This window comes from Chenopodium quinoa, unplaced genomic scaffold (genome assembly GCF_001683475.1).
Source record: "Chenopodium quinoa cultivar QQ74 unplaced genomic scaffold, ASM168347v1, whole genome shotgun sequence".
In the NCBI taxonomy this organism is placed as follows: domain Eukaryota; kingdom Viridiplantae; phylum Streptophyta; class Magnoliopsida; order Caryophyllales; family Amaranthaceae; genus Chenopodium; species Chenopodium quinoa.
The window spans coordinates 9,574,677-9,635,624 of NW_018743292.1; the positions used below are offsets into that span (position 1 = coordinate 9,574,677).

Below are 60,948 nucleotides of genomic sequence, written 5' to 3' on the forward strand. Positions count from 1 at the left end.
GTGTTCACTCTTGGTGGTTCTGTTATTAGTTGGAAAGCTACTCTACAGCCTTCGGTGACTTTGTCTACTACTCAAGCAGAGTACATGGCCTTGACAGAAGCTGCCAAGGAGGGAATCTGGTTAAAGGGATTAGTTAGTGATCTAGGTCTACATCATGATCAAGCAGTAGTATATTGTGATAGTTTAATTTGAGTGCAATATGTTTGGCTAAGGATCAAGTGCATCATGAGAGAACTAAACACATTGATGTCAGGTATCATTTTCTACGAAGTGAGACGAGAATTAAGGTGAAGAAGGTAGGTACCGTTGATAATCCTGCTGATATGTTCACCAAGCCGGTTCCGCAGAGTAAGTTCGAACATTGTTTGAACTTGCTCAATGTTCGAGGTTGTTAGTAGCCCTTAGGGGCTAATCTGGAGCTCTACGGAGCTAATCTAGAGACCTACATGGCTAATTTGGTCTGGTTGTCTTTTAGGACAAGTCTGGTTGCAAGGAGAGAATGAGCATTGTGATCAATGCGTCTAGTTATCTGGTTTTGTGAGAGGATTCAAGTCAAGGTGGAGATTTGTTGAAATATGCCTTGAATTTGGGCTTAGGAGAAGCGAGCTATAGCTCGTGAGATAGCTCAATAGTTTCGGAAGCATTTAGAGTTGCGATGAATTTGGAGCTATAGCTCTTAGGTGAGTGAACTATAGCTCGCGGAGATAATTTGGTTTGGCTGGGTTGAGCGAGAGCTCACTCGACAGTGATCGAGAGCTCGGTTGCGCACAAGTCTTGTAGTCGGGCGCGGCGCGCCGCGCAAGTGGTTCAGTTGCGTGCGGAGGATCAGCGCAACTCACTAAGTTGCGCGCGGATCGAGGCGGTCAGCCTGTTTAATTCGTTTTTTGCCTATTTTCGGGATAGCTATTTATAATACTTGTTAGGGTTTATTCATAGCTCAAGTCTGGTGATAATTGACATTATCAAATCTGTAATCTGGAATTCCTCAAGATCAATAAAACTTTTCTCTCGCCTGCCCGTGGACGTAGCTAACACACCGTTGGTGAACCACGTAAATCTGTGTGTTATTTATTTATTTGCATTCGTTAATTTGTTCTTTCTCACATCCGTTACAATAGTCCTAATTTTTTATTTTACGTAGTATCCCTATAGGTGTCGATGAATTACAATTAGGTGTCTACAATCCCAGATAATTATATACTCGTATTTAATAATACTTGGTTTGTTTGAAGAATAATACAGTAATACTTGATTTAGGTAATGATTACTTAATTATCTTTGTTTTTGGACTTGCACCTCTGCGTTACACATCACAGGTTTAAAACTGCTTATTACAGTCATTTCCTACCCTTGTCCTTTGAAAAGAAAATTATCAGCTAATTTCTTGTCCTACCCTTGTCCTACAAATTGAAATTTCATGAGAATTTTTACCTCCCTAATGAACCAAACGACCCCTCAGAAAATCCAAGTGAATATACTCATGATGAATAGAACTCACATCAAATGACAAATCGATCAACTGCACAAAAAAAATACAGAGTACTTTGTATAACAAGCTTTAGGCAGTACTGTAGTTCTATACAATACAGAGCTTTCTCGTAAATTTAGTACAATTGTGAAGACAATTTATTATTGCGTAACTATCAAATGGTAAATACACTACACATGAATCTATGATTGCTTTGATGAATTTTATGTTCAAAAATAGATACTCTCTTATGGGAACATTACTTGCCAATGTAGCCCATCCTTACACATCTCTATACCTGGGGCACTATATTACACTTACTATAAATGAATGGTGTATCATATGGAATCAAAAACAAGATATAGGAGGAGGAAAATAAGAAGGGGTGGAGGGTACAATCGTACAATTGACTAGAGCTGATTTCGACTTCTGCAGAATTTCATAATCCGAAAACTTGATCTGTCATCCTGAGCAATGTGCGTAGGATTCCAAGCAGCTGTGTAGCCATTGATGCATGCTCTGGGGGAGCTGGGCAGTTTTACATGCCACGTAGATAATCACAACATTTCGAATACCCATCTGCTCAACTAACTTGCAAATTGGGTAACTGGGGAGGATTAGAGCTGATCAAATTTGCCCACAAATTAGCCAGGTTCAGAAAGTAAGGCTTTCCACCCCATGTCACTGTCTTGAGTGTCTTCAAGTCTGTGGAAGAACAATCAAAACAATATAGAGTGAAAAAAAAATTACTGAAGCAAAAGACCAAACTTGCAACACGTTTCTAGATGTATACAATAATGAAGCTACTCCGTACTTTTTGCTGGGGGGAGTGGGGGGTGCGGGGAGGGTAGTAGGGCGGTTAATAGAGTATTTTCTAGGATGAGATTTCTACCTGTCAATATTTCTTGAGGCAGTAGGGACATCTGACAAGTAGTTTTATGTCCACGGAAAACAAGATCATGCACAGCGACCACATCGATCTCACAAATATTTGTTATTGAGGCGACTATTGGCTTTGCAGTTTCATTACATTGAAAATCAATATCATCTGACAAATTTTGGAGGGCTCCCTCCAAACCAGAATTTACCCATAAAGCACCGCACTCAAACAAAACACTGAAAAACTGTGACGAATCTGACACACTTAATAATATCCACGGCTTGTAAACTTTGGCTGACACACCAAGAAGTTCTACAACCTTGAAAATTTCTCCAAGAGCTTGAATAAACTTCTGACCTGTTATATAATCACGTCTCAATTAAAGTCCAGAAATGAAGTTCCATAGTCAATCAAGTGACTAAAATGATTTAGAATTTATATCTGTAATAGGTTTAGACTCAATATACTTCTTATACAATAAACATGTTAAGCAAAATATCACAGCAAAATACCTCGAGAGTTTAACAAAATCTGATGTTGTACATTCTTCTCTGATGCTCTTTTCCATATTGATGCTCCGTGACTCAACTCTTGAACACAAACATTGATAATCTTAGACCAAGTCGTCACATAGAGCGACTGCTCATCAGCTGTACCTAGTGATAGAATTTTCAGCATTGATATTGCATGCCTCAAGAGTTCAGCGGCAACCTTCCACTCATTTGCTGCCTAAGTGAATGTATGAAGGATTATTAAGCCAGAAGGAACAATCATAAGGTAAAAGCACAGCAATTTATTCTGTAATCAGCAAAATGGAAATAAAATGTATAATTTTACGCATCAAACACTGCAATGCTATCTATTTCCAAATTATATAAAAGCGACTGCCACAATCACCAGAGCAGTACACAAATATTGAGAATAAGCATTAAATTTTAAAAGGGAAGCATACCAACTGCAATCTTTTTGACAAAGAGAATTCCGCTTCAATCACATTGAACTTTGGTCCTTGAAGAATCTCGAGGAACTTGTTAAGACAACTGCTTCTCTCAAGGTCTTTCTTTGAAAGTACTTCCTTAGAAGTTACACTCTCTTCCAATAGTTTAGAAACTTCCTATGAAGGAAAAACAGGCGAACAGCAGTATAAGATAAGTACAGAACTATCTTTGTATGGAACTCAGGCAACTCACCTACATTATCATTGTCTTATAAAATTTGGTGTAAAAGAACTGCTAACCTGCATTTCATCATCAAGCGCTTCTGCTTTACCCCCATTGCCATTTACAACATCTGAACTTCGAGCTTTCTAACAGCAAGCACATTTCATTTTAGTGTCGAATTATGAATCACTTAGGGATAAGAAAACCAGTAGAAAAATACAAACCTTTAGGTCATCAAGTTGGCATGAAAGAAGAAAGCATAATGAACCCCTCAATTGGTCATAAAAATCCATATAAATTCGCAATTCTGGTAACTGTTTCTGAGCTATATATCCTGGAATAGCTGGGGACAATTGTTCTCCAACTCCATTGTCTGAATATGCACCTTTAAACTCCCAGGAATCGTCATCCCAGTCATCATCTTCTTCAAATGAAGTTGTTACTGCTACATTTAGTGGGGACTGCACTCCATTTTCAGCAGGTTTTACAGTAGAATCAACTGAAGATGTAAGCTGAGCTTGACTGTACAAATTTGATACAAGATCTTTGATAGATATCACTGGTTTCTGGCCACTGAAGCTATTTGCAGGAGTAAGAGTAGGCATAGGGGCCACTTCATTTTGAAGATTCAAGGGATCACTGGATTCTTCAGTATCATCACAGAAGAGGGATAATGGCAAGGCTCCTCTAGATGGTTTTGTTTGGGTTTGCTTCTCCTATAAATTGTCAAAATAGATAACTTATAAAAAGAAATCAATTTCAGTCATTTTTTACACATCATGATAAATGGTCAGAGTGAAACAAAACAATACCATCACATGATCTAGCATGAAACATAAAGAATTCCTCAGCTAAACAGGGTATGCATTCAAGCTAATAAATCTTTAATATTTACCTAAAACCTACATACCTCATGTGCATTCATGCAGCAGAAGTGTGGAACAATCATTAATACGGCACAATGTCTAAGGTGATGAAGAGTAAATGTTCATACATCACAATGAGAAATATGGGTTAAGAACTTAGATAATAAGGGGTGCTACTGGTTCGTAAAAGATGTACTTGATACTAGATATGGACAATACCAAACTTCCAATGAGCATAAAATTGCAAACCTGGGCTTCTCCATTTGGTAGCTGAGCTTCAGCAGGATCCATGCGATCACCAACTTGCTCTTGCTGCAACCAAAATAGATTCAAAAAGATACTAAGGATGATAATTGAAGCTATTTGAATTGAGATAAAGCCTCAAGTCACCTTCTCCTTTGACACAACTTCTTGAGATGCATCTACAAAATCCCCAAAGTCATCAGAATCATCATCTTGATTCATAGAACTTGCATTTAGTCCACCCCCATTGCCAATAAGTTCAGCTTCAGGAAAGGGGTCCCACATGAAACCATTGGTTGTGCTTGTGCTTGACTTTATACTAACATCCATTTCACTGGATTGATGATTAGCCCCATTTTCATACAATGCAGCAAAAAAATCAATAGACTGAGGTCCAAAACCGTTAACACCAAGCTTGGGGTCAACAGATTTGAAAGCATCCTGACCTATAAATTAACACAATAATTTAAACATGTCAAAACCTATGTCTCTTCTCCCAACAGAAACTTCAACAAATTAAAACCTAAAAGCATGCGGGCAAGAATACCATATCGTAATACTCTTTTAACAAATACACCAGCAGCAACATGCATAAAAAGTAACCCATAAACAAAGTCTAGAATTAATCAGCATATAGTTAATTCCTGAACAAAGGACAATATCACCATGCTCCTAGTCCTAGGAATCACATGGATTGTTATAAGTTGAAAAAATGTGCACAAACCGAAAGGAAGAAGATGGATATTTTAATTTAAGTCTGGATATAACAGATAACACAAGGGAGGCTTGTTCTCTCCGAAAGTGTTAAATAAAAACTAAAAAAAGCTCCAAAAACATTCATCATGGTATTTATCTCACTAATCTTCTCTTTATATAGACTTTCTAAGTCTAACTAATTGACTAGCTTTTCCTAACTTATTCTATCAACTGATTATACATAGCCTACACTGCCATCCCCTTATACTATGTTTGGATAACAATAGTAAAGGAAAAGGGAGGGGAAGGAATAAGAGGGAAGGGAAAGGGAAGTGAGGGGAGGTTGAAGGTGACCTTCCATTTTTCCTCCAAATTTTTCCAACAATGGAGGGATTTGGTTTATACAAAGGGGAAAGAAAATGGATCCTCCCAGTTCCCTCCCCTTCCCTCCTAGCATTAGGTATCTAAACAAAGGATAATGCGTCCTTTCTTTTCTCTTCTCTTCCTTTCCCACCATTTCTCTCTATCCAAACATAGTGTAAGGCTAGTTCATAACATGGGACCCCATGACATATCCAGCACCAAAAACTGAAGGGCAACAGTAAAAATTTCGACTCCTCCCTCCGACCTCTTTTCCAAAAGCTCTTCCATGTTATTGTTCCATGTAATTGTTTCATTAGTAGACTAATGTATCACTTTTGAGAGAAATACTCATCAAGCATTCCCAAGTACCAAACAACCTTCAAAGTCATTACTTTCTGCATCCAAATTCTGAACTAAACCAACAATAATTCGAAAACTATAAAAACTCAAATATTAATCAGCAGCCCAAAATCCCCCAATGAAGCAGCATGAATCAAATATTTACACAAACATTATAAAAGAAAGCCAACATTCTCAAAATCATCTTCTACATTGGGAGGGGGGTGTTCATCAATACCGGCCTGCTTTTCTTGGCCTCTTGTTGTCGAAAGCTCGATTTTTGATCCAGAAACCACAGGTCCTCCCTGTTCCTAACAACAAAGTATAAAGTTCTTTAGTATATAATTCCAATCAGCACTATAACATTAATTAGATGATACTACTGAATTTCATTCAAATTTAAACACCGCTTCAAAATAGGAATAACCCAATAATATGATCAATTGCACACAGTTCTTCAACAACAAACCATTTAGAATGGAAAGGGTTAAAAGATCAAACAAGAGGAATTTAATTTACCTTTGAATTCCCTTGTTCTGTTATAGAATTCCCAGAAAATGCACCCTTAAATTCCCATTCACCCTCTTCTTCTTCTTCTTCTTCTTCTTCTTCTTCTTCTTCTTCTTCTTCTTCTTCTTCTTCTTCTTCTTCTTCTTCATCATTATTACCATTCTTCTTATTACCATTCTCAATACTCAAATCTGAAGCCACCCCATTAAAATTCATATTAAACCCATTTAAATCAAAGCTCCCATTAGATTGAACGTTTGGATTTGGATCAACTTCACCGATCAAGGACAAAGGCAAAGCTCCAATCGACGGCTTCGGCGGCTTGTTTGGGCCCGGATCAACCCGAATCGGAGATGGGCCAGAAACGGGCTGAGCCCAATTGAAGGAACTTGAGAAGCCATTGTTATCGGGGAGATTGAATTGGGATTGAGAAGGGGTAGATGGAGGGGGTGAAGGATTGAAGAAGAAATCTCCCCAAACGTCGGCGATTTTGGAGGTGGAAGTGACGCCATTGATTTGAGGTTGAGGTTGAAGATGAGAAGGAGGAGGTGGAGGTGTGAATTTGAAATCGCCGAAGCTGAAGCCGTCTTCGTCGTGTTCCGCCATTGATGGGAGTTGTGAGATTTCGAACAGAGCTTTCTCTCTCCTGTTTTGTATGAGAAAAGAAGTGTTTAACTGTCAATGGTAAGGGTGCGTTTGGACTCTTTAGATGATCAATTTTTAATTTTAATTTTGATTTCATAGATTTTTTAAATAAATCGAGTATATTATTATAAAAATAATGTAGATTGATCATAATTAATTTTGATTTCATAGATTTTTAAATAATTCCAATATATTAATATTGTAGATTGATAAAAAATTACTCCGAGTAAAAATCAAATTTCTAAAAGTTTTATTTTTAGTTCGACTTTTAAACTTATCGTATAAGTTCTAATATTTCCGGTCAGATATTGTATTAATGGCTTTGTTACAGTGCTACACACACTTCAGCATCAGCTAGAGTAGTGCTTAGGGATCATTTAGGGAATCATATTACTAGTCGTTCTTACAACTTAGGCTCCTACTCAGCTTTTCTGTTGAGGCTATTGCCCTCCGTAATGGTCTTCTTTTGGCCAAAGACCATAACATCTCTCATATTTTCATTGAAGGGGATAATCTAACTGAAACTTCACCTCCTGATGGCAGATATCCCGACAATTTTGTAATCTTTCCGGGCCTTCAAGTCTCAACATATTTTCAGAGAACGAAATCGGGCTACAGACTATGTTGCTTTACTTGGTTACTCTACTCCGATTCATCAAGATATCGACTCTTTTATGAACAGCAAGTTTACTTATTTTTTTACTCCTTGATAATTAGGTCATGGTCTTGTGAGAAGACGGTCCAAATTTTCCCCGTGTACTATACTTTATATATATATATATATATATATATATGAGCCCTAGTATTATATTAATCAAAATCATATCATGTTTAAAATAATTTACCAAATATGAAAAAAAAAGAAAATTAACCTAAAACTATTCAATATACATTAATACTATTATGCTACAATAATATATAATTTTTTTAATCTTGATAAATGACCTCGATTAAACAAATTGTTAATATTACTCAAAAAAATAATTGTTAAAATTAAAAAAGTTGTAATAACTAATAACCATAAACCATTTTTGTAAGAAAATTAATTGTTACTGTTTGGGTCCAATTTAGTCAAAATTGGGCCTGGGCACTAAATGATCCAATTAAAAGCCCAAGGTCAAGGTTCAACTCTCCAATTGCTCAAAAGTCAAAGGTCAGCCCACAAAGTAAGCCAATTGGGCTAAAGCCCAACCTCTCCATGTATGATGAGGTATAAAAAGCCATCATATTGACACATTCACAAGATACACATTTCATATTCCAATTCATATGCTCATTCTTGCATTCAGAAATATTCCACAAAAGCCTCAAGCTACAAACTCTCTTGCATAGTGTCTTCCTTTTACACATTGTACTGACTTTAGCATCGGAGGGGCCTTCCTCGGAAACACCCCCGAGGCTAGTTTACGTGTGTTCACTGTGCAGGAAACCTTCGGCCCAACACAACTTGGACCGAATCCAGTCTTCTCCATTTCAGCGGACCTTCGGCAAGGTCCCATTGTTTTCAACCGAAACAATTTGGCGCCGTCTGTGGGGAAGACTTTCAAAAATCTTTAAGCCAAATTCCTAACCAAGATCATCTTGCAATTATCTTAGCAGCCATGGCTAAGAACCGCAAGAGCAAAAGCCTCCGTCAAGGAGCGGGCGAAAAGCCTAAAACCCCTACACCATCGTCCTCGCCGGACCGGAACTCTCCCAAGGGTGCCGGCTCGGGGGGAGGATCACACAAGGAGGATTCCCTATCTCCTATAATGCATGACTCTCAATATAGGCCGGACCACTCTCGGTCTAGCAGGGGTCAGTCTGATCATAGGACATATTCAGTGTCCCAAAGCCAACCATCGGCTGCACGGCCTCATTACCACACTCGGCCGGGGACCCCTTTGACGGGGCCCAGTTCGGAAGAGGTGGCAAGAGCGCTGGCAGTACTCATGGAGGCAATGAGGGCACAGAATATGCCACCGCCTCGTGATCAAACTCCTCCGCATACCCGGCATCAGCGGAGGAAGTTAGACCATGACGGTGGGAAGCTTCCTTCCTTCCGGGAACTGGAAGAGTGGGAGGAGGATTCTTGGAAAAATGAAAAACAGAGGAAAAAGAACTCTCAATTATTTAAAGGATCCTCATCCTCAAGACCAGCAGCGCATAAGAGCAGCAGCTCAGCTTCTCGGCCAGAATCTACTCGCCGGGAACCTGAGACTGCTCGCAGAAGCGTCCTTGACCGACTCGGCGGCCAGGAACCGAGCGTGCGTAGTCGCCTCTCGTTCCCTGCAGCCGAGGCCCAGACTTCCCAGCCAGGGACGAAAACCACTCCTACCTCTCTAAGAGGGCGGAGCGCGGTCCCTTCGGCCAGGAACAAGGGCAAGGCCATTATGCTACCCGCTAGTTCACCATTCGAGCAATGGATACTGGAAGAGCGCGTACCCACGGTTAAAATACCGTCGCATATCACATATGACGGGACCACGGATCCGAAGGACCACGTGGCCTCGTATGAGACTCATATGCATCTTTGCCCCAGATCCGAGGCGACTTGGTGCAAATATTTCCCAACCACTCTCAAGGGGGTCGCGCAAGCGTGGATCTCCAAGGGAGTAAGGCAAGGCTCCATAACAGGTTGGGATGATCTGTCCTCCAAGTTCAGGAGCAAGTTTTCCACGGCAAACCGCCGAGAGAAGACTACCGCAGAGCTCATGGGTCTGCAACAGGGGGAAACCGAAAGCCTCCGAGACTACCTGACCCGTTTCAGTAACGAGTCATCAAGCGTCTCCCAGCTGGACCAGGGGCTAGCTGTTTTTGCAATGCAGAATGGCCTTCAGCCAGGAAAATTCCTAGACTTCATGGTCATGCATACCCCGCAGACCTTGGAGGAAGCTCTTAGTGCTTCGGATAAGTTCATCCGAGCCGAAGAATGGAATAAAGCAAAAACCCAACCTCAATCCGGGGGAGGGAAACAGAGGCAAATACCCTTGTCTGAAGGCCAAGGCCATAAGGCAAAGGGAAAATCAAAGGCTCCGGAGCCATCTCCGGCCAACGACCTAAAGAAGGACAGGTTTGCCTCATACACAGGCAGATATGAGTCCTACACTCCGCTCTCTCTTCCACGCGCCAAAATTTACAGTGTGACGAAGGAGGAGCAGAGTTACCGAAAGCCGAGACCACTCCCAGAGTGGTATCAGCGAAAAAATAAAAATCAGTGGTGTGAGTTCCACGAGTCTTCGGGCCACAACACTGAAGAGTGTATCCAGCTGAAGGACCAGATAGAGGACATGGTCCGGAAGGGATACTTGAAAAAATACATCGCGGATCACCGCGAGAAAAAAGAATCCGAGAGGCTAGCAAAGGACCCTCGGCAGGACCTTGATTTCCCCCGGAAAAACAGTAAAAAACCGGAGGGGAAATTCCCTCCGATCAATGTTATCTCGGGAGGAATATACTCTCGGAGGGAGCACAAGCGTCACCTTAGAGCTTTGACTCACCAGGTGAACAACGCTGACATTCAATCTCCCCAGTCGCCGGTGCCGAACATGACGTTCACAGCCGCCGACTGCCGGGGGATTACGTACCCTCACGAGGATCCGTTGGTGATCATTGCCACGGTGGCCAACCACGACGTCAGTAAGGTCCTTGTTGACGGTGGCAGCGGAGCAAACATTCTGTTCCGAAAGGCCTACAACCAAATTAAGCTGAAGCCCAAGCACCTTACGCCGGTACCCTATCCGGTATCCGGGTTCAATGGGGCTTCAACTTATCCAGATGGGAAGGTGACACTTCCTGTCACCATCGGTTGCGATGAGGCAGCCCGGAACGTCATGATTGAGTTTTTGGTCATCGACGCTCCTTCAGTGTACAACGTGATTTTGGGGAGACCCATAATTCACGAGATCCAAGGGGTCGTCTCAACTTATCATCAGCTGATGATTTACGTCTCAGACGCCGGCTTCCCCGAAAGGATACAGGGCAACCAAAAGGACGCCCGAAGGTGCAACTACCTCAAGCCATCCAGTAGTCGCCCAGATAACGACAAGGATGAGGAGGAGAAAGAAAAAGAAAGAGAGCCAAGCACAAAAAAGCCGAAAGGCCTAAGTGCTTCGGCCCAAGGATCCGTGCCCAGAGAAAAAGGTCCCGAAAGGGAGAAGGTTGACTCTTCAGCTGAGCCGCAAGACTCAGAGAGCCAGCCGAAGAACACAAAGACTGGGACACCTGCTGACATTGGCAGCAGACCAGATTCTGAAGAGTCCAGTCCCTCGGCAATGGACATGGACCAACAGACTGAAACAGTTGGGTTGGCCGAAGGAGATGCTGAGAAATGTGTAACAATCGGGATGGACCTTGATCCTAACACCCGTTGTGAACTTATTCAGCTCCTTCGGGATAACAGAGATGTGTTTGCTTTCTCGGCAGCTGATATGCCCGGGATAAGTTCAGACCTCATCTCCCATAAGCTTAATGTTGACCCAGCGTGTCGACCAGTTAAGCAAAAGAAGCGGAACTACTCCGCCAATAAGAACCGAGACATCGCAGCCGAAGTCAAAAAATTATTGGAGGCAGGGTTCATTGAACCTTGCCAATATCCGGAATGGCTGGCAAATGTGGTGATGGTTCAGAAGCCGAATGGTACCTGGAGGATGTGCGTTGACTTCACGGACCTAAATAAGGCTTGTCCAAAGGATTTCTATCCCTTGCCAAGAATCGATCAGCTAGTCGATTCGACAAGTGGCCATGCCTTGCTTAGTTTCATGGACGCATTCTCGGGGTATCATCAGATCTTTATGCACCCCGACGATCGAGCCAAGACAGCATTCGTCACGAACGCTGGGGTGTATAATTACAAGATGATGCCCTTCGGATTGAAAAATGCGGGGGCAACCTATCAAAGGCTGGTGGATCAAGTTTTCGCCGATCAAAAGGGCCGAAACATGGAAGTCTATGTTGACGATTCGATCGTCAAAAGCAGAAAACTAGAGGACCATGTAAAGGACCTGGCTGAAACTTTCGCCACCTTGAGAAAGCATCAAATGAAGCTGAATCCGAAGAAGTGTGTATTCGGCGTGAAGTCAGGGAAATTCCTGGGTTTCATGGTCAGCAAAAGGGGGATTGATGCCAATCCCTCTAAAGTCAAAGCGGCGCTCAACCTTCCTGAGCCGAAAACAAAGCGGGATGTTCAGCGGCTCACCGGAAGAATGGCAGCCCTCTCGAGGTTCATTTCCAGAGCTTCGGATAAGGGGTTACCCTTCTTCAAAGCCCTGAAACTCCCGAAAACAAAAGAGCTTGTTTGGGAGGAAGAGCAAAAAGACGCCTTTCAACAGCTTCGGGAGCATCTGGCTCAGCTCCCAACGCTGGCTAGCCCAGTTGAAGGAGAAACTCTATACCTATATGTGGCCGTTAGCCCAGCCACCATCAGCGCAGTATTGCTGAGGGAAGAGAGTAAGAGTCAGCAACCAATTTATTTCGTCAGTCATACACTGACGGATGCCGAGACCCGCTATCCTCTACTCGAGAAAGTTGCTTTCGCGGTAGTGGTAGCTGCTCGGAAGCTGAGGCCCTATTTTGATTGCCATCAGATAGTGGTCTTAACTGATCAGCCGTTGGAAAAAGTTCTTGGCAAGGTTGAAAAATCCGGTAGGCTAGCCAAGTGGGCTTTTGAGCTCACCGAATTCAGCATCAGCTACCGTCCGAGGGCTGCCATTAAGGCTCAAGCCCTGGCGGATTTCTTGGCCGAATGCTCATACCAAGAAGTGCTGGACAGTGACAAGAAAGTCTGGACCGTGTTTACGGATGGGTCTTCCACCGAAAACGGTTCGGGGGCAGGAGTAGTGATAACTTCTCCCGAGGGCAAATCCTTTGAGTATGCACTAAAATTTTCTTTTAAGGCCTCGAACAATGAAGCCGAATATGAGGCAGCAATCGCCGGCCTACAATTATGCATCTCCTTGGAAGCCGATCATGTCTGCTTAAAAACAGACTCTCAGCTAGTTGCATATCAGATCAGTGGCAGCTATGAGGCCAAAGAGCCCTCCATGATAGCTTATCTTGCCAAGATCAAATCAGTCATTGCAGAGCTGAAAACTTTTGAGGTTCAGCTGATCCCAAGGGGTCAGAATACTCAGGCTGATGCACTCTCCAAACTTGCTAGTTCATCTTTTACCGAGCTGAACAGGTCTGTATATGTAGAAGTGCGTCGAGTAAGAAGTGTCGACGAAGCACCTGAAGTGTGCTGCGCTGACCCAGAGCCTAGTTGGATGGAACCCATTTTAGCTTTTAAGCTTCGGGGAGAAACTCCTGAGGACAAAGCTTTGGCCTCCAAAATGAAGAGAACCAGCTCTAGGTTCATTGTCTTCAGGGGGGAACTTCTGAAAAAGTCCTTCTCAGCCCCATTGCTGAAATGCGTGGGACCAACAGATGCAGATTATATCCTGCGGGAGATTCACCTCGGCATCTGTGGGAACCACATTGGGGGAAGAACCTTAGCCCACAAGGCATTGAGGGCCGGGTATTACTGGCCCACCATGATCGCCGATGCTAAGGAGCTGGTTCGGAAATGCGAAAAATGTCAAAAATATGCTCCAGTTATCCATCAGTCAGCAAGGGATCTTCAGCCGATCCTTAATCCACTCCCGTTTGCCCAATGGGGACTGGATATACTGGGACCATTTCCAGAGGTTGTGTACCAGAAAAAATGGCTGATAGTTGGTGTCGACTACTTCAGTAAATGGATCGAGGCCGAAGCAGCCTCGAACATTACAGAGCAAACTGTCAGAAAATTTATCTGGCAGAATATCATCACTCGCTTTGGCATCCCGAGAGTATTTGTCTTCGATCATGGGAGACAATTTGACAACTTACCGCTGAAGCGATATACAGATCAGTTCGGCATAAAACTGGCATTTTCAGCAGTATGCCACCCGCAAAGTAACGGACAAGCCGAAGCAGCAAATAAACAGATCTTAAATGCCCTCAAGAAGAGGGTGGAAGATCAAAAGTCCAAATGGCTAGAGGAGCTCCCTGGAACCCTTTGGTCCCTTCGGACAACTGAAAAAGAGGCAACGGGCCACTCACCTTTTGAACTGGTGTATGGTGCCGAAGCCGTCCTTCCAGTGGAAATTGGCTCTGAGAGCCTTCGAGTGCACCATTTCTCGGCTGAGAATGAGCGACTGATGAGGGAATCTCTCGATTTCCTCGACGAAGTAAGAGACTCAGCTCGAGATAAAATGGCCGCCTATAAGCAGAGAGTCAGCAAATTTTATAACCGAAGGGTCCATGCAAGGCCTCTCAAAATTGGAGATCTTGTCCTTCGGAATGCTGCTGCAGTTCAGAAAGGCCGAATCCATGGGAAGCTCTCAGCTACATGGGAGGGACCTTATGAAATTTATGATGAGCTTCAGCCAGGGACATACCGACTTCAGCAGTTGGATGGAACTGAGTTGAAGAATCACTGGAACGCTGATGTACTGAAAAAATACCATGTGTAAACCCTTCGGGGCAGAACAATCTTTGTAAGTACATTTTGAACTAATGAAAGGCCTTGGAGCCGCCATTTATATAAATATTTACAACTTTTTATCCTTTCAAAATTTTCTTTGTTCTATCTACTCTTTAAGGGTTTTTTATTCAGCCTCGTCTGAAGCCTTCGCCTTCGGGTAACTGGGTTTCAGATTGCTGACAAAACTCGTCTTTTTAAAGAACACCGGTCTTTCAGCTGAAGTCAAACTTCAGTAAGACTTGTTCTCCAAAGACATGAGTCCATGGACAAATCTGGGATATTGCCTTAACTGAGCCTTGTATCCCAGAGAGCCATTATCCGAAACATTGCCTTAAGTTGGCCCTGTGTTTCGGGTATCCATTTTTCAAAGATAGACAGAAAATCAAGGATAACAGCAACAGTTGAAAATTTTTAAATCAGCCTCGTCTGAAACCTTCGCCTTCGGGTAACTGGGTTTCAGATGGCTTACAAAACTCAGTCTTTTTAAAGAACACTGGTCTTTCAGCTGAAATCAAACATCAGTAAGACCTGTTCTCCAAAGACATGAGTCCATGGACAATTCTGGGATATTGCCTTAACTGAGCCTTGTATCCCAGAGAGCCATTATCCGAAACATTGCCTTAAGTTGGCCCTGTGTTTCGGATATGCGTCTTCTTTAAGAACGCTGGTCTTTCAGCTGAAGTCAAACTTCAGTAAGACTTGTTCTAAAGAGGTTAGTCCCAGAAAGCTAATATCCCAAGCATTGCCTTCAGTTGGCCCTGTGTTTCGGATATCCAACTTTCAGACAGTCAATCTTCAGTAAGACTTGTATCCCAGAAGCATTGCCTTCAGTTGGCCCTGTGTTTCGGATACCCATTTTGAAGAAGTTCAGAAATTGCTTATTTAACTGAAGTCATACTTCAATTTCTGTGGGGGCAAGAAGCACTCAGTGCAACTATGTTCGGCAGAGTTGAAGAAAAGAAACAGTAAAGCACTCAGTGCAACTATGTTCGGCAGAGTTGAAGAAAAGAAACACTAAAGCATTCAAAAATAAAGCAACTGAAGAAAAGAGCATTAGATTAATATTTCTCAAAAATTGAGCTACAAGTTCAATAATTCAGTATCGGCAGCCGCCCACAAGCGGAAAATAACAGCTGCCGAAATACGTACATAAGCAAAAAAATAAAACTGCTGTACGACAAGGCAAGCTGAAGCAAAAAACAAGGCAAAAAACTCAGAAAGCGGCAAGTCTAAAGTTAAGCACATGATGAACCGCAAGATTCTGAAGACGACTGCCCGAGTTCCTATGCTTCAGCCGGAGGATCAGACTGATCAGCGTTGAGCCCCATGGTGGCCTCAGCTCCAGCAGCAGAAGAAGCGGGCTTTGCACTTTGCCGAGCCTCCCTTTCCCTCTGCTCAGCTTCCAACTCCAGTCTTTCAGCTTCCTCTTCGGCTTCCTCAGCCTTGAGAATTTCAGCTTCGGCTGGAGTTGCATACTTCATGTGAGGGTCTTCGGGATTCTGGACCCACTCAGCACATTTAGACCAGTCCAGTTTCGGCTCAGCATGAAGGAAGACTCTTCGGCATACTCGGAATCCGTTTCTGAAACCCATCTCATATTCCTCTTGGGTATAAACACGGACCTTGAGTAAAGCCTCAGCATCAGCCAGCTTCTTCTGGGTCTCCTCCAAGTCTTCCTTGGATTTCTTCAGCTCATCAGCGACTTTGGAGGAGGAACCCTTCAGCTCATTCAGCTCTTGCTGAATTTGGAAAGCCTTTGTCTGAGCCTGGGCCACTTCAACTTTCTGGATCAGCAATTGATCCTCAGCCTTTTGGAATTTAGCTCTTTGAGCTTCAGCAGCAGCAGCAGCCTCTGAGAGTTGGACGTCTTTGGCCAGGAGCAACTCTTCAGCAGCCATTCGGCTGGCTTCAAGAGCCTCTAGACGCTGCTGCACTTCAGCTTGTCCAGCAGTTCCTTCTTGAATTCGGCTCTCAATGGCAGCCTTGAATTTGGAGACGTCCACTCCCATATGCTCCTGGAGGAATTTTTCCCCTTCCATCAGTGGGGGAAAAACCTCCTTCTCCATAGCATCGCAGAAGGTTTTCAGGGCTTCGGCAGCTTTTTTACCGTACTCCTCAACCTCCTGCTGCTTCTCTTCAGCTGCTGCTTGCTTCAGCTTAGCAAGCTTAACTTCCTCTTCAGCCACCTTCTTTTCGTGCACAGCAGCGTCTACCCTATCTTGTAGGGTATCAATCAGCTCTACAGTGAGAGTCTGATTGTGCACGAACTGAAAACAGGAAGACAAAAAAAAAAAAAAAATATATATAAAAATATATAAATAAAAAAAATATATATATATATGAAGAGCTGAATTTCGGAGGAAATGAAGGAAAATTACCTGCATCATCAGCAGTTGGTTAGACCTGGCTGGGTCAGGAACTGATCTGCTGGATTCGCCCATCCCAGCAGTGGCCTTCAGCGACCAGATCCTTGCCCTGTCTACTTCGGACATGCCAGCAAAATTGCCGAAGTAGGCTGCAACTCCTTCTCGGTTTTGACCCCATATGAGGTCCCAGATGTGATCTGGGATTGGAATTCGGGGGGCCGAGAAACCCATTTCTCCAGAATGCAGAGTCTGGAAAGAAGGGAAGGACGACGATGGAGCTTGATTAGCTTTGGTTGTCTCAGCATCGTCCTTCTCAGAGGAGTCAATTACTATGACCTCCTCTTCTTCAGGGGTGAGGACGAAAGCCTCAACCTCTCTTGCGATATCTGCCGTGAAGCCCTCAGCACTGGACATCACGGCATCTTTATTTTCGTGCTCAGCAGCACTCTTCTTGATTTCTTCTTGGACCCCTCCCTTAGGTTCGGGAGTTCTCTGATCCACCTCCATCTCAGGAGGTGGCGGAGGGGTCTTTTGAGGAGATTGGGGTGTTGGCTGGGGAACCCTCGGCGATCCATTGCCTTCCTCAGGTTCCCTTATTGCGACGCCGATGGTCATCGGCCTCTGCTGAAAGTCATGAGGGCCGATGATGGCCATCCTTCGGCGCCTTTTCAGAAGGGGCTGCTCGTCCATATCTGAGTCTGAAGACTCTTGTATTTGATCTTCGGGACGAACAGGAGCTTTGCCTTCTCTGTGTCTGTTACTCTCTTCAGACTGTAACAGACAGGGGGGAAGAAGAGTGTGAGTAGTATAAAAAAAAAAAAAAAAAAAAAAAAAAAGAAATGAAAAGAAAAAAAGTTGTCTGAAGCTCACCGAGGTTTTCAGCAAAGCCTCGTCTTCTTCAGCTGCTCTAGCTGCAGCTTCGGCCTCAGCAGCTCTGGAGGACCCTTCTCCTCCTTCGCAAGCCTCAAGTACCCGTGCAACCTCTTCGGCTGTGCGGGCAGCTTCAGCTTCTTCGTTCAGCAGCTGAAACCAAGGGTCTCTCTTCTTCCACCAAGGCTTCTGCCTCTGATACAGAGCAACAGCCTCAATTTGGAAGTGGGAAGAATCCAGATGAACTTCCCTATGCCTCGGCTCAGTGATAGACGGGGCCCGTTCAGTTACAACTCGCTCTCGGTTAACACCAAGACGAGCGTAGTTAATACCAACGTTGGTCTCGTCCCGCTCTGAAAAAAGGAAAGGGAAAAAGTTTAGCTCAGATATGTTGGCACAGCATAAAAAAGCAAAGCGAGAGAAGAAAAGGAGGTAGTTAAAAGCCTCGGCCCCAGCCGAAGAAGCTTACCATCCTTAAACTTTCGGCTGAGGCCAACAGCTGCTAGCATATTCTCTTGGAAAACGTAATGCGTATCGGGGAGCCAAGTCTCCGGGATATGCTGCATTCGACCACTCCCCCCCGGGTTCGGCAGCTTGCCGAAGATATGTTGCTGATCCAGGTTCGGATCCGCCCCGTTATCTGCGGGGGGACCTAGACTTCCCATTTCGGGATCAGGCTCAGCTAAGTACCGGGGAGCGCTGAAGACGCAAGGGTGGCCCGGATCTGTGGGTGCCCTAACCCAAATCCATTGACCTCTCCAGTCCTTGTCTGAAGAGTCATTTGGCCACATGGTCAAGTATTGGGGCCGGGACTCAATCCGATACCACCCAGAACCATGGCTTCCGTGCCCACTCTGAATATTTGGCACTAGCCGATGGAGCTTTCTGAAGCAGTCCAGGTTCGGCACGTATTTGAAGAACTTGCAGACCCATAAGTATGTCATCACCCTTCGGATGCTGGTGGGGGTTAGCTGACATAGGGAAATGTTGTAATGGATCAGCAAGTCTCGGACGAAAACGTCCAAAGGGAACCTCAGCCCATACTGAAGCTGTCTCGTGTACACCCCCACATACCCCGGGGGTGGACGATGGATTCTATCGGATGCTGAGGGCATTCGGCACCAATATCCATCAGCTTCAAAAATGCCGTAGTGCAACTCAATTTGCTCGGCAAATCGATATTGATCGGCGTTCTCTACCCACCATGAGTAGGGGCGGTTCTTTATCATGGCCGAAGCGACTTCGGCATTCTCCCACTCTGAAAACCCAGGGAGGATATCCCAAAGGACAGCGGGAATTTCATCATCCCGTCCAGAAGCACTCGGCTCATCCGTTCTTTGAGGAGGAGCCGAGGAAAGGGGAGTCGCCCTAATCCCTTCAGCAGGGTCAGACTCCGGCCTTTGACCATTCCAGGTCCCAATCCTGTTCCTAGGATCGGGAATCGGCCTTGCTCTTCTTGGAGCACGGGCTCTACCTCTAACTCCTCTTGCCATGGATTATTTCGAAGAGAAAAGTCGAAAGAAAAGGGGAAGGAGTTCGAATTCGAAGAAAAATAAACTGAAATCAAAGGAATTTACCTTAATCTGAAGCGAAAGTTGCCGATTTACGAGTTCGTAGTGGCAAGTCTCAGTTTCTAAGCTCAATGCTCGGGGAATTTGCGAAGTTTTGATGCGGGTTCTTGGTTTCTCTCTCGAAGAATTCTGGGTTTGTGTTGGTGAATAAGTGAGGAGAATGACGCGCCTCTGTTTATATCTCCAGGTACGGGATACGAAGAGTCTGTGCTTTAATTTCTCTTAAATACCCACTAAGTAACCATTAAACACATGTCTTGTGATTAAACTGCCCATTATCCGTCCAACTTCCGCAAATCATTAACCGTTGTTATCTCATTAATTACGGTTTAAATTCAAATTTTTGGATCAATTAAATCATTTACTTCCCTCCTTTTCTGAGTTAAATCAAACCCGACCCGTCATCCTTCCAAATCGGGTCTGGGGGGCAAGTTGTTTGGGTCCAATTTAGTCAAAATTGGGCCTGGGCACTAAATGATCCAATTAAAAGCCCAAGGTCAAGGTTCAACTCTCCAATTGCTCAAAAGTCAAAGGTCAGCCCACAAAGTAAGCCAATTGGGCTAAAGCCCAACCTCTCCATGTATGATGAGGTATAAAAAGCCATCATATTGACACATTCACAAGATACACATTTCATATTCCAATTCATATGCTCATTCTTGCATTCAGAAATATTCCACAAAAGCCTCAAGCTACAAACTCTCTTGCATAGTGTCTTCCTTTTACACATTGTACTGACTTTAGCATCGGAGGGGCCTTCCTCGGAAACACCCCCGAGGCTAGTTTACGTGTGTTCACTGTGCAGGAAACCTTCGGCCCAACACAACTTGGACCGAATCCAGTCTTCTCCATTTCAGCGGACCTTCGGCAAGGTCCCATTGTTTTCAACCGAAACAGTTACTAATACATCAAAATATTTTAGCGAGTTTCATATTTTATTCAAAGTACATGGACAAGGCTTCGTCACTCCAAGATATGCTAAGAGGACCTAGGTTTATATATAATGTCAAATACAAACAAAACATAGGCGCAATATATAAAACACCAGATTAGAATTAGAGACCACGATTCTGACAAAGTGAAAACCATAATAAGTAATACTTATATATATTGGGGGGAGGGAGGGAGGGAAGGAGGGAGGTTGGGGACTTGGAGTGAGGAGAAGGTGAATAAGACAACAGTGAAGAGAAAGATGGACTATGGAGGAAAAACCTGAAAAGAGAGAGTAGGATCTTGTGACTTGTGAGAATAAATAAAGAAGAAAATTCAAGACCTAAAAATAATCCGTGAAAAAAACTGTATCAAGGTAGAAAATAGTTCGTGCCAAATGTAAGAAAATATATATATATATATATATATATATATATATATATATATATATATATATATATATATATATATATATATATATATAAGACATGAGTTTTTTTGTATGCCTGACATGCATTTAGGCTTGTTAATTAACATAAGTGGGTGTCCAATGTTATGTTCAATATAAATACGACAGTTAGATAGTGTGTTCGTGCTTTGTGGTAATGTTAGTTTTAATTCATCACTCCAAAACACAAATGTGCGCGGGATGCTTACATTATTATCCAAACCACCATCAATTTTTTCTTTTAATGAATGATATACTCATGCATTAAAAAGAATACTCGTACATGTATATTTTTTTTTAACCTCTCACAAGTTTAGCTAGCCCAGCTCCGCAGGTCAACGCTTGAGTGTAAAGGGGGGAGGTAAGGGAATCCCCCTACTCTCAAGCATTTTGTAGTTAGTGGGACACGAACTTGTAACCTCAAAGTCACAAGGTAAATTCCCCACCACACACAAAGCTTTAGAGGTGATCAAAGTTAACCCGACCCGATTTTGGACGGGTGTTGGGCATAATTTTTTTGCCCGAAATCGGGTCCGGCCCAGCCCGTTTTTATTTTTTTGCGTTTTTTTTTGCGGGTTTGGAAAAGTTAATTTTTTAAGCCCAGCTCGAAAATGGCCCGAAAAGCCCGCATGACCCGACCATTTTTGGCGGGTTTGGGCACAAAAATTCCGGTCCGAAACTTGGCCCGGCCCGAGCGAATGATCACCTATACAAAGCTTGGTTACTCGTACATGCACATGTACATACATGCATGATATTTTAGTTACCTTGAAAAATACTCGTAGTAAAAAGTTAGATGAAGAATGCAGCCATATTGTGCGGTCAAAAATAAAGTTGAATATTCCAATATCGTAAGATCCTAACTTAAGGCTTTGTCGACATCAATGCCAATCTGGAATCCGCTACCCGCTAACATCATTTTGGGTGCTGTAATGCTGTATATGCATGGCTATATCTCTATTTTTAATGGAAATCGTTTGTCAACCTCATCAAACTAATGGAATGTTTATGAATTTTACACCACACGAATTGGCCAATATTATAATTCCTAGGCATGCTTATATTCAGTTTCCATGATTTTAAAGATAATCAATGCTTAATTGTGTACATAATCTTTACTTAACTTTTCCCCATTTTTCAAAAATCTTCTCTTATTTCGCAAACTTTCAAAACACTCCATATTTCTTCTCCAATTATGCTATGTAGAAGGTGTCGAATATGAATTTTGTCATCTAAGGTTTTGTATTACAGAGTACAATTTTTACTTCTATTAAAAAAAGTTGTAATAGTCGGTCTTTTATATACTTCGTATAAGGTTGTAAATGGCAAATTATTCTGAATAAAAATTTGGTTTGATCTCCATTTATTTTAAAGGTTACCTCTTCATCCGATTATCCTCTACATTGATTTCAAAATTTCAAAATAGAGTTCATTCGACCCCCAAATAGAAGATACTCTCCTAACAATGTTGCATCCGGCTTGAACATGCGACACTTGATTGAGTTAGAATAGCACATTAGCACCTAATGAACCTTACCAAGCTAAGAATACAAACGGTCCAAGCTAAGCTTGTAAATGTCTAATATTGCATATACATTGTGCACTAAACCAAATGACCTACAAAGCTATAATGTAATGAGGTTGTCTAGGTCACTAATGTATAGAATCCACTAGGACTCCAATAACACGGCATTGACATTAAGTTGTGTTTAGATGGTATCATCTAAATATCAGCAAAGAATTATATTAATACCAACAAAACATTTTTACATTCGTTGGTACTACAAAATTAGTATTTTGGTATTTAGATGAAACTATCTAAACACAATTTAATATCAACGCCGTGTTATTAGAGTCCTAGTGGACTATATACATTAGTGGGGTATACTTTCCCGTAATGTAACAACTACTACTAAGAGTACTAACAAAACAATGCGGTTAACTGCAATAAGGATGTACACATAAATAAACATACAACAATTTTGGTTCAACTTAAATTCCACCTCATAGCGTGCACTTCTTCGAAAATCATACAACAATCCTCACCTGAAAATGACAAATATAATGTATTGATGACCGTAATACAAAGCAAACTACAATGTCTTCTACAAAGACCATGTCCTTCATACTTGCAATTCACATGAACTAAATAGCTACTAAACTAAGAAGAAGCCTGCCAAAATAGGCAATAAATAGTTAAACAACCTGTAAACTACATCAACGGCATTAGAAGCAAAGCTCCCTCCCGGGGTACTTGTTGTCAACACTACCACCATCCAATCGTCCTCTGACCCAACACCTGCTCCAGTGAACTTCGTATCATTGATGTATCGAGCAAAGCCAGTCCGAGTATAGTTGGTAAGGACAAGGGTTGGAACGAGCTTTGAGACGCAAACTGGTAAGATAATGCCATTTGCTGTTGTGTTTGGATTGATTTTACATTTCTTGAGCAGCTTTGGGTAGTTGAGGAACTGGGTTCCGGTGCCTCCTGGCACAGCATTGGCTGGTACGGTCGCAACACAAGGATGATCTTTCATCTCATCGGCTATCTCATCGGCCAGGCATCCAGCTTGCTTGTTTTTGGTTAAGGCTGGGAGTTGTAGGGAGTTTCTGTAGCTGTTTAGACCTTGGAGAAGATTATCTTCTTCTTCTGCAATATATAAAGATTGTTAACTACTTAAAATCCAAGAAAAAAGCATTATGATGAGGAAATCATGAATTGAATTTTGGTGTCTATTGCTCCAATCATAACTCAATTGGTCAAAAGATAAGCGAAAACCGGTTAGTTGGTGCTAGCTAGTTACAAAGTATTAGCCACTTATGCAATTGAAAATGTGCAATCAAGAATAGCTAGATTTCTTTGGAGATTTCTTTCATTACTAACACAGTTGATAGTTCATACTTCATACATAAAACGAGTACATATTGATAGTTCATACAAAATACATACTGATAGAGTATAAAATTAATCATTCCTGCGACTCCAACCATCAGTTTAATGATTGGTTTGATACTAAACAATTTCCTTCAACTTATCTTCGTTTCCATTAAAAATAGTATTCATAAGATGTATAGTAATTAATCATAAAAATTATGCTAATTTGTTGAAAATAAAGTTAATCATTTTAAATCCTCCATTCTATAAAGACCTTACTTGTCGTTTAAGCTAGTTTTACTTTCTTTTCCCCTACTTTTTCTCAATGCCCTATATAATACTATTTGGTATTAACACACATTCTTTCTCTTTCTCCCATCAAAGCAAAAAAGACACACTTGTATGTTCTCCCTTTTCCTTGATTTCAATTAGTACAATAATTGATTAAAATCGTGGGGCTTACCCCTCGTGATCACCAAAAAAAATAATTGATTAAAATCTTAATTAAAGAAGATAAGAAATTCAATATAGTTTCATGATTTTTGAATACCGACAGAACTCAAATTTGAGCCTAGATATGTAACACCAGTAACACTAGCTATGGTACAACTAATTAACTAGCTACAAAGCGGGTGTACACCAACTATAAGGTTGAATGCGCTCAATGGCGCAGCATATTATTGTTGATTCCGGTGAACAAAGAAATAATGTTATCTAGCTCCACCTTCTCCTTAACAATCCTTACTTCAACTCAAATGACCTTTCCTCACATGAGTATATTATGAATTTTGAGAGCATATAATTAGTGTAAAATGGTCTAATTTTTATATTTTATGTTGAATTTCGAGAAAGACAAACAATATGTAATTGAGTAACTCGAACTCTATACCTAAGTTACAAAGGTAGTTGTAACAACGCTACACAGAGTTATTTTCACTCCATTTTTGTATGTATTAGCTTTTATGATTTTTCTTGGGCATAGAACATCTAGAGAAAAGCTAGCTTCACTATATTTACTACTCGTAACTACCAGTAATGTGACAACTAAATTTGAACAGTATATGTACATGTAACTATGTAAGAACTACTAATTAAGTATTATAAGATCGAGAAGGAAAGAGTTAACTTACCATCATCACAATGAACGGGAACAAGAAGCAAAAGATAAGCATGAAGTAGAACCACAATGAAAAAGGAGAATTTCTTAGTCGCCATTTTGTTTTTGATCCAATTACTCAATAATTATCCACTTTAATTGTTGTCTTCAATAATAGTTTAAACAACCTGCAACACATAAATACAATGTAAATCTATCTCATGAATTGAAATTCAATTAAATAAAATTGAATCAATTAAAATAACTTGGAAAACTTACCTAAAGAGTTATGGCTTTATTTTGAGTAATGAATCTCAAGTAAACTAAAGGATGAAGATGATGGAATAATTGATAAATAAGATTATAAAAAAAAAATTAAAAATTTAAAAAGGTACCGTTAAAGGTTTAAACACGTTGCATACATGCATGGTGAATAACTGATTCGTCAACAAAACAACATTTATCCACTTTGAAAATGTTGTTGTAACTTGTAATACTCGATCTTCACGCTTTAACTTGCCATGCACTAGTGATTTTGTTTATAAAATTACATATTAAGCCACGTGGCAAGCATGCATGTTAACATATTGAAATTTCAACATGTATGTAATAGTGCAAACACATACCATAGCTAGCAGCCTAGCATCTAGTTTAATGGATAACCCAAATTTCATTTTGGAAAATTTGTTTCTTAAGGTTTAGCATAAATTAAAGAAAAATGATATACATATCCCTTAGGGCTACATATAAGCTTTTAATACACATTAGAAAATCGTATAAAATTAGAAAATTATAAAAATATAAACATTATTACACTGATTTACGCGTATTTTTATCATAAACTTTTAATTTTATACAATTTTTAAAAGTGTATTTAATGCTTATATATAACCCTTAAGGTTACATATACCATTACCCTAAATTAAATTATCTTACTTTAGTTTACCATACTTATTCATTTTATGACCACGGTACCACCTAATTTATTGTATATTATTATGAAGTAATAATTTTATTTAATTTCCTCAAAAAAAAAAAAAAAAAAATCTTAGTCATCATATACGCCAAATTACTTATTAATTTTTTTTGGAACATAATTACGTATTAATTTTAATACTGGCATTATAGATTTAAATGGACTTACTAGAACTGGTTAGGTGCACTTAAAAAGTAAAAAATAAATAAATAAATAAAAAATTATCAAGTGAGAAAAAATAACCTTTAAGCGTAAAGGTGCACATGACTATATGAGTGAGTGAGTGATTGGGTGCATATAAACAGATTGACATGTTATTTTCACATCAACTTTGTAAGAAAATATAACTTGCACAATAAAGAAAAAAGATTATCCTAAAACATATTGCAAGTAATATAAATCCTAAATCGTATTCCACTAGAGTTTTTAATATATATATATATATATATATATATATATATATATATATATATATATATATATATATATATATATATATAAAGTAGGCATTTTTGGAGAGCATCCGGAATGCCACATAAGAAATATACTTATTTCGACCAATAAGAAGAAAGATTTGTATGTTATTTTTGAATTAAAAAATTATGTAGCCACCTAGATAAAAGTAACGAATTTGATTTGATATATCAAAAATTTTAATGCTACGTAGATTATAATCCACGAATTAAATTATTGTAATGAAAAAAAATAAAGTAAAAATATAGGAAAAGATAAATTTATTAATTCAATACTACGAGTATAAGAAATCCAAAAAAATATTCTAAACACAAATAAAATTTCGTATAAATTTTAATGTTGCGTAGATTATAATCCACGAATTAAATTATTTTAATGAAAAAAATAAAGTAAAAATAAAGGAAAAGATAAATTTATTAATTCAATACTATGAGTATAAGAAATCCAAAAAAAATATACTAAACACAAATAAAATTTCATACCAATACAAAACCCCATCAAGCAAATTTTGTGTTAGTTTTAGAACATCAATGTCCGGGTAATTTTTAAAATCTTATGTTTAAATTTATATTTATAATTATTAGTTACATTGTATTTATTTTGGATACTTAACGATTATTTGTTTACGTAATGACATACGATTAGATGTTGTATACTTAATATATGGATGACTTTGGTTATTTTTGGAGATGATGAAAAAATTCCAATGCATAGATTTGATTTTATATCACAACAATTTTTCATTTGTTGTTAAATATATTGATTTATTTTATATAAATGTAAAGATTTAATTTATATCAATTTCAGTTTGGCTGACATTTCAATGAATAATGATTTAGGATTTAAATTATTAAAAATTTATCATTTCACATTAAAGATTTTATATAACGGAAAAAATATCATATTTACAATTTATTTATATTTAATAAATTCATTATAAATTATAGTAAAAAAAATAAATACGTAGTATTAAACTTTTGTAATTTTGTCTGAAATTATTAAATACAATAAATCAAATAATTAAAAATCTTAGATGAAAAAATCGTATATCGCGCGCACGGGTTTTCATCTAGTGTATAATCTATAATTAAAAGTGGTGTTAGATTAATATTGGTTAACGAGTAGTGCATAGTGCTCATAGTGCATTGATCAATATATGCGTTTTGGTTTTGAAGTGTGTTATTAGGATTTGATTATATCTTCTAAAATTCTATCTTAATCTAATTTGAGGTTGAGGTATATGCATTTTTACTCTAGAATCTTTAGGCTTCAACTATATATGTTTTTAAAATTCTTTTGATTAACAAGTTGCACATATTTTATATGTTAACTAGATCGGGCAAAAACGGATACACAATGCCATTATACACTCGGATACACAATGCTTACTATACACTCGGATCATAAACCAAGCGCCGAAGATAGATAGAGAGTAAAAGCGATGGATGTGAAAGGGAAAAAAAAAAGTTCCACAAACAACATACCCTAAAAACATGGAAATGAAAGTAGCTAGAAATCCATAAATGGAAAACAAAGTCCCGTTTGAATAGACGTGTCCTAAGGCAACGATCACCACGACACACGTAATTCTCATTACCATAACACGTACTTTCCTAATTTGCATCCCCAAATTCTCTCTCTTATTACATTTCTATTCCCATGCAAACTAACATCATGTATAAATTAAAAGCTAGAAGCTTTTTAATTTCATGTATATCAAAGCTAAATTAAATTATAAGCTAAGTTTTTATGTTATTGCGTGGAGTGGTGTTATCTAGGGTGTTAGTAGGAGCAACCACAAGTAGTGTGTTTTCAAGAAGTAGCACATTATATCGGATCACCGGAAGTGGTGGTAGTAGACGGCAAGGGCAGTTGAACAACGTAAGAATGGCGTCGGGTGGCGATAAGTTTCCGGCTCAAAGGCAGCAGACCCAGCCTGGGAAGGAACATACCATGGATCCTATTCCTGAGGCTCTTCGCCAAGATTATAGGGCCGCTAACAAGCTTCAGGTATAACTAGTTACTCTGTTCGGATTTAGTTGTCATACACGTTGTTACAGTTTTAGTTTAAATTATACCGACAACGACATGATTTGTTTGGTTTAATGTTTTTAAGTCTTCTATGGATGTTATTTTTTCTCATAGTTAGTGGTCTTGTGAGTTGTGGATGTACAAACACACCCTCCTAGAGTTTTAGTCTAAGCATATATTTTATATCTTTTTCTGCATGTGCTTGTGAATTTCTTACACATAAATTGTTTTTTGTAAGTGAAATTAGTTTTGATCCTTTTCATGTCAAGAAGAAATTAATTATATTTATTCAAAACACCGACGCTACATAAATTACTCCTCCTTGTCTTCAAATAAAAGTCTCATTTTTCTTATATTTTTTTGTCTTGACTTGTATTAAAGTCGTGTCATTTTACCTTTCATGTTTTTATTGACTTTTAAAAAATTGATTAAACCCCAAATTAAAGTTTCACTTTTAACAAATTACAATGAATTCACATACAATTTCACCTTCTGATGGCAGGGGAAAGTGGCCTTGGTGACAGGAGGAGACTCAGGAATAGGAAGAGCAGTGTGCCAATGCTTTGCATTGGAGGGTGCAACCGTGGCTTTCACTTACGTCAAGGGCCGAGAAGACAAGGATGCTCACGACACCCTTCAAATGATCAAGAAACACAAGAGCTCTGATGCCAAGGACCCTATCGCGATCCCAGCAGATTTGGGGTACGACGAGAACTGCAAGAGGGTCGTCGATGAGGTAGTGAATGCATTCGGGCATATTGATGTCTTGATCAATAATTGTGCTGAGCAGTATGAGTGTACTACTGTGGAGGACATTGATGAACCTAGGCTTGAGAGGGTGTTCAGGACTAACATTTTCTCTTACTTTTTTATGACAAGGTAGAACGAATTGAATTACATTCTAATTTTGTATAGTAATACAAGTACTACATCCGTTTTAAATTATTTGTAATGATTTGACATAAAGTGTGTGTGAGTAGAAAGTGTCTAATCGTAATATGAAACGGAGGTAGTATATAAAATGTGCCATGTCTGTGACTTTGGGTTTTTCTCATGTTGTATAGGCATGCACTGAAGCATATGAAGGAAGGAGCTAGCATCATCAACACTACATCAGTGAATGCATACAAGGGCAACGCTACGTTGCTAGACTACACCTCTACCAAAGGTGCAATTGTGGCATTCACCCGAGGCCTAGCTTTGCAGCTTGTGGGGAAGGGCATTCGTGTCAACGGGGTTGCTCCCGGACCTATTTGGACACCACTGATCCCGGCCTCCTTCAAGGAAGACAAGGTCAAAAGCTTCGGTATTCAAGTGCCTATGGATAGGGCAGGGCAACCTAGTGAGGTTGCGCCTTCATATGTTTTCCTTGCTTGCAATGGTGACTCCTCTTACATTACTGGACAGGTCCTCCATCCTAATGGTGAGAAACGTAACCACCTGTTTTCGATTTCGGTTATTTTTGTGATGTTAACTTGGTTTGGGCTAATGTATGATCATATTTGTTTCATGTGTGCAGGCGGTGTTATTGTGAATGCTTGAATGGTGTTTGCTATGTGTACTGTTTTTTGGATTTCGGGGATGTTAACAGACAATGCCTTTTTTGGATTTCGGGGATGTTAACAGACAATGCAGTATAATAGAAGGTCTTAAGCAGTAGTAGTTTCAAAAAGCGCACGTATGGTAAAATAACCAGTGATACATGGTTTCTTCTTGTTGGTGTATCTTCCTAACTAAGTACCATAATAGTACATTATAATGACATTAATAATATGTAAGATTCTTGATGGACAGATGGTTGATGTAACAAACATTTCTTCTTAATCTGTGTTATTATGCTGAATTATCCTCTATAATGCTCAAAGTATAAACTAAGGAAGTTAAATTAAAGCAACCAGTTTTGTTGTAATAACCTGCAAAAATACTAAGATGAATATGTTTGTTTCCCAGGCCATACCTGTATTACCCATCTGACATTCAAGTACTCAGTTTTGATTGCCGAAATCTATGTCCATACTTGAATTTTAAGCACTCTGTTAGAAATCTAATTTATAAGCTGTAAATTTCAAGGACTATTTTAGAAAATTAAGTTATAAGCTATTACTGTTTACCAAACCGGCCGTGCAATGATAAAAAACAGTATCGAATAACATAATAGATTTACCAGGAAACCAAATACTAAGTTGAAGCGGAATGATCTCCATATAAAATAAATCAAATGCGTTCAGAAACTTGTAGGTGTTACCTTAACATTTCAAACACCTTATAGTCTTATACTCCAAAAAATAAAAAAAACATATTATGTTCTAACGAATCCAACATCCCAAAGGACTAAGGCTTTGTTGTTGTTGTTGTATTCTAACAAATTCAACGCATTTATTTGTTGTTGTTGTATTCTAACAAATTCAACGCATTAAAAGGGTGTGAGCACGAGCAACATAGTATACAGGGCAAAAAAGTTGGCAACACCTTACTACTAAAGACTTGTACTTTGTGACAGACTTTCTGAGTAAAGAAGTTCATTCAAGCAACAAAGAGCAAAACTATCTAGTTGTATGCCTCAGTTAATACCCGGCCACAGTGGCCAAGAACCTAACCTCATGATACAATCCAACATGACAAAATTCTCAACTTTTGATAGTAATGACTGTTGTATTAATCACAGTATTAAACGGAGATATTATTCTCGTATATCTTGAAAGATGACCAAGAAGTGAAAGGAAAACACATAACTTGGCTTGCTTCGCATAAGCGAAACAAGAACAAGGAGAGAACACGACACCATGCGATCCCATCAATCTAATCTATTCATTTACTTTTACCCTTTCGCTTAAGCGATTCTAGTTATTACATTATTAGTTCAAACTACCTTCACAATTTATTCACTTTACCCTTTCTCTTTAGCAATTCTAGTTGTTACATTATTAGTTCAAACTACTACATTGACCTAATTATTAATTTTAGACAAAGGGATTATTTATGATTCCCGGAAAGCGGTGATAGGAGGTGAGAAGTCTCTCAAGAAAACTCTGGAAGGTCATTCACAGGTGAGAGCCAAATCCCTCTTACAGGCTCACAGCATACATCATCTAAATCTGAAGTTGCACTTCAGCTAACAGACGTGTCCAGTGGCAGTAATCTGCATGACACATATATTCACCAAGTCCTCTGCACGTTGCAGTACTATCCCTTCCTCAGATAAACATCACTACACCAGTCCACTACAAATAAACAAAGAGCCTCACCTAAGAAGTTCAATCCAATTCCACAATCAAGAGTACTGTCTTTTGCGTTTTAGTACCGTCTTCTAGTTTTCCTACTTTGGTAAAAAGAAGCTTTTACAAAGAAAAAATGGCAACCAACGGGAGGAATTTCCCGGCACAGAGACAAGAGACTCAGCCCGGGAAGCAGCATGTCATGAATCCTGTCCCTGAAACTGGTCACCCCGAGTACAAGCCTGCCAATAAGCTCCAGGTAGATAATTGGAAATATACTCCCTCAATCCGAAATTAATTATTACATGACTCTTAATCTCTCATAACAGTCTTATCATATGTCTGATTTCAGCTAACTGTGTGTGATGGCAGGGGAAAGTGGCTCTGGTGACAGGGGGAGACTCAGGGATAGGGAAGGCAGTGTGCCACTGCTTTGCGCAGGAGGGCGCAACCATAGCATTTACATACATCAAGGGCCGTGAGGACAAGGATGCTAGGGACACCCTTCAACTTATAAAGAGTGCTAAGGGCTCTGGAGCTAAGGAACCCATAGCGATCGCAGCAGATTTGGGGTATGATGAGAGCTGCAAAAGGGTGGTTGATGAGGTGGTTAACGCCTTTGGGCGCATAGATATCCTGGTCAATAATTGTGCTGAACAGTATGAGCGCACAACTATTGAGGAGGTTGATGAGCAGAAGCTTGAGAGGGTGTTCAGGACTAATATCTACTCCTATTTCTTTGTCACAAGGTGAGCACTTAAATTATACAAACTACTACTAATAAAGCTCTCACAGTGGATAATAACTTCACTAATATTGTGGAAAACCATCTATTGTAACTCCACTTCACAGCACATAAGCTACTCCAGGCTCACAGAGATAATTTCACTCATTGTTTCAAAAAACATATTATTAATTTTAAGAATATCAAACAGGTAACTATAGTGTGACCTTAGATATATTCCCTTTTTTGGGTTCTTTTAAGAATAATAAATTAAGAATTAATTTTGCTTTATATATATATATATATATATATATATATATATATATATATATATATATATATATATATATTTTATTTTTTTAAAAAAAAAAATATTCTGTTTTATGGCTTTTTTGCTCTATCTGTTGACCCTGCTTTATTTTGATGTCAGCTTCTGTGAAATGATTACTTCAGAAGTTGATTAGTACATATTGAAGAAAGTTAACCAAATATGACTTTTCATGTAAATCGAGAAAACAATGCTACTACTTAGTACCATTCATATTGGTTTTCTATTGCCTTCACTGCAGCTTGATTATTACTTGTGGAAACTGTTAAAACATAGGAATATGAGTTAAACATAAAGGAGTACAATAAAAACAGAAAATTATGCCTTTTTCCTATGGTCATTCATGTTTCATTTGGGATAAAATAGATGGTATGACAATTTAAGTAGCAGAAATTAAAATTTGGCCACTGCCAAATCTGCCATGAGTATCGACGTTTTATTTTCATGTACATATGTATAGGCATGCCCTGAAGCATATGCAACAAGGGTCCAGCATCATCAATACAACATCAGTTCTTGCATATAAAGGGAGTCCAACATTGCTGGACTACACCTCTACCAAAGGAGCAATTGTGGCCTTCACCAGGGGCCTAGCACTCCAGCTTGTGGAGAAGGGCATTCGTGTCAATGAGATAGCCCCAGGCCCTATATGGACTCCCCTGATTCCGGCCTCATTTAAGGAGGAAGAGATTGAGAGCTTTGGTTCAGAGGTACCCATGAAGAGGGCAGGGCAGCCTAGTGAGGTTGCGCCTTCCTATGTGTTCCTTGCTTGCAATGCAGATTCCTCTTACATTACAGGGCAAACCATCCATCCTAATGGTATAGTCATCAACATTTCTTCAGAATTTGAGGTCAAGTATTAATTGATTTGCATTGTAATCAGGTCGTATTTTTCATCCTCTTTGTGCAGGTGGTGTTATTGTGAACGGCTAAAAACGTGAATAATGAAACATGGTTTCTGGTGTGAGGTAGATAGAACTTTCAAGAGTGCATCTATGGTCCAGTTAATGACTTAGTGCTCTGTTTTACTTTAGTTTTTTTCCTTTAACGTTGTGTGTTTTCAAGAGGGTGATATACCTTCTTAAACTGTGTACCAACAAAGTACATTATGGTAATAAAAGCTTATGTTTCATCTATCAATAAAACTTTCATTCCCACAAAATATAACATATTGTTTTCCAAGTAAATGTTGTTTAAGCTTATTGTCCATAATTTAGCAACAATTGTTTAGACATTTTAGGGCCTCATGCAACATGTATTTGGGACAAAATAACTTGTACATATGGAATTTAAGCATTGCACCACTCAAATGAAACTAAAAAATAAACAAATTTGATGGTGTTCCAACACCACATAACAATTCTTTCCACGATAAAATTGAAGGGCTGAAAACAACGATAATTTTACATCTTCAAGTTAAGTTTTTGATACCTACATCGAGATTCTCAAATTTAAAGGATCAAAGAGAATTTCGATGCAATGAAATAAAAAATGAGCATGGCAGCTACAATAATGGAATTAATGTACAACATATGGTACAGTGAGAAAAAATGACTTAGATTGCTACAATCAGAATCATTCAACAACAATGTTAAGACTCACAATGGCTCCTGAGAATGAACTGCTCAATTTTGGGCATTATCATCGAAGCAAACCTCCAAGCCATTGCCACCAATTCCAGCGATGAAGCATTGGAAGCCACAGGATTCTAACTCAGCAACCACTTTATCCACCACAATGCTAGACAGAACTGAATTATATGGGTCAAGGAAAAGGACATCTAATTCTGTATAGAAATTAATTGTAAGGGTAACCATCCCTACCATGAAATCGACTTAATTAGAGTGGCATTTCATCACTATAAAAGTTATGTGTAAGTATAAATGATAATCACGACATTATAATATTTAAAAAGGATACTCGTTGGCAACAGTGTCAATACACAGCCTCCGCCACCAGCTCCAGTTAGCTTGGAACGTAGCTTGTATTTAAGCGTTGTATGTAGAACTGTCTCTATTGTAGTATGGCTCACTCCCATACACTGAAGCAATCCTTGGTTCATCTCCATTAATTCTTCCACCTTTTCTTCCTTTTCAGTGGCTGCAATGTCATCAAGAGCCGGTGTTTGTATGATATCAGACAAATCCTTGCTGATAGAGTCAACAGCTTTAAAAACAGAAGCCATTGCCTCAGGGTGGCGCAGTGTCCTTTCTGACACACCAGCAACTAGTGCTTTTGTGTTTCTCCCTACCTTAGTATTTGTAATTAGCATCTTTAATGGTGTATTCGCCTTGAGCCTTGTGATTTCACCTGACCTGAACTGTATCATATTTCCTGCATAACATATCACTGGATGTTCAGTCATCTCCACAGACTCAGAGTGCATGCTTATAATGCACAAAACAGGCCATAGCATGTATTAGTAATAGACTACCCATATAAGGATACCTCACACCTTTGTCAAAAATGTTGGTCTATAAGACGCAATCTTATACTTCATAGAACATAAAAATAACATAACATCAAGAGCCAGTCTTTGGTAAGATAGTATTACAGTAACTTATTATGAGACATCAAAAGGTAAAAGATAAGTCATCATTATTACTCCTATAAGACAAATTTAAGAACAAAGAATAATAACATCAAGAGAAAATTACCTCAATGCCTCTTGATAGAAATTTGTGTGGCATCAATATTAAAGTTACTTAGTTACCCCATAGCCTCTAACATGACATCTTATTTTCAGGTAGGGTTAGGGGGGCAGGTATAAATGGCCTTATTTTATTCCTACAATTCATGCCCAAGTAACTATAAATCCAATAAATAAAAGTGCTAAATTCTTTCAACAAAAACACATAATTCTAACACTGAAGCAACAACTACAGATAAGATAAAGGTATCACCAATTTACATTCTTGTAATCGCACTGCAGTTGGGCATTGGCTCATTGCCAAGAAAATGAAAAGCTTTTGTAGCATTTCATATATTTTAGGTCAGTCTGCCAACACTACACGAGTTATCTCCAAATTCACAAACCAAATGTGATGATGACATAACTACGTCCAGACAATGACATTTGGAGAAAGCTTTGTTTCAAACCTAAGGACTGTTCTTCAACCCCTTCCCCAAAAGAGAGTGACAACAAGAATGATCCAATAGAAAGAAATATAAAGAAGCATAAGATTGGCATTGCAAGAATCCACTGAACAGGATGACATACCATAGGTGCTTACTGTATTGTCAATGCCAGATGGTCTTCCGTGAATTATCTTTTCACCTTCAAAAGCCCATTTGTTTACCAGGTCAAGCTCGCTATTTCTCAAAGCTACCCAACCTTGCTGACTATAGTCAAGCTCACAAGATTCTGACAATGCAAGAAGGGCACCTGAAAGCGCTACACAGAATGCAGCAGATGAACCCAAGCCTGCACCTAGAGGAAGTTCAGATGTCACAGTCACTGTTGCAGGTTTGTACCTAAAATACAAATATAAATTGAAAATTCAGCCACTGGTATGCTCAACATAACTAAATGTAGAGTAAAAACAGCACAACAATATTGATTGCATCTAAGAATGCAGCTTCCTTCAGCAACATGATTAAAGGAGTAAGAGACAATATCACACATACCCTTGGGTGTTGGTGTATAGCCACATAAAGGCCAACACTCCAGAAGCCAATGCTATCTTTGCCTCTGGAATATTTTGTCCTTCATAGAGTGGTTCCATTGACTTAAGGGTTCCTGATGAGCAAGATAAGGGTGTTGAAGGTGAAGGGATGTCAAAACCTGGAAGTACTTCTTTGATTTTTCCTATTGGCCAGGAAAACTCTAGTTCCATGTCCTTGAGCTCAAGCTTAAGCGTATCACCTATGTATGTGCAAAATCAGGACAGCTAAATAAAATTAAAAAAAAAAAAAAAAAATGCCCTTCAATATCGATGTATTGACAACAATTTGAACATAAGGCACTAGCAACAACTGGAAGGCAAAGTTTTTGTCACAAAAGCTCTTTGGCAGTTCATTACCCAAAAAAACCAATGAAAGAGAATTATTTTTACGGAGTATTCTTTTTATAATGATGAAGGTTCGAATGTTTTTGAACTGCTCAAAAGTCCAAGGATGAAATCGATAAGGCATTACAAACATTGCAAAAAGACGAATAGAAATCAGTTCAATACCACCTAGCATATGGCAATTCATATACAAGCCACCACCAAGGGAGTTGATGCTAGACCATCAATTCCCTTGATCGGAATCATAATTCCTTGGATTTTCAAATTGAGAGACATTAGTTTTAATTTGTCTCATTATGATAATAAATTCAGCCCTTGATCATGTGTATTATCAGAATTTCTTCAATGTCTCAACAGCATTCCAATTTTGGGCATGCCATATAGGCATAAGGCATATAGCTAGTTAGTAATCAATGATAACGAACGAGCCCTTAGTTTCACAGTTTTTCCATCGCTATTAAGCGAAAATCACTTGAAAACAAATCACTCCAAAGCTATCCTTTCACATAATTACACTTTCCAACAACCATTTTAACTTAGAAATTATCTAGTTACAAATTCACCAAAATCCATCATTAAAGCTAACTTCCAAATTCTCAAAACCCTACTCATTAATCAAAAAATAATTAAATCATTACAATGAGCAATTGACCATTACAATCACACTAATCTTAATCCAACTACCCAAATACACATTATCCAAGAACTAATTGACCCAATTCAAAAAACACAAACTTGATCAGAATCAAACAAAAAGAAGCACATTTTATGTCATAAGTACAGAATTGAAATCATGAATAAGCAGAAATCAAAAAGAGGAGAGAAAGAAGAAAATGTTACCGTGGGAAAAGAGAATAGAGACGGAAGTGTAGAGATTGATGGAGGCGGCGACGGCGGTGGATCCGTGAACGACGGCGTGTTCTCCGGCGAGGATGATTTTTCCGGGAGCTCTAGCTCTGACCTCCATTTTACCCATCTCTTTCACTCTAATTTAGAGAGAGAGAGAGGGGTGTGTCAAGGAAATGGTTGTTGGGAGTCGTTTTTTGTGCTAACTATATACAAGTATACAAAATATTTCCCACGAGGATTATTTGTATTGGGGAGAGAGGGTCTCGATTCTCGAGTGTGTCGTAAGGCTCTGTTTAATTCAATTTATTATGATCGTAATTGGATTACTCTGTTAGTCTTCAAATGAAATTGAATTGAATAATATGATGGAGATATTTTGTTGATTAAAGTTGGATGTTAAAAAAATAGTGGGGGTTTGATTGATTAAATGTAATAAAAATATTGTAGGATTTGGTGATTAAAATAGGAATACATAGACGAATAAAAGTGAAATGAGACTTTAATTTAAAGACATAGTTTTTTTTGTTTTCTTGTAAAAAAAATTGAGTTTTTGGTGAAATGAGACTTTTATTTGAATATGAATGGAGTAGTCGTAAATTCGTAATCTATATTATTTCTAAATTTATGTTATCCGATTAGATTTAACTTTAAAGTGTATATGTTGTATCTTATTTGATACTAGGAAAATTATGAGAAACTTATTATGGATTTAAGTTTGGATTTGGTAGGATATTTGTTTAGTCTAAGATTGCCTACCTAGTAAAGTTATTTCAACTTGCTGCCTAATATTGTAACTCAATTTCTTTGATAAAATAGTACATAAATATTAAATAAGATGTTTTAGATGTCATGATATATTTAGTAATCTAATTTACAAATCTCACACGTTGATAAATCAAAACAAATCCAAAATATCGAAGTGATAATGGACATCTTTTCATAATTGGCGAGCCAACCACGCTTCACGGCCCTTCTCCTCGTGCACCACGAGTTAACATCAAGTGGGACCCACGTCCTGTTTGTGGGTTCTGCAAATGTTTACGTTTGGGTTTTGACTTTTGACTCCAAATGTCATAAAATTCATATGGGCCGTGCGGCCCATGTCCTTTTACTTCCAAAAAAAAAAAAAAAAAAAAAACAAAACTATATTCGAAGTATTTTCGAACTAGTTGTGCGACTATGTGAGTCCTCTTTTTTGACCAATAAGTAAAACAGTAAAACTTAAGAAGGAGAAACAAACATTCAGTTCCGTGACTATACTGACCAAGGAATTTGGTAAAAGTCGAAAGAACTTTACAAAACAAATGAAAATAAAATGGTGGATTTTCACGAATTAAAGAAAGTTGGTTTTTATATACATCCGAGTACACATGTAGATAGGTGCAACAAAGGGGCTATATTTTGCTCATTTGATATTTCTTTCTGATTTTAAATATTTTGAAATGTGGTTCCCCAAACAAAAAAAAGCAGGAAAATACCTATTAATACAGGCATACAGCCAGATGCATATAAGAAAATTTCAGGGTTGTTGGTGTACTAACAAATGAAAATCAGGAACAATTGTTCAGAGAAACCTAAACTCAACAAGGCAAGAACATGAATCTACTCAGACCACACATTATCGATCCATTTATGATACAAACTACAAAGAACTACATAGCTATATATGTTAATTTTGAGTTGTCTTGTGCATCAGAAATTGAGACGGAAACAATCATGGAAATGAGACATTCAATGGTATTGCCAACTCTAGTTTAGACAATGGAATCAATACCCTCTAAAGAGTTCACTATTAGCCATTTCAAAAACATTTTGGCAAAGACTGACCATGATGTACATAATGAAGATGTTGAGAAAAGGACATTATACATCAAAATTCCCAAATCAAACTAGGATTCACAGGTTCGAATTTACAGTAGCATCGATATTTAACATATGTTCCTTCAGAGTTTCACAAAGAGTCTCCACGAGATTGAGTAGGAACATATCTGAACCGTGCTTAGCCAACAGAGATACAGACACAGGAAGACCGTCATATAATCCTAATGGTATACTTACCTGCAAAAGAAAGGGATATTTTAGTCATAAAAAAGGGAAGTTAGAGGAGACAAACAAATGAATGAAGCTTTGATGCCTTGTCTTTGCTTGTGATAGAGGTAGAAACCTGACAAAATCCGGATACTCCGGCAATGGAGAGTAAGCTAAAAGCTCTAGCTCGGAAAGTTTCTAATGTAGACGGCTGAGTCTGCAATTTTGGTGGCGGACCAGGAACAGTTGGGATTGCAAGGATACCAGCATCCTACAGATAGAGTACAAATCAAAGGAGAAAAAGGAAATAGTGAACTAGTGGAGAACCAGAATATGATGAGGAGCTAAAGCATACACCAATATATTGGCAAAAATTGAAGTTTGAGGTAGAGCTACTAAAATGAAGGATGGAATTATTGATAACTAGTCATAGAGATTACCCCCAGGAGAGAAGTAAGTGCCATTCGCAATTCAGTCTTGATAGAGTGGCAAATGTCGATTTTGTCATCATTAGAGAACACGGCTTCCCAAATTCGCTCCTTTAGTCCTGGCCCCAAATTTGGTTTAATGGAAGAGACCCATTTGCCATGATTAATCTTGAACTCATGCCTACACTTTCATAGAAATTGAATAAAAAGTCGGCCACTGAAAAAGTATGATTATATGGCAGGATAATGGTAACATACTGCAATCAACTACTCCATACTTGATAAAATTAGTACTGGACCAATTTACTAGCTAGTTGTACCTTTGTAGTATTCGCATGGCACTTGAAAGGGCTACCAAAGATGGTATGCTGTATTCTTTTGTATCACCACCTTGGCCCATGAAATGCTTCAGACTAGAAACATTTTCCTCTACATAGTCCCCAAGGTCCATATATTTCAATACCTGACCTGAAATAATGGTTAAAGAAGTTCAAACAATTTGTTTACTACTGAAGTTTTGCTCATTGATGTAGAAACAATAATTCCTACTGACATGAGATCAGATGGCTAGCTTTTGCATAGCATGCATGCAGTTTAATAGAAGGAACTAAATACCGAAAAAAAAAAAAGCTGAACCTAATATGCAACTTCGTACAAAGAACCAGACGACTAACCTCCAAAAATTTTCTCCACGGACTTCACTAGAATTTGTTTTACTCTATCAATTGGGATGTTTAGAAGCTTGAAGCAATCTTCAGCGATTATAACTGGACTAGGGCTCACAAGATGTGGATCAAGGGGCGGAAGTAACACATTTCCTACTCTCTTCAAGATTGATGGATCCCGTGCAAACCATCCTGAGATATAGCTAAATTTTCAATGAACGTGATGTAATTCAACACTCATGTAACTGCAGTATCTGATGAATGATGATTGCAGTATCTGATGAGTGATGATTACAAATATAAACATGCTTTTCAGAAAGTATAGGTATCGCCATATTAGACATCATATTGAAGATTGAATCTATTGATGTAGTTCATATACCGTAGTTGATAAGAGTATAGAAAGAGTTTTCAACTTTGCATTTTGGCATCTTGTACTACTCACTACCACATTATTAAACCTTTCCTTTCAAGAGTCTATAGTGCAAATTGCATTTTGCATGACTTATCACATAATCGAGTCTTTACCAACTGTATCAAAACTCTGTGCCATAGGAACAACACCATCAACAGAGACAACCCCATGTGAAGGCCGAATTCCATAGATTTTACAGAATGCTGCTGGGACTCTTACACTTCCTCCAGTGTCAGTACCTAAAGAGGTGAAAGAATTACAGATTAATGGTCACCGACTTGTAATAAGTCATAGCACTTTTAAAAGGCAATTGTATTATTTTGAAAAGAGAACTTTGACAAACCCAAAGAAAGATCTACAATGTTTGCACCAACTGCAACAGCAGAACCACTAGAAGATCCTCCAGGAATACGATCTGCTGCACATGGGTTCTTAGGGGTACCATAATGTATGTTTTCTCCATTTATGCTGTCAAGGAAATTGGCAATGAATTGTTTAGCATTTAATCATATATATCTTGTAGATAATGATAAAGGAAAGAAGGCAGGCTATTGAAACTCATCATAGGATCTTTGAGGCTCTGACACTAAACGTCCATTAAAAGGTAAATGTACATGGACTGTATAATTGCTTTGCATACACATGTATTTATGGGATCGCTATACTTAATTTCCATGGACTGTATAATGCCTTTGCATACACATGTATTTATGGGATCGCTTGTAATGAACTGATTTTCTATCTTAATATTTCAGAATTGACAATGCAAGTAAATAAAGTTTAAAGGTTGAATATTGATTGAAAATGGCAAGGTTTACACAAGATAAATTAATAGCTTGAGGCTATCACTTCCAAAATAGCTTGAGGCTATTACTCTCTATCATTGGCTTGAGGCCATGACTCTCTAAGGTTTCCCTTGAACACAAATTTCTGCCTCCCTCCTCACAATCTCTCTTCCATTTTTATATTTACATTCTCCATCCCTAGGATGATTCTAGACTGAGCATTTGTCTCATGTGCACAGGTGGCATCTCCTACTTCATTGCATATTTTCCCTTATGTACTACATTTGATAACTAACATACTAAACTACACATAATACCCCTCCCCTAAGTCGGTTCATTACATTGCTATACTCTATTGCAGTCAAAGATAATATCCATCTCAAATGAATCTCATTTGAATAAATGAAAGAAATGAATCCCAAAAGTATCATCAAGTTATGACTTGAAAAAGAAATGAATCCTACAAGTATCATCAAGTTATGACTTGAAAAGCACCAAAGAACCAGTGGACAAAGATTGATTGCATAAAATGAAAATTATTCAGTTAGGATTATACTAGAACTGCAAGGCCTGTTTTTACAAGTTTTTAGGAAAAGTGGCATACTTTTTCAGAATGGAAAGAATGCAAACCATTTCCGAAATTTTAGCCCCAAAAGGCTCCCAAAATGTTCGAGAATGATTTCTTTGGCTTATGGACAAAACCGTAAACTATCATGGCAGTAATGAGTTTTCCGGTGGCATGCTCATTGTAAATAATTAGCTCAAGTTTGAATTCTGCTGAAAGTTCAGCTCTTTACGTAACCAGGATGATTGCAAATAAATTTGTTATACCATCACACTTCATCAGAGAGAATACAATCCACTAGCCAATGATTCAATTAAACAACAGACAGACCGGAAAATCTATATTCAACCATACATGTTCACAGGAAAGACATTTAACAATCACATAAGCCAAGAATTAGGGAAAAGTTCTCTTCTAAAGTATATCCAATTGAAATAATTCCACATACTAGGCTTTCTTAAATCAGTTTAATCAAATGCTGTTAACATATACAACCTCACAATGAATTACATATAAAAAACCATTTGCTTGATCAGATAGATTATAATCATCGCGACTCAAAAATCGAAAAAAACTAACCTGTAAGCCATTTCATCCATGATTGTTTTACCAACACAAGTAGCACCAGCCCTTAAAAGAGCCAAAACAGCAGGAGCAGTGGAATTGGCTTTTGTATGAGTTCTTGCCCAATCAGGATTCCCAAACCCAGTTACTAACCCTTCCATATCAAATCTGCCCTTCCAAAACATAAACTTTATCTTAAATTAAGCTATAAATTGAAAATGGTAGCAAACAACAAACATTTTATACAATCAAATGTGCTCAACTTTTGGGCACATTAAAAAAATTGGGTTTGATTCCAAGAAAATTAACAAATGGGAACTTACAATTGCAAATTCACAAGTTACAACAAACATAGTCTTTAATGAATTGCAATTAAAATCATCAGATGGAATTGATATAAATTTATGAAACAAAGACCAAAATTTTCAGTAATCAAATTGAACATGGGTAAAAAGAAATTAATCATCAAAAAAATAGGAGGATAGAGGATTGAAATTGAAGTTTACTGACATATCTTTAACAGCAAAAGTGAGACCAGATAAAGGAAGGTCCCCAGAAGAAGAAGATGGAGGTAGTGTGAACTTTTCCATGAAAGCTCCATTGTCAGACTCCATCTTTCTCGCTCTCTTTCTGGGAAGAACTGGATAGTGCACTCAGGCAATCAAGTCAAATTGGCTGATGTAGTGATGTACCACAAAAGGATATACTCGTATGAATCAGTGGAAGAATCAGAAAGATTGTGTAGATTATGTGCACTTATGTACTTCGCAATTGAGATAGGCAGGTCGAGCTCAAGTCCGCCACTTGTATGGTTAAATCTTAAATGAATATCGGTCGTGCCGCCGCGCCTATTAGTTATTGAAAGCTTGAGAAAGTAAAAAAAAGTTTATATATACCTGTGGGTGTACATGTGATTACCTCTATTTGCATTCAGGTGTATATAAAAGGTGTTAGAGAAAGACAATTACATCACTTATAAACCAGTTAGTAACCTTATAGGAGTTCATCCTTTATTTATAAATTATAAAGTGGTTTATTAGCGCTTGCACTCATATAGCCATACAGCCATACGTGAGTTATTTATGGGATTTCAAACATGCACTCATCTAAAAGACATTTATTTTATGTGTACAAACAAGTAATGAGGATCTCCAATCAAAAGGGGAAAAAAGTATTAAAAAAAAAAACAAAAAACAAAGCATGTATGTACGATACGTTCTAGGAAATGAAATTATATTGTCAAACTTAGAAAATTTTACAATACTTTCTATGTTCAACCAAACAATCACTAAGATGATAAGATATCTTTCTAGAATGCAAACTAAGGAGTATAAGAATTGATGACACGAGACATATAAGTAGGACATGCTCATTCATTCATAATTAATAGTCATGTTTAGTGTAATTTCAATTAGTACAATAACTAAAACCAAACAAATTTTCCACATCAGATATACAGTAATACAGACTACATATGCATCTTCGATGGTAAATACGCATCTTGGATGGTATGTATATACTTTGTTTAACATCCAAATTGCATAGTACTTGTATCTGGTAAGCCCGAATATTGTGGTAGGATTACAGAGTAATACTACGGATTACAGAGTAATACTCGTAAACTACTTCTAAGGAAAGAGAAACGGATGATGAGCGGAAGGCAAAGCAGGAAGAATGGCCAAAGTAATCAAAACCTCAAAGGCTGATATTACATAGTTTCTACACTGAACAATTTGCATCAAGTACACAAAATGCAGAGTTTGGAAGCAAAAGATAACCATCAACTATATAATCATGTGGGCGAAAACCCAAAGTTCATCATCATATAATCATACAATAATACAAACTAACCAATTAAACTGCACAAAAGCTTGAATGAATTAATCTAGTTGTACAAGAAGCTGACAAGTATTTTTGCATCACATAAAAGCAAGAAAACTGGTCCGAGTTACATAGAATAGATCGGTGCTATCATTGATTATCATCAAAAAAATATAGGTATGGAGCTATTTGCTCACGCTCCATGCTAGTTTGTTCATCATCCTCCGTGGTTTCCTCAGGCTTCTTCCAACCTAAACACTTTCGATAAGCTCTATCATAGGCCTGAACAGTTAGACCTGAGGCGAGAAATAACTCCAGTTCATTTACAAACCGCTTAGTTCTAGCCGTAAGGAAAGGCATTGCAGCATCAGCAACCAATATCCTAAGTTCTTCTTGCTTTGATGCGGGGAATGTGTTTTTCCTTTGGGGTGATAGCTGAACATATGCATGGTAATGGCAAAACTACATTAACTAATCTATGCAGTAGTATCTTAGCAATAAGCCAATAAATCTGAAATATGCACCATGATCAGCTTATAAGAAAATTATCAAAGATTGCTGAAGGTTACCTTCTTGAAAATGACTGAATCACCCCGAGTATGTGATGCATTATGATTTCAACATCCTCTTCCTACAAAAAAATTGCCAATTGGATAGCTTATAGCTTCATGCAAGTTCACAGATAGTATTTACAACAGCACAGAAAAAAGAAAAATAAAAAACAGGAAACTTGAGTTAAAACTTACACGTGACATAATTACTTGTATTTTTTTAATTTTCCTTGTAATGTTCAGAGATAGAAAATAAACAAGAAAATACTAATTATATTCAGATTCCAGCACAACTAGGAACCAATGAATAAGAAATAGAAAGTGAGGCTACCTGTGTCAGAGCTTGTAACTCCCTTTTCAACCATTTTTCAAGCCAGCTATTGGGCTGAAGATACTTGTGTGACTTCCAATAGCGCTCCACTTTAAATGCATCACTTAAAAGACCTGATTCTGGTTCGGTGTAGTAACACTGTAGTCTATACTTGTGATCCTTTGAAAAGAAGGCACTGCATAGGCATCGAGGAACTAGAATAAATTAAGATGAATAGCATATAGCTTCTTTCAAAGTGTCAGATACATTAGCAATCCAATATAATGCAACCTGTCTCAAATACCTATTACCATTATTTTGGTCAATATAATGCCGTTGAAATGTACTTCCATCATATCCATAGATGATAGAAATATTTTCGGTCTGTAAAATTAATAAATTAAAAATGATCAGCAGAACTGAAAATTTAGTAAAGACTGACTAATGAAATAATAGGTGCAGATTACACAAATATCACTTAAATGTCTAGAGTCAAATTATAAAACCATATGAGTTATATGACAACTTCAGAGCACACCATTATGATAAACTCTTTGTAAGAAGTGTTCCCTGAAACACATAAAATAGGAGTGGAAATCATATAAGAGACTCCATTCCACAACTTCTATTACTAATTGCCATTATCAAAAACATCTTCACACAGGTCATTCAGTATTGGTGTCCTGCTGACATGGACATTGGACACTGGACAGGTTACCGATCAGGAACTCAGGTTTTATACAACTCGACCTCCCTAGATCTCATCAATGGTGGGATCCAAACTTACTGTTCTTGTATCAGAACCAAATAGTTTGTAATTGGTATGTAAACCAACTCACTCATCACTCTTTACACATAAATTGTTGTCAATCTTGTTGTTGATACAAGTGTATTGCACCAACTATGTTTTAAGGGGTATTTAGTATTCCCTTCATCCCACTTATACAAGCCAAATTTCTATTAAGGGATGTTCCAACTCCCAAAAAGAAGGCAAGTAAAGTATACTTTGTATATTTTCCCATATTACTACTCTTTTTTTATGATTTGATCTATGCTATCATAATAAGATGTCTATCCTCAATAATTGTAAGTACATAATATCAGGAACCATTTCAATAAAATTCCTCAAAAATGACCTCTAACCAAATGTGTCCTATTCAGTGGGATGGAGGAAGTAACATATACTCGCATTCAATATGGAAAGTAAAACCTGAGATAAACTCATACTATTCTTCGCAACAAACTAACAATCACCACCGCTATATCACAACCTTCTAATAGAATAAAACCCCAAAAAAAACACTAACACCCACAAAACGTAGCAGCCCCAAAATTTAAAAATAGAATCCCAAAGTATCCCAAAATGTCGCTCAATGTACGTCATGTAACTGATTACAAGCAACTCAACATCAAAGTAGCCATGAACTTCTATTCATCGATTCGAACCCGAACAGGTTTCTACAGTGATTGGGTTGATCTTCAGTGCAGAATTACTCAATTAAATAATTTTCCTTCTTTATCAAAGAAATAAAAACTAATCAAAGAAGAATTTTAATAAAGAAGGTGAATAAGGACCTTGCATAAAGGGCACTTAATGGAGGATGGTTGGCGAAATGAAGAAGACCTGCTTGAAACTACTTGAGTCCAACGAATTATGCAATTGTAACAAAATTTGTCTGCAAATTCGCAAATAAATTAATACCCATTAGCTTAACTTAATTACCCATTAAGCATAACAAATTCAATTGAATAAAAAATAGATTTTTTTTGCAAAATAATTGATTGAAATTTGCCGGTAATTAAACCCGACGAAATTATGCAGAATTTGAGAAAGAGAGAAAAAGCATACGGAAGCAGCGATCCAAATAGGAGTCTTGAGTAATGAGTCCGAGGCAGATGGGACATGGATTCGGATTCGGGTTCGGGTTGGAGGTAGAGGAACTGGGTCCTTCTTCGTCGTCTTTGTTGGGTTCTTCCTGCATCATCTCTTTGCGATGGGAAATAATTGGAAGGTGGAAGCGTCCAACAGTCCAACTTCAATAGCATCTCCAAAGTCTTAATAATCGCAAAGGATATTTAATGGAAAATGATAAAGGATAAATTGGTAAAAATAATCCAACTTTTATTCGTTTACTCAAAATAATCCCAACTTTGGATTATTTTTAAATAATCCGAAATTTGGAGGTCATTCGCTCAAAATGGTCCCAACCGATTACCCAACCTGTTATAACAGGTTTAGGTGACACGTGTCACCACGTGATTAGTTGAAAAAAAAAACCCTTAAGAAACTAATTAAAAAAAAAAAAGACAACCCCAGCCACCAACCACCCTCCCTGCCACCACCCATCGGCCCTTTCTCCATCTCACCACCCCCGCCACAACAGACCCCCCTCCCCACGCCGGCGACGCTCTTCCCCCTACCCCCGTTCGTCGCCTCGTCAATCCTTCCCCCTAAACCACCACCGCAAAACCCCAATCCCCACCCCGAAATCTTAAAAAAAAAAACCCTCCGCCCCAGTCGCTGCTCCCCGACCCTCGGAACCCTAACGACTAGGAGTTTCAAGGGTGGGGGAGTGGCAGCTGGGGTTTATACGGTGGGGGAGGGGGTTTTTAATGAGATATCGGGACGGGGGTTTTGCGGTGGTGGTTTAGGGACAATCGGAGGTAGGGGAGAGGGCGTCCTCGGCAGCATGGGGAAGGGAATTTGGGTGCGGCGTCGGGTGGGGGTGGGGGGACTAGGCTGGCTAGGCTGGGTGGGAGGAATGCCAAAAACGTGGGTGGTAGTTGGGGTTGCGTGGGTGGGGCTGGTTTTTTTTTTTTTAAGTTTTCCTTTTTTATATTTATTTTAATATTTCAACAAATCATATGGTGACACGTGTCATTTAAATCCAAAAAAGAAATACCTCTTTAACAGGTTACCAGTCACTTTTTTTTTATAATCAACAGGTTACCGGTCACTTGGGACCATTTTAAGAGAATGACCACCAAAGTTCTTGGGATTATTTTGAGCGAACGGGCAAAAATTGGAATTATTTTTACCAATTTTTCCAATGCTAAATGAAGCTTTTAGGACGACATTTACTAAGATTAAGATTTTTTTAAAAAAAACGGTAAGGTTAGATGCTTAATTGGGCAGAAAGCTCCTATCACAGGACACTTGACTAGCAATGTCGAGGGGTAAGGGGAGGTGATTTGTTCATGGTGAGGCTTGAACCTTGCACTCCAAGGATGCAAGGCGACCCCTGGGAGACTGTACTAGGAGGTCTTCCTCATAAGATTAAAAATGTAGTACATATTTTATACGAGTAGCATGATTTTGTCATGTATAAAACTATAACTGTTTTTAGTTATAGTAGGAAAAAAAAATTAGGTTAAGCTTGATACAGTAGTTTAAAGGGTCAACCTAATACATCCTTACGAATGGTAAAAGAAATTTGTTGCTAGGTTTGTTTAATGATAAACATTAATGGATTGAGATGTCATTGAAATTAAGATTATTCTCCACTTTAGGGAATATATAAGAGTTCCAAACTTTAATTATATAACTGTGTTCAACTATTACAGAGCAGAAGTGACAATCTGCAAACAGAACGATATCGATAAAAAGTGGGAAAGAAACACCAAAAACCATCAATGAACCATAGAACATATTATGAGTATGAATCTTTGCAAGCCTGCAATCATCTGAACAACAATTCAACTGATAAACTTCCGAAGCAAGTCCTTTGACGAATCACTTAAGTTACCAGAAGACAAGAGGTCGACAAATAATGAAAAAGTGTCTGCATCAGCTTCAAATTTCTTGCTAGTCATAATATCACAATAGTAAAATGCTTTTGACAAGTCATTATTGAGAATATATCCTCTGATAATAATATTATAGGTTCGATCATCAGGGGGACAACCATCTTCCTCCATTATCCTCAACACTTGACCAACTTCACTCATGAGCCCTTTCTTGCAGAAGCCTTTGATCATTATATTGTACGTTCTAATATCAGGTTGCAGACCCTTTGAAAGGAGATTAGAGAAGAAATTTTCCGCATCTTCAAGTTGTCCAGCCTTACACAAGCTGTTGATCAGGATATTGTAGATGGAATCATTTGGCTTAACACCATTTTTCTCCATTTCTTCAAGCAATCACCGCCTCATCAAGCCGTGCAGTTTTGTAAAGGTAGTCAAGCAAGGAAGCATAGGTGATGACAACTGGAGCAATTCCATGAGCCCGCATTTCCCTGAATAGCTTATGGACAAGTGAGAGTCTATTGGCTTTGCACAGTCCATCAATAAGAGTGTTATAGCAAACAACATCAGGGGTTATCCCTTTCCGAAACATCTCATAGAATATGGTAAGACCTTGTCAATGTTTTTAGCCTTGCAATATCCATTAATCATAGTATTAAAACTAACAAGATTAGGCCCACAAACATTTTCAGCTATGAGATCAAGTAGGTTCTCTGCATCTTCCATCTGACCACGCAAACAATGACCATCAAGTAATGCATTATAAGGATTTTTGGAGCCACACCTTTCTCAATCATGTGCTTTAGTATGGACAGCGCTTGATCAACACACCCATCTTTACAAAACATGTCAACCAGCATGCTGTAGGTCTGGACATCTGGTTTTATGTTGCTCTCTAACATCTCAGTCAACACACGCTGAACCTCTTCACCTCAGCCGGAATTGTAGAGGCCTCGAATCAAGGAAGTATAAGTGACAACATTGGGTTTAATGCCGTCAGTTTTCATAGAGGAGAAAAGGTGAAGGGCCTATTCTAACAGCCCGTCCTTACAAAGACTATCGATAATAGTGTTGTATATAACAATGTCAGGTTTATAGCGTCATCCAGATTGCATTTTTCTAAGAAAATTGAGAGCAGACGCATTGTCGCCAATCCTACAAAGCCCTTTGACAACAGTGCTATAGTTAACTATGTTGGGTTGGAAACCAAGCTTGACAATTTTATTCAACAAATGAGCGGCTTGGGGTAGCTTATTACACTGGATATAGCCATTGATGAAGGTACTAAAGATGACACAATCAATGGGATAGCCAAGCTTAAGTAATTTACCCAAGAGAGAAAACCCGAAATCGATACGACCCAAATGACAGTAGCAATTGGCAAGAATACCAATAGAATTCATATCGAGTCGAATACCATACAATTTAAGCTTCCTATACAGAGAAATAATGGTGGAATGTGGTCTTAAGCGCTTCAATTTGACAATTGCAGATAAAAGCTGATTGAAATCAATGACAGAAGGAAGAGGGCGTAAAGTTATCATCTGATTGAAGAGAGAAAGGGGAAATTTGACATCAGAAAACCCTAATTTGCATTGTTCTCTAACAAATTGAAGAAACAATTCACGATCATTATCAAAATCAATTAAAGTATTAGCAGGTGTATGATCGGGGAAATAATGCCGCAAATTTACGAAGGAATAAAGAGGAAAACGAAGAAGGGTGTAAAAGTCGCTATTACCTTTGGCGCCATTGAAGAAGGCAAAAGAAGCAGAAGCTGCAACACCATAACCAGAAGAACAAGCTCTGCAATTCATAAAATAATTCATAATACTATTTCTGAGTAATTCTCCTTCTTCAATCTTTCACTCGCTCACTAATTTGTGAAAATTATGACAGTGCCATAATCTTTCTCTTGCAACTTGCAAGTTAGGACTTCAGAAATAAAAAAAAATAGCAGACCGAAACATAAAAGATGGGTAACCTCCTTCAAGATATTGATTAACAGCGATGACTAACCTTGTCATCACCCAAACTAACAAGGAGATGATAGCAATTGCCTGAATGCCCATATCATCCCACAACCTAGCAACAAGACCTGCAAACCAAACTCTTCCTTCAAAACCACACTCCTCCTGCAAACTCCATATGTAGGGAAAACCATCCACCTACGCAAATAACTTCACCCCCTGGAGAACTGTTTTAACTACCAAGGGAACACATTCACACCCCGACAAGGCTACTAGTAGGACCACCAACCCAACTAATAAGGGATTGCCTAAATTAAACTTACAACCCTTAAAACCAACCAACCATGCTCAAAAGACCATGTCAACACTTCGTTAACTTCCAAAACTAGAACCACTCTATGGGACTCTAACTCATGACCAAGCAGAGAAAGAGAATTATTTAAAAACAACAACCCAAGCAACAAATCAAGCAACTTATACAAGAACAACATAAATGAACTAAAGCAAAACCAATAACAACAACTAAAAGAAAACAACCACACAAACTTGCGTGAGAACAGAGGAAAAGGCAACGAAACCTGATAAAACCTCACCGGAAGAAACCCAACCCAACACCAAGAACAATCGTCATCGGCAACGGAAAAGAACCCCTCACTAAACTTAAACTTGGATACGCGAGGAAATCCTAACCTTAACTTCACCTTTATCGTCGGGAATTAATTAACGAAATTCCTTTCGACGGCGGCGTTAAGACTAGCCTTTGGTTCTTGATTTTTTGAAGCAAGCCGCAAACCACTTGACGATGAACCCAATTAAACGGAACCACTGAAGAGGACCCCTGAATTCTTCACCAACAGACCCAAAAACGAAAAAATTATATAGCAGGAAAGGAAAATAACGGAGAGATTGGGCTCGCCGGCGACGGCTAGGCGAAGCGCGCTAGTCGCCGGCGAGTATGGGCTTAGAAAACGGGGGGCGGTGGAGGATAGGGATGGGGGTTAGAGAGAGAAAATGACAATTTAAGGTTACGACTTTCTTTTTAAAGTCTTATTTAGTCATTCTCATACCGTCATATGTTTTACAAGTTCAAAAAGTGACAATTATAATAAATCAAATTTTTTTTGTATGCGGCCAGCTGTACCGTGCGGCAGGGGTTACTTGAGTTTCTCCGGTTAGGGGTTACTCGAGTTGTCGAGTTTACTCGAGTTTCTCGATCAGAGGTTACTCGAGTTTCTCGGTCAAGAGTTACTTGAGTTGCTGGGGTTACTCGAGTTTTCAAGGTTACTCGAATTTCTCGGTCAGGGGTTACTCGAGTTACTCGTTCAGGGGTTACTCAAGTTACTCTTGACTGAGTAACCCCTTAAGTAACCCCTGACCGAGTAAGCCCTCGAGTAATTCATGACCGAACCCCTCAAGTAACCCACAACTGAGTAACCCCTCAAGTAATAACTTCTGACTGAACCCTCAAGTAACCCATGACCGAATAACCCCTGACCGAACTCCTTAAATAACCCCTCAAGTAACCCTTGACCGAATAACTCGAGTAACTCCTGTCTGAATAACTCGGGTAACCCATAACAAAAAAACTCGAGTAACCCCTAACAAAAAAACTCGGGTAACCTCTAACAAAAAAACTCGAGTAACCCCTGTCGCATGGTGTGGCCTACTGCACCAAAAAGTTGCCGATAATAAACAAGTACTTTAAAGGTATAATTGTTCAAATACTGTTAATTATTCCGTATATCAAGCTTTTTAAAAAGTAGGAATGAAACATCAAGTGCAATAATTGTTAAGTACTCCATACATATATTAGGAAATGAACGAAATAAATAAAACCATTATATCTACTGTTGTTCATTTCATATTCTATAAGACCATCTTGTAACAAATATATTCAATGATGATCATAATTCATAATTCATAAATCATAATTTATTTTAAAGATTTTTTTTGGAAATGAGGTACAGAATAATCAAGTACACATTAAAATACGAAATACTTGTATTAATTAAGACTAGTGTACCACGTTGCTTAAAAAAAATGACTATTGTACGACGTATTTTATATTATGAGTATTTATTTCATATCCTCCCGACTTTTTTTCACTACTCATTCAATGCTGAGTCCTTTCATTTTCCTTTCAAACTCTTCATTTATCAAAAGATGTACAAATCATAAACAACCCATAGCTTACATGAATAAAAAAGGCTAAATGCGAAGTTTTTTTTATTCAAAAAAAGGCTATATATTCGTACTCCGTAGTTTATATTACTCGTAAGTACATATATTGAGATACGGAGAAAATATATCGGTATACACTTTTTAAATGTTCTTTTTTTACCAGTACGGAGTACTAACTTGAGAAATCGAATAAGTTTTGCTGGACCAAAGCACTCAACAAAAGCAGAGAAATAAAAAACTGCAACTCACTCACTTCTCCGATCACCCATTACCGGCGGAGTTCGGCCCGCCGTCAGCCCGCAACTTCCGCAGTTCTTCGACTTTCTGGGAAATTTCCCACATAAAAAGGTAATCTTTCATTTTTGTGGTTGAAAATCCCTAATTTCACTCACATTGTGACCATATAATATTCTCTGTTATCTATAATTATCTGTTCTTTTGCTTTGCTTTAATACGCTTACAATTATACGTAATGATTTTTGATTCTGGGTTTTGATTTTCTTGGAATTATTGTTGATTATTTTGGACTAGTTGTTTTGTTATAATTTTGTGAGAATTGGGTTTGTTTTGTTTTGTTTGTATAATTGCGTATATATTTGATTTGGGGTATCAAAAGGTGACATTTTGGGGGAATGGGTTGATTGGATTGTTGAATTAGATGATCTTTTTTCCATGTGGTGTTGTTAGAGGTGTCTGGCAGAGGCAGAGGCAGTGGTAGTGTCAGTGGCTTCCTTTTGAAACAGCCCGCCCTCGGCCTGCCTTCTGATCGTTCTCAACTACGACCTTCGTTGAGATTTGGTTATCACGTTTGTAGTTTGACATACGCTATCATTGTGACAACTAATTCCGGGGCCTAATATTGAAAATGGGTGAGGTTTTAGAAGAAATTGGCCTAATACCTCTCCCGAGTAACTTTTGCTTGTTGAGCTTTACCCTTTGTAATATTGATATGAAGCATTTGTTGAATGTTTGGCATCAACTAGGTCCTCTTGGAGAATTTAGTAAGATCATCTGCAGTCATCGGGGTTCCTTTTTAAGGCTGTTTGCTTATTTCATTGTGTGTGTCAGTGTGTGTTGATAGAGGTGTTTCATGCCATGTAAATGGTCTGGAATAGTTTCTGTTTGTCCAGATTTCACTGGTATATATAATGGTTTTTGCTAAAGAATAGATTTTGATAATGTTGTTGTGAAATTTATAATGATCAGATTATATTTCAAGCATTAGCATTGCTTTGTGCTTGTTCAAGTGCCTTTGTTATCATTGTATTACTATGGACATCATTTTATTTCCTGTATTATATGAGTTGCTAAATATTTTTTATTGTTTCCCTGTCAAATGAGCTTTAATTCTTACTTTGCTGTTGATAATAAGTCTTGTCTGCGGTCTGCTATTTTCCACTACCCATTACTCAGATATTGTCGAAATTTTTTATTTATTTATTTATTTGGTGTAAAAATTTCGATGTTATTATTTTTCATTTTAAAACATTTAATGGTAGAATAAATTGTCAATTAATGCTTAGTTTAGTTTGGAATCACACGCATTGAAGAACTGGATTGATTAATCTTGAATAAAAAGATGCTTGATTTCTTCCCATGTGTAGATTACTTTTCCGGCCTATTTAGTAAGTGGCCATAAATGATAGTAATAAGAATGAATTTGTATGTAAATATGTGAGGAAAATCAAGGTTCATTCCCATGGTATTCCTAGCTCACCTCAAATTGATCACTTTTCCTTTAGAAATTTTCATTCCCACTTAATACCTTCTCCCAAGTGATAGTGGATATTAATGTTTAAACATGAAGAAAACACATGCTTGAGGATGAAATTGCATTACAATAGAGATTACAATGTTAATCTCCTTCCCAATTTACACATAAAAAGTTGAAATTCATTGCCATCACCACCATTTATTACTGGCTACCAAACGGCCATCTGTACTTAGTGTAGCATAAAGCATTTACGTTGTTAGGTTTATATTGCCTTTGTGGACATAATTCTTGATGTTGGATTCCGTATTGAACAGTACCTCAATATCGACAAAGTAATATCAATTTGGCTGTATCTTTGGATTTCTTGCTGATTGTCATAGTAGTTGCTTTTTGTAAAGCTAATGTGTCCAATACAAACAATCTTTGTTTTATTAAGCCTAATTTTCTTTTTGATCTTATGAGTACTCTGTCTATTTTGGTGGTAGGTTTGACCCTTCTTGTTTGGTTTGCTGCAAACTTGATGCAACAATCTTGGGAAAGTGGAGTAAACATTGCATCATAGTAGCTTTGAATTTTTATTTTTTTTACATTGGTCTTTGTATTATATTGATCTCTGGCAATGAGTGTCTATGGTGACAAATCAGATGATGAATATTCTGTCATTGGAGACAAAGGGGAGATTGGATTCATTGACTTTGAGGATGATAAGTCTGTTTTTAGTTATGATCCAAGTGAAGAGGGTCCGGTTGTCATTTCTGTGCCATTTCCATCCATTGAGCATAAGCCTCAATCAATTTCTGTCGGTGAGGTTGCTGCTGATTCAATTACCATAAAAAATTCTACTAGAGATCCTGTGGAACTTTGGGGGATCCAGATATATGCTTCAAACCCTGAAGATTCATTTACATTGTCGTTGATGGAGCCTTCCAAACCAGGGTTTTTGGGCTCCTCCTCTTTGGAAGACCGAATCCTGCAGCCGCTTAAAACATTGACAGTATGGCTATCTTGCAAGCCTGCAGATATCGGGATGTACACATGCATTGTCCACTTTGATGTTGGAAATGATAGGATTGAGCGTGTGGTCTTTCTCTTGGCAGAAGATAGTGTCTCCAAAGCTTTAGCTTCAAAGAAACCATATCAAAGAGCAAGGAAAAAGACAAATTTTGTTATCGATTCATATGTTGAAGGCGTACGTCCTGCAAGGCCAAACTACCGTGGTTTTCGCAATAAGCTTCCAATTTATGAGATACCAAAAGAAATCAGAGAAGTTATAGAGAATAAGCAGGTACCCGATGCTATCATCGAAGGCCTATCAAGGAAGAACTATGTACCTTTCTTTAGAACACTTCTTATTATGGAAGAGTTGCGCTTGGAGGTGATTATAAATCCATCTTATCTTGCTGATGTGATTTGGCATTGATACTGATTGCATCTATTCTCATTTACCCGCTTAACTAATTTGGATGTGTATATTTTTCTTTAGCATGATATTAAAGCTTATGACATGGAGAATGTCACTATGAGAAGCAAGGGTCGTCTGTTCTTGACTCTGGAGGTCCTAGGCTTGGCTGAAAGACGACCTTCATTAGTGCATGGAGATTCTGTCTTTGCCAGACTTACTTCTACAGATGCTGATGACCAACGTACTTATGAGGTAAATGCATACACAAGAAAGTGATTTATCACTAGTTAAAGTATCTCTATTCGAATGCAAACGTGTAACCCTAGAGTTTGGAGTTCTTGATTTTTTAGTAACTCTGGTGTGGTTTAAACTTTAAAGTAAATATTTCATGAAATTGAAAACTACTTTTATCTAACAACAAATATGGTAGTGTGCAACACTGCTGTATTGTGGACAGCTAATATTCCAACTGTCAGTCCTGTCTATGTATGTTGGCCTGGTGGAGGCCTGGCCAATTCAGCTCAGCTCTGTGCCCCCCTCCCCTCCCCCACTGAAACATAAGTATATTAAACTCGGTTTGCAACATAAATGTAAAAAGCTGGCTCAATGGTTAGGTCTACTACATAAGACCTTAAGCCACACAGGATATCTGACTTTAAGGCCTACTGCTAACAATTCTGCTATTCTTTAACCCATTGCTTTGCTTGATAAAACCTTTTTCAGTTTTATGTATGTATGCACATCAGCCAATTCTGGCTGCGCCCCTGTAGGTAACCTTTTTATCTTTTCTAATTAGGCATTCAAAGATGCTACAAGATGTCAAGACCTTTGTGAATGATTATTTGATTGCATGCTTGACTGATTGTACCTAAGGTTAGACACTCAGTTACACCTTGTAAAAAAATATTGTTTTTATTCAGTTTAACAAAGCTCGGTTCAGAATGATAGATTGGTTATAAAAATTGCATGCTGCATGCTTTGGATATCATTGATATCAATGATATGTTTAAGGTTGATTCACCAAACTATTACCTACAAACTTGACTTTGAAAACTGATTGGCTCTTAACTTGTTTTGGTATTATTTAAATCACTAATTTCAAATCTATTAGATTGTGACTTGTTATCAAGTTATTAATCTTTGAGTCTGCCGTTGGTCAGGGTTATATACACCGTGTAGAGGCTGATCATGTATATCTGAGATTTGCTGATGAGTTCCACAAGCGTCACAGTGATCATAATTTTTATAACATCCGATTCATGTACAACCGTGTCAACATGAGAAGATTGTATCAAGCCATTGAAGGTGCAGAAAAGGTACATAAAGCCTTCCTCTTTCCATCAGAGTCGTTAGCGAAGAGGCAGATTACACCAACCCCAATGGTGCCCATATCCAGTAATCTCAATGAAGAACAACTGAATGCTGTTGAAATGGTTCTAGGATGCCAAGGGGGAGTACCTTATATGATTAATGGGCCACCAGGTACTGGTAAAACGATGACGCTAGTAGAAGTGATCCTCCAACTTTACAAAACCCGCAAAAGTTCCCGGATTTTAATATGTGCTGCTTCAAACTGCGCTGCAGACCATATACTGGACAAAATTCTGAAAGAAAAGAACATTAAAATTCGGGAAAATGAAATATTCAGGCTCAATGCAAGTAGTCGTTCAGTTGAAGATATGAAGCCTGAATGTATGCAATTTTGTTATTTTGAGGAATCTGTTTTCCGGTGTCCTCCGCTTCAGGCATTGTTGCACTATAGAGTTATTATAACAACATATATGAGTTCCGTCCTCCTTCATACAGAAGGCGTTAAACAGGGCCATTTTTCTCACATTATTTTGGATGAGGCAGGACAGGCCTCAGAACCAGAGACCCTCGTTTCCATTTCCACCCTCTGCCAAAAGGACACTGTGGTTGTTCTTGCCGGAGATCCAATGCAGCTAGGCCCTGTCATTTTCTCCCAAGATGCAATGAGACATGGATTAGGAAAATCATATTTGGAAAGGCTGTTTGAATATGATCTCTATAGTGAAGGGGATGAAGGTTATGTGACAACACTTCGGCGTAATTACCGATCCCACCCTGAAATCCTCCATCTGCCTTCACAATTATTTTATAATGGGGAATTGATGGCATGTTATAAAACCACAAAGTCTACACTTTGGGAGGATCTTCTTCTAAACAAGGAATTTCCCATTCTTTTTACCGGCGTCCACGCTTATGATGAGAGGGAAGGAGATAATCCCTCATGGTTTAACCGCACTGAGGCTAGCATGGTAGTTAAGCTTATCAAGAAGCTCATTGATAAGGATGTCGCTGAAGAGGATATCGGAGTGATTACACCTTACAGGCAGCAAGTAGCCAAAATTAAAACGGTTCTTGAAAATAGTGGGATTCTTGATGTCAAGATTGGCAGTGTTGAGCAGTTTCAAGGACAGGAGAGAGAAGTAATTATTATATCCACTGTCCGATCAACTGTTAAACATGATGAATTTGACAGAGTCCATTATTTAGGATTTCTAAGCAATCCAAAAAGATTTAATGTTGCCATCACTCGAGCCAGATCTTTGCTTGTCATTATAGGGAACCCCCATATAATCTGTAAGGTATGGTCCAAACTAACTTCACTTGTGTTTGTGTTGTACTCTATCATTCTATTTGTGTTTTGACCTTAAAGCACATTAGTATATCATTCTTTTCTTTTTTCAAGATGCGTGTTACTACTAGAAGTGAAAAGTAATGGATGATCATATATGCAGTTTGTCTTAAAAAGCTACTGTAATTAATGTCAGGCATGGTTTTGTGTTTGGTAGGATCCTTACTGGGCAAAGCTTCTGTGGCGTTGCGTAGAAAATAATTCCTACGAGGGTTGTTCCCTTCCAGAACGACAGGAATTCAATGATGAAATTCCAGAGCAGGACGAATGGTCTCATGCTGCAAAGCAAAAGAATCGTGACAACAGCTCCTCTGAGGGCTATTCCGTTCCTCAGAGTCAAAGCAATAACGACAACTTCCTGGCAGAGGATGGATGGTCTCTTGACGCCCCTGTGGTGCAGCAGAATGGTGCAGACTGGGAAAATGAGGTTTCTAAACCTATCACGAACGAAGCTGAATGGTCTGATGGATGGACTTTTGAAGCCCCTGTGGTGCAGCAGAATGGTCCAGAGCTATCCTGGGAAAATGATTCTTCTAAACCTGACAAGAACGAAGATGAATGGTCTGGTGGATGGTCTCTTGATGCCCCTGTGGCGCAACAGAGTGGTCCAGAGTTATCCTGGGATAATGATATTCCTAAACCTGTCAAGGATGAAGATGAATGGTCTGATGGCTGGAAGTCTTAATACATCCTCAGCCTTATAAGATAATAATAAATATTAATACAAACGAAAATAACTTTGGTTTTTATGACATATTACATATTTGTGACTGATCTGAGGAGCAAGCAGGGTAGATAATTTATCGCTTTTGTGCTCCAATTGTATGTTTATATACTGATACTTGACCACAATTAAGAAGTCATTTGAGCAGCTTCTTAAGATTATTACTGAGAGTAAGTAATAAAGATAATGTGACATAGAAAATCAAGTGAACCAATTAGGAAACTCTCTTTCCAGTTTCCACCAAACTACTAAATTGCAAAGGTTGTTATATACACTCGGGTACACGGTGTACTCAAGAGTATTTTTTGCTAATCTTGATGATTAAAGGAGATTATTGTTCATTTAATCATCAAATGAGTATAAAATAACCTTGGGTGCTATTAATACAATATTAACCTGATTGTAGGAGATTAGTGTTCGTTTAATCATCAACTAAATTGCTCTAAGGGCTAGCCTAATTTAATACAGTATTAACACATATTGAAGGGATTTCTAAGAAAATTGATGGTTAGGGCATTTTAAAAATTAATTGTCAACAAAGACAATTGTCGAAACACGTGTTTCATTTACAATTCTTTTTTCAAAGGACCATATAAGAATTAATTCACAAATTTTGACTTAATCTAGTTTTGACAATAATACTTGATAAGTAGCTACAATAAGCTGAAGAGAACACATTAGTATTTTATATTGTAAGTCCAAACCCTTACAATGGGTGCATGAGTTAAGCCCAATCCTTGTCTTAAGTGAAAATTAACTTTTCCTTTTCTCTTTTTTTTTTTTAAGTTAAATGTCGGTTAGGAAACTAAATCTGAAATTCTGAATACTGTATTTCAGTTTATCAAATAATTACCATTTATAAAACTTTATAATTACCATAATCTTATCATAACTTGCTGTCGGTTTAAACCCTTAGAAAAGGCAAGGTTCACATCATTCAAACCTTAACAAAATTTCTCTTCCTTAATTTCTCTCCTCTCATAAATATTACTTCTTAATTAATTAA

The 60,948-nt window shown here is 38.4% G+C and overlaps 9 protein-coding genes across 14 annotated transcripts; 3 read left to right on the forward strand and 6 right to left on the reverse strand.

Annotated features, from left to right (window-relative positions):
* Positions 1-1,504: 1,504 nt before the first annotated feature.
* On the reverse strand, positions 1,505-7,253 carry LOC110736928. 2 transcript variants are annotated; one of them, XM_021917267.1, is made up of 10 exons: positions 6,535-7,253; positions 6,254-6,320; positions 4,765-5,063; positions 4,624-4,686; positions 3,733-4,224; positions 3,586-3,654; positions 3,301-3,462; positions 2,861-3,077; positions 2,361-2,705; positions 1,505-2,173 (listed from the first exon to the last, which is right to left on the reverse strand). In XM_021917267.1, exons 1-10 carry the CDS (start codon positions 7,129-7,131, stop codon positions 2,052-2,054), a joined length of 2,433 nt encoding a protein of 810 aa, XP_021772959.1. In that variant the 5' UTR covers positions 7,132-7,253; the 3' UTR covers positions 1,505-2,051. The 2 variants fall into 2 exon arrangements, with proteins under 2 accessions (XP_021772959.1, XP_021772958.1); XM_021917266.1 differs by having other exon boundaries at positions 6,254-6,326.
* Positions 7,254-22,807: 15,554 nt separating this feature from the next.
* Positions 22,808-25,309, reverse strand: LOC110736055 (uncharacterized GPI-anchored protein At3g06035-like). The gene is made up of 3 exons (XM_021916205.1): positions 25,089-25,309; positions 24,844-24,997; positions 22,808-23,488 (listed from the first exon to the last, which is right to left on the reverse strand). Exons 2-3 carry the CDS (start codon positions 24,926-24,928, stop codon positions 22,995-22,997), a joined length of 579 nt encoding a protein of 192 aa, XP_021771897.1. The 5' UTR covers positions 24,929-24,997; positions 25,089-25,309; the 3' UTR covers positions 22,808-22,994.
* A 2,227-nt stretch (positions 25,310-27,536) lies between these two features.
* LOC110736056 (NADPH-dependent aldehyde reductase 1, chloroplastic-like) lies at positions 27,537-30,111 on the forward strand. Its single transcript, XM_021916206.1, has 4 exons — positions 27,537-28,269; positions 28,793-29,169; positions 29,355-29,713; positions 29,810-30,111. The coding sequence occupies exons 1-4, from the start codon at positions 28,009-28,011 to the stop codon at positions 29,830-29,832; spliced, it is 1,020 nt and encodes a 339-aa protein (XP_021771898.1). The 5' UTR covers positions 27,537-28,008; the 3' UTR covers positions 29,833-30,111.
* A 1,396-nt stretch (positions 30,112-31,507) lies between these two features.
* Positions 31,508-33,720, forward strand: LOC110736931 (NADPH-dependent aldehyde reductase 1, chloroplastic-like). The gene is made up of 4 exons (XM_021917269.1): positions 31,508-31,764; positions 31,878-32,254; positions 33,018-33,376; positions 33,468-33,720. Exons 1-4 carry the CDS (start codon positions 31,642-31,644, stop codon positions 33,488-33,490), a joined length of 882 nt encoding a protein of 293 aa, XP_021772961.1. The 5' UTR covers positions 31,508-31,641; the 3' UTR covers positions 33,491-33,720.
* A 153-nt stretch (positions 33,721-33,873) lies between these two features.
* On the reverse strand, positions 33,874-37,788 carry LOC110736930 (mevalonate kinase-like). Its single transcript, XM_021917268.1, has 5 exons — positions 37,408-37,788; positions 36,185-36,422; positions 35,778-36,031; positions 34,478-34,891; positions 33,874-34,307 (listed from the first exon to the last, which is right to left on the reverse strand). The coding sequence occupies exons 1-5, from the start codon at positions 37,541-37,543 to the stop codon at positions 34,183-34,185; spliced, it is 1,167 nt and encodes a 388-aa protein (XP_021772960.1). The 5' UTR covers positions 37,544-37,788; the 3' UTR covers positions 33,874-34,182.
* A 1,341-nt stretch (positions 37,789-39,129) lies between these two features.
* On the reverse strand, positions 39,130-43,651 carry LOC110736932 (amidase 1-like). 2 transcript variants are annotated; one of them, XM_021917272.1, is made up of 9 exons: positions 43,377-43,651; positions 42,882-43,034; positions 41,323-41,420; positions 41,066-41,191; positions 40,547-40,729; positions 40,193-40,340; positions 39,885-40,053; positions 39,581-39,715; positions 39,130-39,474 (listed from the first exon to the last, which is right to left on the reverse strand). In XM_021917272.1, the coding sequence occupies exons 1-9, from the start codon at positions 43,478-43,480 to the stop codon at positions 39,313-39,315; spliced, it is 1,278 nt and encodes a 425-aa protein (XP_021772964.1). In that variant the 5' UTR covers positions 43,481-43,651; the 3' UTR covers positions 39,130-39,312. The 2 variants fall into 2 exon arrangements, with proteins under 2 accessions (XP_021772964.1, XP_021772963.1); XM_021917271.1 differs by having other exon boundaries at positions 41,296-41,420; positions 43,377-43,650.
* A 974-nt stretch (positions 43,652-44,625) lies between these two features.
* LOC110736935 lies at positions 44,626-48,625 on the reverse strand. The gene is made up of 6 exons (XM_021917275.1): positions 47,398-48,625; positions 47,124-47,224; positions 45,853-45,932; positions 45,570-45,744; positions 45,257-45,318; positions 44,626-45,122 (listed from the first exon to the last, which is right to left on the reverse strand). The coding sequence occupies exons 1-6, from the start codon at positions 47,531-47,533 to the stop codon at positions 45,011-45,013; spliced, it is 666 nt and encodes a 221-aa protein (XP_021772967.1). The 5' UTR covers positions 47,534-48,625; the 3' UTR covers positions 44,626-45,010.
* A 405-nt stretch (positions 48,626-49,030) lies between these two features.
* On the reverse strand, positions 49,031-52,423 carry LOC110736934 (pentatricopeptide repeat-containing protein At1g06580-like). Of its 4 annotated transcripts, XR_002514305.1 has the most exons (3): positions 51,856-52,412; positions 50,077-51,098; positions 49,031-49,783 (listed from the first exon to the last, which is right to left on the reverse strand). XR_002514305.1 is itself a non-coding variant. In XM_021917274.1 (2 exons), exons 1-2 carry the CDS (start codon positions 51,891-51,893, stop codon positions 50,393-50,395), a joined length of 744 nt encoding a protein of 247 aa, XP_021772966.1. In that variant the 5' UTR covers positions 51,894-52,412; the 3' UTR covers positions 49,031-50,392. The 4 variants fall into 4 exon arrangements, 1 of the variants encoding a protein (XP_021772966.1); XR_002514306.1 differs by having other exon boundaries at positions 49,031-51,098; positions 51,841-52,423; XR_002514307.1 differs by having other exon boundaries at positions 51,034-52,413.
* Positions 52,424-53,470: 1,047 nt separating this feature from the next.
* On the forward strand, positions 53,471-60,143 carry LOC110736933 (probable RNA helicase SDE3). The gene is made up of 5 exons (XM_021917273.1): positions 53,471-53,791; positions 55,643-56,532; positions 56,641-56,811; positions 57,720-59,168; positions 59,376-60,143. Exons 2-5 carry the CDS (start codon positions 55,777-55,779, stop codon positions 59,901-59,903), a joined length of 2,904 nt encoding a protein of 967 aa, XP_021772965.1. The 5' UTR covers positions 53,471-53,791; positions 55,643-55,776; the 3' UTR covers positions 59,904-60,143.
* The last annotated feature ends 805 nt before the right edge of the window (positions 60,144-60,948 follow it).

Excerpts from the sequence above, each read along its gene's own strand:
- LOC110736932 (XM_021917271.1), bottom strand. The coding sequence starts at position 43,480 with ATGGAGTCTGACAATGGAGCTTTCATGGAAAAGTTCACACTACCTCCA. Across the intron at positions 40,054-40,192 it reads GCCATGCGAATACTACAAAG|GCATGAGTTCAAGATTAATC; the intron begins GTACAACTAGCT and ends ATGAAAGTGTAG. Across the intron at positions 39,475-39,580 it reads GAGTATCCGGATTTTGTCAG|GTAAGTATACCATTAGGATT; the intron begins GTTTCTACCTCT and ends TTTCTTTTGCAG.
- LOC110736935 (XM_021917275.1), bottom strand. The coding sequence starts at position 47,533 with ATGATGCAGGAAGAACCCAACAAAGACGACGAAGAAGGACCCAGTTCC. Across the intron at positions 45,933-47,123 it reads TTAAGTGCCCTTTATGCAAG|ACCGAAAATATTTCTATCAT; the intron begins GTCCTTATTCAC and ends TTAATTTTACAG. Across the intron at positions 45,123-45,256 it reads ATTCAGTCATTTTCAAGAAG|CTATCACCCCAAAGGAAAAA; the intron begins GTAACCTTCAGC and ends GCATATGTTCAG.
- LOC110736055 (XM_021916205.1), bottom strand. The coding sequence starts at position 24,928 with ATGGCGACTAAGAAATTCTCCTTTTTCATTGTGGTTCTACTTCATGCT. Across the intron at positions 23,489-24,843 it reads TCCCGTTCATTGTGATGATG|AAGAAGAAGATAATCTTCTC; the intron begins GTAAGTTAACTC and ends TATATATTGCAG.
- LOC110736056 (XM_021916206.1), top strand. The coding sequence starts at position 28,009 with ATGTTATTGCGTGGAGTGGTGTTATCTAGGGTGTTAGTAGGAGCAACC. Across the intron at positions 28,270-28,792 it reads GGGCCGCTAACAAGCTTCAG|GGGAAAGTGGCCTTGGTGAC; the intron begins GTATAACTAGTT and ends TTCTGATGGCAG. Across the intron at positions 29,714-29,809 it reads ACAGGTCCTCCATCCTAATG|GCGGTGTTATTGTGAATGCT; the intron begins GTGAGAAACGTA and ends TCATGTGTGCAG.
- LOC110736933 (XM_021917273.1), top strand. The coding sequence starts at position 55,777 with ATGAGTGTCTATGGTGACAAATCAGATGATGAATATTCTGTCATTGGA. Across the intron at positions 56,533-56,640 it reads TGGAAGAGTTGCGCTTGGAG|CATGATATTAAAGCTTATGA; the intron begins GTGATTATAAAT and ends ATTTTTCTTTAG. Across the intron at positions 59,169-59,375 it reads ACCCCCATATAATCTGTAAG|GATCCTTACTGGGCAAAGCT; the intron begins GTATGGTCCAAA and ends TGTGTTTGGTAG.
- LOC110736931 (XM_021917269.1), top strand. The coding sequence starts at position 31,642 with ATGGCAACCAACGGGAGGAATTTCCCGGCACAGAGACAAGAGACTCAG. Across the intron at positions 32,255-33,017 it reads TCCTATTTCTTTGTCACAAG|GCATGCCCTGAAGCATATGC; the intron begins GTGAGCACTTAA and ends ACATATGTATAG. Across the intron at positions 33,377-33,467 it reads GCAAACCATCCATCCTAATG|GTGGTGTTATTGTGAACGGC; the intron begins GTATAGTCATCA and ends CTCTTTGTGCAG.
- LOC110736928 (XM_021917266.1), bottom strand. The coding sequence starts at position 7,131 with ATGGCGGAACACGACGAAGACGGCTTCAGCTTCGGCGATTTCAAATTC. Across the intron at positions 3,463-3,585 it reads CGCTTGATGATGAAATGCAG|GAAGTTTCTAAACTATTGGA; the intron begins GTTAGCAGTTCT and ends TTTCCTTCATAG. Across the intron at positions 3,078-3,300 it reads TGTCAAAAAGATTGCAGTTG|GCAGCAAATGAGTGGAAGGT; the intron begins GTATGCTTCCCT and ends ACATTCACTTAG.
- LOC110736934 (XM_021917274.1), bottom strand. The coding sequence starts at position 51,893 with ATGACGATTGTTCTTGGTGTTGGGTTGGGTTTCTTCCG. Across the intron at positions 51,099-51,855 it reads GTTGGGTTGGGTTTCTTCCG|AGCTTGTTCTTCTGGTTATG; the intron begins GTGAGGTTTTAT and ends TATGAATTGCAG.
- LOC110736930 (XM_021917268.1), bottom strand. The coding sequence starts at position 37,543 with ATGGGTAAAATGGAGGTCAGAGCTAGAGCTCCCGGAAAAATCATCCTC. Across the intron at positions 36,032-36,184 it reads CTATACACCAACACCCAAGG|GTACAAACCTGCAACAGTGA; the intron begins GTATGTGTGATA and ends TTTGTATTTTAG. Across the intron at positions 34,892-35,777 it reads CAATACAGTAAGCACCTATG|GAAATATGATACAGTTCAGG; the intron begins GTATGTCATCCT and ends TATGTTATGCAG.